Source organism: Thermobia domestica, chromosome 15 (genome assembly GCF_964235325.1).
Source record: "Thermobia domestica chromosome 15, izTheDome1.hap1.1, whole genome shotgun sequence".
NCBI lineage: Eukaryota > Metazoa > Arthropoda > Insecta > Zygentoma > Lepismatidae > Thermobia > Thermobia domestica.
The window spans coordinates 24,614,568-24,686,656 of record NC_137468.1 but is presented as its reverse complement, the minus strand read 5'-3'; the positions used below and the strand labels follow the sequence as shown (position 1 = coordinate 24,686,656).

The window sequence follows — 72,089 nt, the reverse complement described above, 5'->3', positions numbered from 1 at the left end:
GCACACCGTATGAATTCACTACTAGATTATTGCATAATAATATCTGAGTTGATATTTTTTCGAGTTTTTTCCTTTACTATCCCCATATAAATATATATAAATTTAATAACCCATACAAATACAAAGTCAGATAAACAGTCTGCTATAAATAGCATTTGTTTTCTTATGAATAGCTTATTGATTCATCTACAATCCGGTTTTCAACTTCAGTACTATCAAGATCCGTCTTTTGATAAGGTAGCATCGTGAAAATATAACATGTGTATAGTATGTATGGTGAGTTAAAATGCTTTCATATTCTGAGAGATCACTTGTTCTCTTTTAAATGTGTAAAAAGCTTTCCTCCCCCTTGAAAGTAATGTTCCCCTATTCCCTTCAATTTGGAAATAGAACTCAACTTTTATTACAGAATAATCATTGGTGTAACCAGCAGGTTGTTCTAGGGGAACATTACTTTCAAGGGGGAGGAAAGCTTTTTACACATTTAAAAGAGAACAAGTGATCTCTCAGAATATGAAAGCATTTTAACTCACCATACATACTATACACATGTTATATTTTCACGATGCTACCTTATCAAAAGACGGATCTTGATAGTACTGAAGTTGAAAACCGGATTGTAGATGAATCAATAAGCTATTCATAAGAAAACAAATGCTATTTATAGCAGACTGTTTATCTGACTTTGTATTTGTATGGGTTATTAAATTTATATATATTTATATGGGGATAGTAAAGGAAAAAACTCGAAAAAATATCAACTCAGATATTATTATGCAATAATCTAGTAGTGAATTCATACGGTGTGCTCTCAGTTACGGAAATGAGAATATAAAGCATATGATTAATTTTAGTTGTTTTAATTACGTACAGAAACCATACTGATGAGGATTTTTTTTAATGTTCATATTTTATTATAAACGTCCCTCATTTGCATTAACTATTAAATAAGTTTATTAAACATATACCAGACGAACATCATTTTGGAGAGACTGGGCCCCCTTTTCTCCCGTGGCTACACGCCTTTGGAATCTGATTTTTATGTATATATATATATATATATATATATATATATATATATATATATATATATATATATATATATATATATATATATATGTATATATATATATATATATATATATATATATGTGCCTATCATCGTAAGAACAAAGTATGGGAAGTTCGTAATATTGTTTTGAAATTTACTTCGGGATAAATTCTTCCTTATCCGACAGAAAAAACGCAGTATGTTTTATTTTTTCCCTTTACGTTTCACTACCTTACATATATGCGACCACTTATTCCCTCTTTCCTCCTCCAGCAGGGATTCAAAAGCACCAGGCGTCTGAATGGTGTCGTAAATTATTGTAACCCAAAACAAACTCGATCAAATGGACTTGCTTAGAAATGAGACGGATTGTTTTTGTGTGACCTAAACCAAGCCCAAGAGTGTTATTTGTTATGAAAACTGACAAGGAAACAAAGGGGCTAGTTGGGTAGGAACGTAACTTCTCTTCTTGCACAAACAGAATTCATCAGTGTCTGGATTACTTTCTTTCGTGGTAGTTTGTTTGTTCTCCAAAATTATAGTTGACAATGGGTGATATCAATAAAACGGAGAAGTTACTCATTACGCCCAATTTTGAAGTAGTTACTCGCATTGGTATCAATAAAAAGAGAACTGAGCACTAGTCGTCTCGGCTGACCTCGGAGAAGCCCCGCCCTTTTGAAGTAATCACACCTCTATTCTTGAGCCGAGTAACTACTACGCGTTTGATATCAATAAAAATCAAAGACTCCTCTGTGATGCTAGTAACTTCTCCAAATTTGTGGAGCAAGCTAAATAGGTGACTCCGTGCGAAATATGGCAGAGTATATGATTGTTTTACTACGTAGAAAAACTTATAAACTGCATAGAAATGTTGGAAATGGAGATTACAAAAAGCATTATAAGTTTATGAAAGAAAATGTAGTGATTAGCACAACATTTTAAAAGGAGAATCAACCGAAATTCGGGGTGGTGCACTACGTAATGATGAAAAGATGCGGGTTTTCTTCAACGGCGCCGATCCTGTGGGGGCCAGGGGGCCCGGGCCCCCCAAAGCTCATGTGGGCCCCCTATTGTATTTATGAATATACAATATTTGGCATAATTAGAGTGCAATTTGTCTTGAAATCCTGATATAGGCCTATATACCTTCTGCATCTGAATGCCCTCCCCCCCAATTTACAGAGAAATCGGTGCCCTTGGTTTTCTTGCGTTACGTGAGTGAACCGGGATTCCAGGTCGGAATGTCAGAGGATTCTGGTGTGGCTCAAAGTACTGTATATGACTACCTGAAAATGGATTGTTTCCGGAAGTGTGCGTAATATACAAACAGCAAAGGCAGAGTGGCAAGAACAATATACATTTCCGGGTGCTATCGGAGCATCTGACTATACACAACTGGCATTAAAGAAACCTAGTATTTTGGAGAGTAATACGTTAATAGGAAGAGCTATTTCGTGGCTAAGCGGTTAGCGTACATGCCTTTGGCATAGGAGACCCGCGTTCGATTCCCGGAAGGAGCTCATGTGGTTTGGATTCCACGTTAATCAGTGGGTTCTGTCTCATATAGGCACGCTACTGAAAAGGACGTTAAACTAATAATCAACTCAACTCAACGTTGATAGAAAGGGTGTATACATGAGAATGTATTTTCTTTATGTCAAGGCGAAAGGGGACACGTATGGTGTGGAAAACGCAATCAGATGGACGTGATTTATGACGTGGGTGGCTGGACTTTTTAAAAAGAAAACAAAGGAGCCAAGTGTCTGATTTCGTTCTTAAAGCCAAACAATCTACAAAGACCTTGGGCAACACGTGATATGCGCTTGTCGTGTTAATCTTGATATTGCTGGATTCCAATCAACATCCATCAGCTCAAATAGGTTCGTTCCCATGGTTTCAGTATTACTTTCTTCTTGCCCGTTTTTTTAAATTATTTTTTTCTTCTTTTTTATTTTTGTTTTATTCTCGCTCGAATATTAAAGATTCTGTTTTGAATTTGTGTCTCAGTCGTAGATGTATTTGATATTTCGTTGCATTTCACTGTAATTACCTTCAAAGTTTTGGCTTTCCTTCGTTTACTTACTGGTAGCTGTGACTTTGAAAGTACCACTGGAAACTCTTTTAGAATATCTACAAATGCACTTTGATTGAAGCTATCGTTGCTACTTGCCCGTTTCATGGCTTTTAAGATACTACGCCATAGGTTAAAAACAACGAAATGACTGCGCGATGAATGGGAGAAGTGAATAATCACTTCTTTTATTGATACGACTCAGTGCTACGTGCAGAGGAAGCGCGAGTAAACGTTCATAAATCTGGAGCAGACTAGACCTGAGTAGTGGCTTGTTTTATTGATACGAAATTGAGGGAGGAGATTACTCCAGGTGTAGTTACTCTGATTCTCGAGCAGGACTTCTCAGGAGTAGTTACTTATTTTTATTGATACCACCCAATGTCTTTAAGCAAACCGAGTACAAGTGCGGAGTTTTTTTTTTTTTAAGTACTACGAAATCAGACTCGAAGACTATTATTTTTTGTGTTTACTTTTTTTTTTGCCCATAATAAATTTACAAGACTTAGATTCAGACAATGACGAAATATTAACTGACATAAGACGATAGTGAAAGTAGTGTTGAAGACGAGTGTTTAGCATATCCACTGGAAAAGTTAATAGGTAAGAAATTTAATTGCTATATAGCTATACTTCCAGGATGCACAGTCAAAATTCTAGAGTTTGCTGGAATAGTATATTTACATTGCGAATAATGTTGCCAATGTATGTGTCATAAGCTCAACTGGAGGAAGAGCGAGAAGGGAAAGGAGAGTCCGTGATCTGGCAACACCGCGCACCATTGGCTATTGCCCGTGATGCTTTACATCTGAAACACACAGTAAGTGGCACGAATCACGTCAGGAGAAACCTCGGCGTCCTCCCCTCCACACTTATTTTCGAGCAAAAGGCTTTTGTCATTTCACAATAAACTTACATGCCCATGTTTGCAGGTTTTTTGCTGCGGACTGTACCACATGATGGGGCTGTATTTGAAAAGTTGACTCATGAAATATAAACTAAACCGTTCGAGGAGTTTAAGAAGAAGATAGCAACTTTTCTATTTTTACTCTTATTTTAACGGTTAGGAAAATTCGAAAAAAAAATCTTGATCACATAAACTTGGTTGACATAAGATGAACAGTATGGCCTCTAGATAGAGTGTACGTAAGGGTGACCGAACGAAAGAAACTTGGAATTATTACTTTTTCGGTACTTATGATCCATGAAACTTCGAATTCCAATATTTTTCACGAACTTTAAATTCTCTTATCTTTCCTAACTATAATAACAATAATAAACAAAGATCATTTTCACCAGTGCTTACGTTTCTGATTGCTTATTCTGTTCGTAAGAAGCAGGACAAATATTGTTACCAAGTATTAGATGTTCATGAAAGTGAGAATAACCCTTTTAAATAGTTTTCTGTATTAGGAAAGCAAGAACAAAGATTAACCCACATTCTCTCTCTTTCTGCTAAACATGTAATTTTGTAACAACTTTTCACCCTCCGGACTACTTGAACACTTATAGTATACACAAGCATATTCTATACTATTCGAAGCAACAGAAGGAACTGTGACCAGAAATGTACTGAAAACCGTGAATGATACCAATTTATAGCATACTAATTATACATTATTATGCTATAATTTTACTAATAAAGGGTGCCCCTGGACGTCCTCTGTACAGGGTGCCGTATACTTTATGGACACTCTACATACATACATACACACACAAAGTTGCTCCAGGGTCCCAGATGAGGTCCAACTCAAAATTCTAAAATGGCAAAGGGGTCAAGTAGTATATCGTTTGAAACCTATTTTCAAAAGAAAAACTATAGAATAAGTTTCGACGCTCTACACTAAACCTGTACAAAATGGCGGCAGGTCAAAATATTAATACAGTTTGCATAGAAAAGCTTTGGCCAACCCTAGGAATCTGAAATGGCTCACGAATATCATTATTTCAAAAGTAACACGTATTGAGGGAATCAAAGTTGCCCCAGACGGGAAAAATGAAAATGAATCTAAGTTTTGCGTCCCACGTATATGCCGGCTAAGCTAGGCTAAAGGAGACTGTGATTGTGAGACTGAAATGGTGGAATGAAGGTGGGAGGAAACGGGAGAATTCCGACAAAACCCACGCACACAGTGTTTGTCCACCACGAAGTTAATTTGGCGGGAGCTGGGATCGAATACCAGGTGGGGTCAAACTCAAAATTTTCAAATGGCAAAGGGGGTCACGTACTATATAGTTTGAAAGCTATTGTCAAAAGAAGGAAGATGGGACAAGTGTTGGGTTTCAATACTAACCCTGTGTGAAATGGCGGTGGGAATAAAAGTTAACACGGCCTTCATCGAAAAATCCACGGTCACTTCCATTAATCCAAAACGGCAAAACATAAGATATCAAAACGCTAAAAGAGGTCTTCTTACTTGTAAAATACAGCTTTTCGATGTGCAAATACTTGTCACAGATTCCCTGCAGCTTTCCTTGCGAAGAGAACAAGGGTCAATTTGTTTTAAAGTTATTGGTAAAAGTTCGGAATGGCTACGCAAACCATGTCGGAAAGAACAGGGATTGGATGAATTGATATATAAACAGTCACATCTATCGAAAGGTTTAATTAACTGGATGCTATGTCTGCATTATTGAGACTACTATTTCAGAACTCATAGTGGTCTGATCTCTTGTAAATAGTTGAAAGTGAGCAAAAGCACACGAAAAAGTGACCAAAATCTCATCATGCCCCCTTTTTTTCCCTTTGTCAATTTCTCCATCGCCTCTCTGTTTTATTTCATCTATACTTCTTTTTGACCTTACTCCTTTCTTAGGTTTTCTAAGTACGCTTTGTAGTTACAGTAAGCAGACTTAGCAGACGTAAGAAGCTTCTGAGTAAGTGGAACCAGTTCTGGCCTATTTCCGAATTTCTTCATCCCACACATTATATTTAACTTAGCATTGAGAGTTCTCAAAGCCATGAAATATTCAAATTCATCACCTACTCTTAAGAGCATACAAGAAGCATAACACAAGACGAACATGATGAACCACACAAACATACACACACACACACACACAATGTTGAGCGGAGCGTTAACTATTACGAGAGAAACCAAAAGACTTATGATAGAAGAAAGAATACACACAGAAGGGTTCTCAACCCCACCTTGAGAGCTTAAGCATCCACCAACCACCCACTGTGCTTTAGAAAGAATAAAAGCTGAAGTAGGAGTAAAGCTGACTGTTTCACATGTGGCAGCAAGCTTTCAGAAGAGTAATGAGTAGACTTCGGATTTTAAGGCAAATGCCTATTTTGTTCCCTTTATAGGAAGTAAAAAATACTTCGGATCTTTACGAATCATGAGGAATTAAGCCTATTAAAACACTTTATAAGTTCCCTAAAAATGCCTAAAATGGAGTTTAGCGCCTATTTTGGCCGTTTTGGCCTAAAAATGCCTAAAACTGCAAAAAATACAAAATTCCTGTATTTTTTAAATAAACTTTTTTTTTAGTGTTGAGTGAAATTTAATTGACAAATCTGAAGGCAGAGTGAGTGTGTTTGTCGAGGCTAATTTTAGTCTAACTCGTATGAAGAAGTGAAACGCAGAGGGTGGTTGTATGTAAAAAATTGTTTCTAAAAGTTGAGCTATTTCTGCTCAAGGTCAAGCCCATTTGTGAAAGACAAAGACAAACCATCCCTTTGCATCCTGCAGACACTGTACTGAAAGATCTCTATCTCTTTCTGTCTGTCTCTCTTTCCCCAGGGGCAAAACCAAAGCTATTGCTAAGTGCATATCGCAGTAACCAATATTCCCCTCCCTGCCGTTCTGCATTCTTGGAACTATTCCACCATTTCTCTTCTGTAGCGGCTCACTTCAGCTCTTCTGTGATCCGTTCAGTTCTCTGGAATTTGGACAATAGTTTACACACACACATTCACAAATCAACACACAGCTCTATTGAAGCAAGAATCTCTTCGGGTCTTCGCTTTCAATATTTGGGAAAAACCAAAGTCCACGAACAGAAACGATTCATGAAGTGACGCGGTTCAGTTGACTGGAGTATCCATCCATGTATCATTTTCGGGTCAGTGCAGTGATTTATCTTAAACACGTAGTTCAAGAACGATACATCGTCTCTACAACGCATGAACAATTGGACTCAACGGCTTACAGCCCAGTCACAGATCTTGAGGATTCTTAAAAAGAAGTTTTGTATCATACGCAACAATGCCAAAGGAGAAGTCTTCAAAAAGTACCTTGATTCGCCAGTGGTTGCAAGAATTTCCAGATCTAACATACGATGGAAGAATAATCTTTTGTCCATTGTGCAGCAAGCAGGTAAGAAAAGCTATTTTTATTTACAGAATTTATAAATTTAATTAAATCAATTGTACACCCCCCCCCCTCCTTGTTTCTGTATAGCTAGCTAAAGTAAAACCTTTATCAATGGGAGGTTAACTATTTTAAGAGACAACGTTACTGAGCTGCTGAACTCGTGAAAATCTAATTTACATGGAATTTAGATCAGTTAAGAAAAAACATAAAAATAATCCTGTAACACAGGAAAATCTTTAAAATGTAAAGACTTCTAGCAGCCTGCTTAAATGAAATATATGAACGATGGTTTTGAAAGTGCTAATGGAAGAAAGTGTCTAGACTTACACATTCAACAGTTTTAGGGATTCTCGGGGATCTTGAGAAAAGCGGACATGGCATTCTCGGTTCTTTCCGAAGGACTCCCCCCCCCCCCCCCCGAAAAAAAGCGGTAAAGGTTAAAAACAATGTAAGTTAAAGTTGACATATTGTGTCAGTAACTCCAAAAGGGGTCCTCTTTTCGGAGAAAAATGTTTAATGCCAGCAATTACTCGACAGTTTCAGGAGCTTAAGAAAACATATTTTTGCTATCTCGTTTTTCAAAAGAAAAAAAAAAAATACGAAAGAAGTTAAGAAAGGCGGGATTCAATTTTTTTTAAATGCCAACAGTTCCAAAAGTTTGAAAGAAGAAATGTGCAATGCCAATATTGATTATCTTTAAAAAGTTAAGGAAACTGGATATATCCTTTCATCCCGAAAATATCTAAAAACGAGGATTTCAGTTTGAAAGAAAAACTAGAAATGTCAATATCTTGAAAAGCATAAAAGATAGGAAAAATGTTTAAAGGCCATTTTTTTTTTTTTTTTGTTATTTTTCTCGAAAAAGAAAGAAAAGATCTGTTAATAGTTAAATAACGGCGTTTGAGGTTCATAGATTGTCTCAGAACTTGTTTTACGAAGCAGAAACTTGTTTGTCTCTTTGTTTTTTTATTTATCAATTTTGCTCGAGGTGCTACTGTCTATTGTCTTAAGATGCTATTGATTTCCATCCATAGTTACAGACAAATAAATTCCACACAGGGGCAAGAAAAGAACAGTCTGACAGTCGTCTAACAAGAATTACAATTGCGGATAATTTTATTTTAGGACAGATCTTAAGAAAGGAAGAATTTGTCTCTGATGTTCTCTCCCCAAAGCCCAAAAAAAAAAAAAAAAAAAAAAAGGAATTCTAATCGATTGCTCTCTCTCTCTCTCTCTCCTGATGAAGAATATCCATACACCTTTTGTCGCAGGGCCGCAAGAGACAACTAATTTCCAAAAAAAAAAAAAAAAATTAAAAAACGCCAATTTTATTTATTGTATCATGCTGATGTTCACGCTCAACTAAGGCATTGCTAATACTTTATTTTCGTTCTAACTTTGGTTTCTGTCAGTTCATAGTTGCAAAAATTTTGAATTTTTGAAATTTTAAAACGGCCCTTATTTTAAATTTTTGACAGGTCACTGATTTTCACACTGAAACATTTTAATCATATTTTGGGGAAAATTTGGTTCAAATCAGTTAAAAATTTTGTAAATTACAGTTTTAAAGAAAATTTTAAAGGGACGATATTTTGAAATTTTTCATGCAATTATTTTGGCATCCAAATCTCAAACAAAATATTGCCAAATTATGTTTTAATTTTTGCCAAGTTGGAGTGTGTCAGCATTCGAAATTAAATAAAATATAGTGCTTAAAATTAAATTAGTTACAGTGCTTAAAATTAAATATTATTTCTCAGATATTGATATACAATTTTATTGCTTCTGTCTGTAAATTGGGGATTATTCTGAAGTAAAATGCTCATCGATTAGTCTTTTATTTGATCTGTTCTGATTCGAAATGGGACTGGGGTATATTGGTCTTTAACGAGGTAGACCAACAAGTTTGCCTTTTTGTCAACTTTAAATCAATAATGTAACGTTCACCGATTAAAAAAAAAAAAAAGCACATTACGACCAGAAAGGCAAGCAAACAGTGATGGTAGTTGTCGCAATTAGTGCTCTCAATCGGGTCAGTTCGGGTCGACTTTTGGTTGGACACCCTCGAGTAACGGGTCGGGTCAGGTCAGCCTAACTCGGGTCACGGGTCGGGTAGCGTTAGACCAACTCAGTTCACCGGTCGAGTCGGGTCACCCGAGATAGTTTGACCCGACCCGACTGGTGAACTGAGTTGGTCTAACGATACCAGACTCGTGACCCGAGTTAGGCTGACCTGACCCGACCCGTTACTGAGGGTGTCCAACAATAAGCTGACCCGAACTGACCCGTTTGAAAATACTAGTCGCAATGTACACGAAGAAAATTAGAGAATTTGAAACCGAAATTAAAGTTAAAACGCCACCATCTTCACTAGTTTTGTAAGAAGCATTTGAAAATATATTTCTAAGCGTTTTTTTTTTTTTTTTTTTTTTAAGGTTTCTCAGGAAAAGAAGTGCCACTTAAAGCAACACATTGATGGTGCTGGACATCTTGCCAAATCTAAAGCGAAGAAACAACAGAAACAGACACAGTTAACTCAGCCTTCTGGATCTGGATCTGAATCTGGAACTGCGAACACATTTAATGCGGATCTTGCTAGAGCCCTTGTCGCTGCCAACATCCCATGGAACACACTTCAAAATGAAACATTCCGACAGTTTTTACAGAAGTGGTGCCAGCAATCGATACCGTGTGAGTCAACACTCAGGAAAACGTGTTTGGATTCTGAATACAACAATACACTTGATACAATCAGAAAGGATATTGGCGATTCCAGCATTTGGGTAGGCGTCGATGAGACTACTGATGCATGCAATAGATACATAGTGAATGTTGTTGTAGGAAAACTTGATGAAGATGGACCTTCAACTCCTCACTTGTTAAGTAGCAAGGAAATTAAGAAAGTGAGTGCCCAGACAATTGCTTACACCGTGAACAAAAGTTTGCAACTTCTGTATCCTAGTGGTGTGGATGATTCTAAAATTCTTCTTCTTTGCACAGATGCAGCTTCTTACATGATTGCTGCGTTTAAGAACCTAAAACCTTTCTACCCCAACCTCATCCATGTTACCTGTGTAGCACATGCTTTTCATAGAATTTCTGAAACAATCAGGAACGAATTTCCTCAAGTCAATGCCCTCATTTCTAACATGAAAAAAACTTTTTGCAAAGCCCCATCGAGAATCGCTGTCTTTAAAGAAAAACTGCCTGGCATTTCTCTTCCTCCACAACCTGTCCTAACGCGCTGGGGAACATGGCTTGAAGCAGCTTTGTATTACGCAGAGAACTTGGACGCTATTGCTGGTGTTGTTGGCGAACTTCCTGGTGTGGAAAACATTGCAAGTGTTTCAGTTTTGAAGGAACTTTTCAAAGATCCCATTCTCAAAAGAGATCTTGTATATATCAAGTCAAATTTTTCATTCTTACCTACGACGATCACTAAGTTGGAAGCTACGGGAAAGCCACTTAGTGAACAGGTGTCAGTAGTTAACGAAGCCGAAAAGAAAATCCAAAGTGCTACGGGGAAAGTTGGGGAAAAAGTGCAGTGTAAGTGGGAAAGTGTAGTGAAGAAGAATGAGGGATTTCTTGTGTTGGCTCGTATAGGGAAAGTTTTGATGGGAGAGGATGAAACCATCCCCGACGAAGTGGAAATGAAAAATGTATCGAAATTTAAGTATGCTCCTGTAACATCTGTCTCAGTGGAAAGATCGTTTTCGGCAGCAAAGATGATCCTTACAGACAAAAGAGAGAGATTGACAGTCGAAAACTTTGAGAAACTGTTGGTAATTTACTGTTTCCAAAATTACGAATGAGCAAGTTGTGTACTGAATGAATCACCTGATTCACTGAAAACAAAAGATGTTAATAAAAAGGGGTATGTAATAATTTATACTATTATTTTTAGAGCCTATTTTTAATTTTTAGCGCCTATTTTCCTATTTTTAGTACCTATTTTAGGCGCCTAAAATTAAACTTTTTGGTGCCTAAAATTCCGAAGTCTAGTAATGAGTAACAAGTTTCTGCTATTTTCAATTCATTTTTATAATATTTATCTTAGAAAACTGCCAATGCAAAACATAAATCCCACGAAAAAGTTACTTAAGCTCCCAAAAAAGTAACTTTTAGTGACCAACTTGAAGAAAAAAAAATACTTTTAGTTAAAAATGTGACTCGCTATGAGCCCTGCTATTTCAAGTAGCAGTGTAGCTACTACTACTTCGGCCGCTATTACTAATATTCCTATCACAAGTAGTAGTAATATTAGTATTACTAGAAACTGCCTAAAAGTGACCTTCCCCCGCTCGCCTCGGAGGGTTGGGGATTTTAGTATGTTGAACCCCTAACCACTCCAAACACCACTGAAGTCAAAAAGTCTGTTCCCGACCATGGCCTCTACACCTCCCCTATGAGCGTTTATTGACTGGACTAACAAAGATTGTGTTAATTTCAGTCCCCGGCAATTTTACACAGGATTGATATGGCCACAAAACTTCTTCCATCTTCCTCCTTTTAACAATAGTTTTCAAACGAAAAGTTGCAACTTTTGCGTTGGATCCCGTCTTGGACCCTCCGATGGTCCCTGGGGCAACTTCGTTTCCCCTCAATACGCGTACTTTTGAAATGATGACATACATTATTTTCAGTTTTGATAGCTGTTGAGCCATTTCAGATTTCTAGGGGTGGCCAAAGACTTTTCAATGCAAACTATTAACATTTTGACCTGCCGCCATTTTGTACAGGTTTACTGTAGAGCGTCGAAACTTATTCCATCGTCTTTCTTTTGAAAATAGCTTTCAAACGATATACTACCTGACCCCCTTGCCATTGAGAATTTTGAGTTGGACCCCGCCTGGGATAACTGTTTCTCTCAATACGTGGTACTTTAAAAATTATGAAATATGAGTTTTCCCGTTTTGACATACATTTCAGTTTCCGAGTTCTAGGGGTGGCAAAAGAATTTATGGACACTGAGTATATATATAAAGACGTAAAGATTAGTTCTCTTCACACTGACAGATGAGTGTTCAAAAGACATCGTAACCCATAAATACGCCACGGTGCTGGCAGAAAGTGACCACTCTTCTATATAGCTTTTTATAAGTTTCACTAGCAGAATCCTGTACCAGCTGGTACTGGAAAAGTGTGGCAAATCAGGAAATATACGGTAAACAAAACCATGGATTGTGTCTTCCATGTAAATTGTCCTGTAAATAACACGAAAAAGAAAGGTTATCAAATAGAGGATCTGCCCTTACCACAAAATCTTGAAGCCATACGTCACAGTTTTGCCACCCCTACTCTGCCCAATAAGATCGCAATGTTATGAGCCAACAATCATGGCGGAAACGAGAGTAGTCAATCAGACGTACCGTACCGATGCTTTTTTTTTTTTTTTATTTATTCAATAGGATGAAGATATGGGCAGATCCTCTATTTTGTAACACCCTTGCGAAAAAGGTTCAAAAGCATACTGTATGCTCCATCTGTCCCGAATAAACAAAGTCATATCAATATGATTGCCTCTGATTCTAGTGTTAAAAAAAAAAAAAAAAAAAAAAAAAAAAAAAAAAAAAAAAAAAAAAAGGTGCGAATAACCGAGTCTTCAAAAATTGTAATTTCAGAAAGGAAAACTATGTCAAAAGACTACATTTTACACGATAATTTTGGAAGTGGGTGGCCAAAATCAGGTTTAAAAAAGCCTTATTTAGGGTTATGTGATTAGCGTCATACTAACGACTAGCTATTGAATCATGGCGCAGTAGTCAAACCCTTAGTATGGCGCTATCATACGTCAAAACGACTCTGCACAAGGCCCACCATGTTTACAGGAGAAATAAGTTGATGTTACGTAACGGTAATTGACAACCTAGCCTAAACAAACAAAATCACAAAAATCATAGGAAGTACGAATTTTAAGCAAAGAATTTTGACCTCCCAAATCCTAATCTAAACCTACAGAAAATATAGCAAGAAAGCACGAAATTTAAGCAAAATATTCTGGCTCCCCACATTCAAAAATATGCCCATTATACTTCTCACATGTTTTGAATTTTGGATCTACCATATACATTCTTGGATACATACTATTCAGAATTCAGGTATGAGCTTGACACTACCAGGTTCTTTGCTTGTAATAAAACTGAAACAAAATTAATTTCAATCAATTGTATACTATAATCACAGGGGTCAAAAATTATTCTCTAGTAGTTCGTGTTAGAGGTAATACTTGTGTGTATTTAAATGGCGTGTGGAACTGAAGTTTGGTCAATGCGAGCTGCAAACCACGAGAAAGTCGTGGCAGAGTGACTCTCCTCATCACACAATTCCGATTTTGTTGTAGCCGAGATGTACCACTAAGGACACGTCTGAAGAACGGTACATTGCAATCAACAAATGATTCCAACTGCCGCCTTGATCATGGAAAGATTCTTCTTAAATGTTATCCTAAAACATGAAACTAGTATCAATTTACTAACAACAAGCCCTCCCATAAACTATAAACTCTATTGCGAAGACCCATTGAAACTGAGTAATTATTAAATTATGGTGAATTCACCATCTTCAGTCTAATTTCAACCAGGACCGACAGTTGTACATCTCTGTTAACCTCAACACGCACATTATACTTCACAAAAATGAAAATTCAGCGGAAAGTAATTTTAAAATCGAGAGGAACTTGACACACCCTCATTACCGATTTCAAATCCAAGCAGTGCGGATAACTAGGAAAAGAAAATCAACATTGTAATCATTACATAAGTCACCATGCAAAACATCAAAATAATGGACTCAGAGGTGGTTGTAGAGCGCTTACCTCTGGCGCGTAGGTCCCTGGCCAAGTCAATGGTGGATAATATCCTGTGCGTGGGTGTTCTGGGTTATTTGTTCCCTCCCACCTTCCCATTACACCATAATTCACTTGCTATAATCATACGTTTCCCTTAACGGGTACAATTGTAGGATGTTCGATTTCACTTCAGAATCGTGGAAAGAAAACACGAATACTGCAGTCGAACTATATAAACTCGCTTCAACTAATGTGAGTCACTGATTTATCAATACTCATTGCAACTTGTTACACATTGTTTTGTGATAATCCAAGATCGATTCTAGATTCTTGATAGTACCAACGTCATGCTGGTATCTACTAGGTATGTTCAATTTTTACCTTCTTCGTAGAGGAAAACCAACTGTGCGCCGCTACGAAAATGTCAAGCTTGCCCCACGCTTAGGAAAATACTTCAATTAGTTTTGACGACTTTGTTGAAAATAGTATTGATTGTTTCTTTTTCAACATGCGGCGCAAAAACAACAGGAATGTTTCACGAGTATCTGATATCAAGTGCACTGATCTTGACTAATAGTCACCTATGTGGGCGTGGTGAATGCGGAGAGGTGTTGCTAAGCTGCGTCGTGAGTTCAACACATCACGAACACCAAAGTTACTTCGCGTCTGGGTAAGTCTGCAACAAAAACAATTATTGTAACAAGTGTATGGGGTTACTTCTTTATACCGTGCGCGCGTACTTGCATGGCACAGGCATTTCAGGTAGTCAATTGAAGACTATGAACATCCTATGTAGTAAGGACAGTGGGAACACAGCGAGAGAAACTACGGATGCTGATCACGGAAGACCAAAATGCGACACTGCGAATCCTTGTCGAGTGGCACATGAATAAAGAAACTGTGCAGCAAATAATAACCCACGATCACAATGAGAGAACGGACTTCGCCTCCGGTTCATGCCTCATTTCCTAACAAATGACCAAAAATGGTTAGATTTGATCACTGCAAAGAACTGATTGCATCGCCAATAGGAACCCTAACTTCCTCCTAAAATACTGACAATGAGAGATGAAAATATAACCGTCCAAAGAACATCAAAATGCGAAGCGAAAATCTAACTCTTCACGAGGGGGGGAAAAAAATAAAGCTTTCTGCTTTTTGTTTTACGATAGTAATAGCATTGCGATAAGGATGTGCCAACAGAACAGATAGTTAATCCCTCAGCAGCACACTGCGGAGCGTCACTGGGAGCAATCACTTAATACAATTTGAATGAAGGTGTCAGTTATAAAGGAATAGATTTAATAATAAACATTTTCCCCGCCAAGTGGGCTTTATGGGGAACGAACTCTCTCCGTTCGTTCTCTCCTGTTTCCTCCCTCTTTCCTGATTCAACAAGTGGCATCAATTTCATTATCAGTCTCCATTAGCCTTGGTTCATAAACTTAGGAGCTTCGTGACTAAACGGTTAGCGTGCTCGTCTTTGACGTGGGAGACCTGGGGTTCGATTCCCTGCGGAAGATCACGTGGTCTGGATTCCACGTTAATCAGTAGGTTCACGTCTCATATAGCCTCGTTGCTGAAAGGGATGTTAAACTCCCAATCAAGTCACTTGGATCCATAAACGTAAGAAACTGAAACAAACTTGTCATTACATCGAAAAAAACTAGTTGTTCCACGCGAACCTGGCAGCTGGAAACTATAGGTTAAAATTAGAAGCCCTAATTCTTTACCTTCAACGTTTTAAAGTCTGTCCATCATTCATGCAATTATTCAAAGATTTCATTATACATGCAAACTATGCTGTGTATTTTGAATATTGTATAATTTGAAGTAACCTTTCAAAAACCTTACTAGTTTCAAAGTACTGTACATTCGTTGCAAGTTTATGGTGAAAAAGGTTTACTTACAAAGTCATTGAAAGGAATACTTTTTTCTTCCTTTGATCTTCAATTTGCTTTTAACTTTTTTCCAACACTGAAAAGATGGGACTAGGACGAGTCATTACGTGCAATCTACTTGAGAGACTTTTTTCCATTATTGTATCAATGGATTAAGTTGCTGTTGAAACTACGAACAGTAGTAATATTTGGGATTAAATATCGCAATACAATACTTACAGAAATAATGAAGAATTTTTAGTTGTCCGTATACAGTAAATTATACACAAAGTACAAACACACTACATTCCAGTTTTTCCTATACAGTTAAATGAAGGGATATGAGCTTCTACGGGAAAACAAACAACTTACATCCTTAATGTTAAGATGACAAGAATTTCTAAGACAACTTAAAATTGAAATCTTTACTTTATGACAACTATCATACAATATTTAACGCAAGAACAACACTTTTATTTTATTTCAAATGAATCTTTTTAGTACTTTGTTAACAAATTTCTATTGTACCAGGCCCAATCACGCCAGACATTCAGACGGTATACAATACTTTTAAAGATTTCCTAAACCACTAATAATTTTACTAAATTCCTCCCTTTTTTTTCTTTTCTTGCTTTTCACAAAACATATTTCCATTTAAGTAAGAATTCTGTAAAAACATAAAACGCTGTTTGAATAAGCAACTTCTTGACACTTTTTTCTTTCAAATCCCAACACAGCTATATATTCCTGTTCACAGTCACCAACATTTCACTATTTTCCACCGGAAAATACGCCATCAGATCTAACTCGTAGCTCCACACATAGTTACAAGAAGTTAAATATATATATTAAGTGGATGACACATGAATTTAAGACCTTAGTATGACGTCAGCTCAAAAAACGGCTTCCTATTAGAAAAAAAATACTATGAGATGAAGCAGGATGATTTTAACTTTCTTGAAAAGGATAGATTTTTTCTTCTTTAAACGAACAGAAAATTAAGATTCCGCCCACATTGCTGATTCATTTGTATTAAATATAACCCTAATGAACATTATTAAATCAAACGCTAAAACTAGTTTGAAAAATACCAGCAGCTTGCATCTTATATAACACATGCTTATCTGTAATGTTCTTTACACAATAAACCACAAAACAGTGAAGGAATGTAATTCTGTCCAAATGAATGCAGTACCAACGTTTAAAAACAGGCGCTGCCACAAGAATCTCTTGATGGATCAGTACCACATTCATTCTCATTGGTGTGGATGATAAAACGATAGAGTGAAGTTTGCTGTACAACGAATCATCTTCACTGCTTTTGGAGGTTTCAGAACGAACCGCCGGTCTGCTCCTGGTAGACTTCAATAACATCATCGTTTTCCATCTCGAGCTAGAAAAAAAGAATGGTTTAAAAATTGAAGTATGATAGGTATTTGTCTTATAATGTAGACCACTTAAACTCTTAAACTTAGAAAAAAAATGTAATTGTTTAAGATGATTATAAATATAGAGTGTGAAAAATATCTGCAAAAACTTAGAGCAATAAATAAGTATAAACTAATATACATTACAAAATTCATTGAAGAAAAACATGTACGACCTGTTGTTAATAATTCCAGACGTAGTGGCTAGTGCATGTGGCTATTTTAACTTCCGAATAAAATAAGTTTCATACATTATCAACGGTTTATGTATAGATACTAACGACATATTCATAAAATAAGTGTTTCTCATCTTCTCGTATACTACTTCCCTTATATTAATCATGCGATTTCAAAGTTTGAATTTGTGTAACTGAATCAACATCTGGCAATCTTGTTGCTTGGGGCACTTTCACATGTGTGGATGGGTATCACCTTTAGAGGAAGTGCGAAAAAACCACACCCGCCAGTGAATATGCCTTACCAGCCAACGATGTTAGTGTGTGTGTGTTTCATTCCTGTACTGGGAATTTTATTATTAATCTCAGAACCAAAATACGACTGATTTTGTCATTCCAAGCAAACGATTTAGCAAGAGAGGAAAGTAATATTCGGTTATATTTTTTCAATATGGTTTTATCATACCCCATGAAATGCTTTGAAATGTCTTCTTACTCTAGTTCAAGGTTATCAGAACCCTGACAGAAAATGAGAATATTACGAACATCACTGTATTATTACATTACTCACTAGAGCATTAATTGCTAGCCTCAACTACCATCTCGGTTATACTGCTATTTGGGAACTGTTTATTTGTACAGTGGTCTGGTGTGTGAATATGATTGTACTAAGACCTTATTTTACAGAACTGACATCAAATCATATCAGTAAGTTGAAACGAAGTAACTAATATAGTGTCTTGTTAAAAGAAAATCCATTCCAACATTAAAGAGAAAGTTCTCACTATAAAGGTTATCCACGAAACTGATCATTGCTAGTTTTCACCATTGTAAAAGACAATTTTCTCCGGCTAAGAGGATACCTATCAACAGCGTTTCCATATCTGCGGACGGTGCTGCTGCTGATTTTTTTTTTTTTTTATTTAAAAAAAAAAAAGCTATGGCGTCTACCTTATTTTGATGTTACTATTCCCAATTCTTACTTTCCGCCGCTTGGATGGATGAAAAATGAAATATAATAAATTCGTTATATAGTTCAACGTTTCAAATTTACTTTGAACCTCAAAGAATGGCCAATCACTCACTCCCTTTTAAATACATCATTAAGTACTTTTCATACCAGTGACTACAAATTAAAGCCAAAACAAACATGTAGATCTACACATTACATTGTGGCGCTTGGTTTTCCGAACCTGGGCCTACATCAAAAACTTTTTCGAGCCCTGCCAGTAACAAGGTACTCATATCAGGCTTCCCAATCCTAATGAATGAAAAAAAACGACGAAAGCATATAGGTGGTTTCGTGAAGCTGTGAAAAAGGAACATTTCAATTATCCAATAGGTATGAATTAAGTAAATACATAAATAAATAAAATATTATGGAAATTACACCAACTGTTATATGAACATACATTCCACTCTAAATATAACTAAATGGACAATTATCTCTCAGAAACGCCAATGGAATTATAATGCAGAAATGACAATGTAATACTGAAAACGCAACGGGAAAGACGCAGAAATACCGTTGCACCCTTCCTGGAACAACTATCTCAAATGTAAAATCCAAAATGCAAAATTCTGCAGCTGGCGCTTTTAAGGTAAGATTTCACTATGTATAACATGCTTTACAATTATGTGTCTACAGTTAGTGCAAAATTAGCTTATTTTTTGTTCCATTTTGAAGGTGTATGAATATACTTCTTGCGCTAACTGTATATTGTTTGGTGTAATGATCTTTAGACAATAAAGAGGAAAGGACGAAACACAGAAGAGTTCGTTCAACCACCCTACTGTGGAGACAAAAGGCCCTCCAACCACCTACACCTTATTTACTTACATTATTTTAACAAGTGAAAATAGCAATACTACAAAAAAATGTAAGAGGTTTCGTTAAAATGTAAGAAATACAGGAGTATTGGAAAGCCTGATATATGGAGATTTTTTTAATTCTTATGCATGCCCTTAGCACTGAATTGTCCACGGGAGTCTCTGGCGGGGGGACGCGTCCCCCCAATGTTAAAATATTCAATACTCTATTCCAATTCAATTTATTTACCAACGACAGAATAACATATAAATAATATTAAATGTATTTATTTGGAATATGATATTCAGGCTGTGAAAGTATTGTAATAGTTCTTGATATGTCTCAGGGAGTCCGTGAAGGTAAGCAGGAAGATAAGAAATGAAATCGAAGATAAACAAGTTGGGCTAGGTATTACAATTTAAATAACTTATTTTGACGTCTTCCCCCTCCCCAAATTTTACGTGCCAGATACGCCAGTGGAATTGTCCCTATACAATGTTTAAATGAACAACTACTAACAGTAAAACTGGATACCCAGATGTTGCATAATCAAGATATCAGAAGCATTAGCAAAACTCATTTAGAAGGGTGGAAGGTAGCGGAATTTCACGATTTTCACGAAATGGAAGTGTGAAAATAACGTTTATAGCTAGGTTTCAACTCTACAAGAAATTCTAAAAATTCCGCTCCGAAAGGAAGGAAAATAAATGTTATGTACCGTGCACACTCAAGCATGCAATGTTATACATAATCCTTCTGCTTTAGAGGACAAATATGTTACCCACTTGATCGCAACCAATGTGAGGGACGAACAGGGAGGACGTATTTACTAGTTTTGTATATATATATATATAAAAAAAAAAAAAAAAAAACCCTAATTAGGAAAATATTTGTTCAAACTAGAGTAATTATAGGGAATTGCAGATTAACGCTTACCTACGCCTGATCAATCCTTAGAATAAGATATTTCAAGAACTGGTCTGCAATATTGTATGCATCAATAAAGAAGTAAGATATTTATCCAATATACACACACTAGCTTTCACTATTGGAAATTAAAAAACCACAAATATAAATGCTCCTAAAATGTATATTATAAACTATGTGTAATAGTACAAATGTCCAAACACAAGATGAAAATTCACAATATACAATCTACGATCAATTTTTAAATTACGTCGTGGCAATCACTACCAAATCCTAAATACTGCTTAATTTTGCATTCTATGCATGTCTACAATGGAGTAATCAAAATAGCAGCTAAGATAATCAAATTGCCAAGTTAAAACCACGGAGCTATATTACAAACCGCATTAAAAAATATACAATAAAATCCCATATCCAATTAGTTTCTCTTGCTCAAATTATTTTTGTCTTCAAATAAAACCCACATAAATACATTCCTTATATGTAACATATTTTGAAATGCTTAAGTGTTTAAACAAGCTAGATAGTGCCGCATCACTAACCTTAACACATCTACGTTTCTTAATTCTAGTACCGATCTCCTTGTAAATCCTATATACGTACCCTTGCATTTGCATCTCGCCTCTACTTCAGAATACACGAAATATTTCTGTAACTTCGAAATGATGTTTGAATACTCATAGGAGATTTATAGCTAAGTTTATTTTATCATTTAACAGTATATTTTACTTACAGGATAAATACTAGGCTACCAAGCAATACATCTCAATGAGCTTGTGTGTGGTATTAGGTACTCAATTTGAAAGCTTGTTTTCTCACTTCCGAAGATATCCATCGAATAACGATTATTTTTACGTAATATCAGAAGTGGATATCAACATTTACTGAAACGTGTACAATATTTCACACTCAAGGGAAATTTATTCTTTGCAGCTTGAAATCCTGAGGAGTAAAGTCTGATGACACAGTTTATTGAAACTTGTGTTTTAATATATTTTTATCAGATAGCCTTGTGCAGTGATTAGCTGCGAAAACCTGTAAGGCTGACTCTCACATTCTTCAGGGTTAACCTATATAATAATTAAATTTACAGACCTAAAAAAATCCTAATCCCTTGCATCTACAAATAAATCAAAAAGGCCTAAGAAAATAAATCCAAACGATAAGCTTTATAAAAATAGAATTTAGAAATTTATTACACATATACCAGTTACTTGCAACGAACTTTCTATATGTGTAAGTCTTTCTTTCAATGTAATGTTAAGTCTAAAACACGGTAATTTTTCTATCCATCTTCCACCCTCTTTTTTCAATCCGGAAATAAAATTTTTAGCTGCACATCTGTTTTGTACACTAAGGCGAGCGAAATTAAGAATCAATGCATGCATTTTAACACAATTTATATAGAAATTACAAATATTGTTTATAATAATTAAGGAAGATTGAAGACCAAAAAAACTGCTGAGATTAGTTATCGATCCATACAAATTACTAAATTTTAACCTTGTGCTGTAGGCACAATTTCTCCCGAATGCAAGAGAATAAAAACATGAAGTTTGCTAAACATCACAGAAAAGTAAAATCCCAAATCACACGACACAAGTAACAATACTTGCTTTTATATTAAGAATGGTAGCAAGCATGGAGACCTTCCGTAACTAAGATAATCATGTTATTTAGACGTGTTCAAATCTCATAACTTTCAATAATTCATAAATTCGAGATAGTTGGAAGAAATAAACAAGGAAATCATGTTCCAAGTCCTACACAGACAACCTCGTACTAATCTGTTAAGTAATGTTGAACGGTGCAGCTATACAATTTAAACAAGCATCGTTTTCTTTACCTGTTTTGGAGTTTCATCATCATTTATTCTTCTACCGTCGAAGAGAAACCTCAGCGATGTGACTGGCACGCCCTAGACAAAAGAAAGGAAATAATCAACATTTTATCACAGCGAAGCTTAAAATTAGAGTATACGCAGCATTAATATAAAGAGATTCGGTATACAGGCCTCCCAGCAAGACATTGAAAAAATAAGACAATTTGGTTTCTACAATAAAATATTACGCTCTGAAGCACAGAAAACAACATAAATGTATTGTACGAAAAGGCCACCCTTCAACCGCCAACCTTCCAAGACTTTTCCAGTATTCATTGCAGATTTTCCGGAGTACCAACAATTTTGACTACATTGCACAAACACAAATTAGTAATGCAACTGGAAGTATTATTCCTTTAAGGATACCACCTCTCCATACATTCTGAATTACCCTTTCACGTTACTTTTTCTTTTGTTTTTATGATTTTTGTGCAAACAAAATTTGGCATTGAAAACAGTAAAAACACTAAAAAAATGTAGCTTCAATATTGTTAGAATTTAGAACATATTCACACTACCTCAGAAGAAAAAGAAATAACTTATCTATAGGATTATCATAGCATTTAACACCTTTTACATGCCGTGATTTATACATAATTTTGAATACACGCAAAAATATTAATTTCTCTACCTTCCTACTATCCTAGTTCTTTTATTTACAGATGAACTTTAATACTTTGTATCTTTCTAATGAAAAAAGAAGACTGATAACCTATTTCTCTGTAATGAAATATTTGAACGTAATTAAACATTCAATTATTTGATCACCGTATTTCGTTCTGAAATAAATATAACAGCATTTCATTCATCATACCTCTGCAAATTATATATACACTTCCAACAACTGTTATACAACATAAATTTCAGGATATTTCCGGTTCATAAATAATTTCCAGGTTTTCACAAGTTATCTGCTTCCCATAACTTTTCCAGGGAGTTTCCACGACACACTTATTTCAGGTTTTCCAGGACGCGTGTGGGAACCCTGCATATTATGTACAGCAATATTGGCAGGCGCTGGAATATTGGTGAATACCAACACTCCTCCATGCCTAGCCAATACTGCTCTCTCTCTCTCTGCTAAAAGTAAATGCTAACACAGCTTGCGTTAAGAAACTAGAGCATGGCAGGGTTCCTCAGCTAAGCTTCATTGGGGAAGACTAAGCACATAGGACAGAAAAAAGAATAGACATAGAATTATTGAAAAAAAAAAAAATGTGAGGACTGGACGCGTGTGGGAACCCTGCATATTATGTACAGCAATATTGGCAGACGCTGGAATATTGGTGAATACCAACACTCCTCCATGCCTAGCCAATACTGCTACTCTCTCTCTCTCTCTCTCTGCTGAAATTAAATGCTAACACAGCCTGCGTTAAGAAACTAGAGCATGGCAGGGTTCCTCAGCTAAGCTTCATTGGGGAAGACTAAGCACATAGGACACAGAAATAAGAATGGACATGGAAGTATTGGAAAAAAAAATAGTGAGGACTAGTGACTACTCCCTCAGCAGCAAAAAAGCTATTATGTAGCAATTTAGCCCTTGGCCTGTATTTTTAATACTTCAATCACTGAAAAATGTAAGAAATATAGGACAAGATTAAAATATAGGACAAATATACACAAATTTTCAAAATATAGGAAAAAATAGCAAAATAGGACGGCTGGGAGCCCTGGATATAACAATTTCAGATTCCCGTCACTCCAAACGAAATTCCAACTAAGGTAAAGTCAACCTGTTTTCACTTTTTCCTATTGTATCAGGTTGTCTAAAAAGTACAGAGCCTTTGGGGGTCAAAATTGAGTACACTTTATTGTTGCTGGAAAAACATCAATTTTATTCGATGACCTGCCATTCTTCCGGCAACACCATATTCCCATTCGTACAGGAACTTCTCTGTGGTTTCTGATCAAAAAACTTACATGGCTTTCATAGGCCGGTTTGGCACGTAATAACTAAAGCCCGTAATTAATGGCAAAATGCCATAAATACCATTATCGCAATTTTCAGGAAAAGTGCAATTTCACAATTTAGAAGCAATTTCTTGCCACTGTCACAGGTTCTCTTCCACTACTCTTTATTTACTTATGAAGGACAGCATACCACAGATATGAGTCGCTCTTATCTGGCCAAGCGATCTCGGTGTCTGATAATAACTAGCCTAATACCGTTGGAATGTGACAAGTGGAGGGGCGGGTATGCTAGTGCGTATTCAGTTCTTGGAATTTTGAAGCAGTGTTCGGTTCTTGGAATGACAAACTAAGATGCTTAACAGGGTGGAAAAAAATCTTTTTTGTTGATTTTTTGATTTAAATCTATTTCTTTTATTTAAATCAAATCTTTCTCTTCGTATAATGCAAGTCGCGAACTGAAGGAAAAGCATTAGGAATTAGTATTAAATGCTAATTATGCCATTTAAGTGAAAGTATTGGGGTTGAATTTTGAATTATCCTCAATCGTTAACCTATATCAATCCCAAACAATGTTTCTTAACCCTTTTAAATTATGGTTCTTTTTAAACGTGAATTATAGAATTTCAGTCAAGCAGCTACAGCATCATCCCTATTTATCCTAGGATCATGGTGCACAAATCACTCTCTAGAATAGAACAGCTTTTGAAACTGTAACATTCACATTTCTCTATCATGCCCCTGAAGCGCGAAATTGAGAGTAATCGGCATTTTTAAAACTTTTTTTTTTTTAAATTTTGATCCCCTCTGGATTCCCCTGTGTTAACGCACAGATCTCAAAATTAACTGGGAAATACTAAGGGGTGTACTAAATGTGTGTACAAAATTTCAAGCTTCTATCTTGAGTAGTAAGGATGAGGAAATTATTTAACAATGAGCTAAGAATATTCGCACGATGACCCGGATGTAATATAAAATTCCTCAGACATCCCTATTTATCCTAGGATCACGATTTGTACATTATTCTCTTCAGAATAAAACAAATTTTCAAACGGGTCCCTTCAAATGTCTCCATCATGTATCTGGGGCGAGTAAATCACGAAAAAAGGAAATTTCTGTTAAAACTTTTTTCTTTTAAATACCTCTGCGGACCCCTCACCGTTTTAAGGCGGAGATCTGAAACAAATCTGAAAAATACTGAGGGGTGCACTGAGCAAAGGTGCAAAATTTCGATCTTGTAGGTGCAAAAGTAAGCCCGCGAAAAATAATATTCCCCAAATACCCCAGATTCCCGTATAAAACAATCTCAGATAACAGTTTCCTCAGACATCCCTATTTATCCTAGGAGCATAGTACGTACATCATTTTCTTCAGAATAGAACAGCCTTTGAAACGGTACCATTCATATATCTACATCTGAGGCGGGAAAATCACGAAAAAAGCTATGTTTTTGTTAAAAACATTTTTGCCCCCCCTGGACCCCGCTGTTTCCACACAGAGATCTGAAATTTATTAAAGACTGCACTGAACGAGTGTGCAAAATTTCAGTCTTCTGAATGCAAAATATAACCCGCCAAATAATAATATGAATAATAAAAAATATCATCCTTTTTAAATTTATGACGTCATCACATCATGCCTCAACGCAGAAAGGCGTGAAAGCATATGTAACGTGTCCTAGAATGCCTCCAGTCTTGAAGAAAACTAAGTAAAAACCCTTATTGGTATTTTTTTTAATCGAATAATGAAGATTCTTTCCTATTACCTAAAAATATATAATTTAAATATAATAATTTAATCATATAATTTAAAAGGTTAAGCATTAAGGAAAAAGTACAGCAACGTTTATCAAAATGACACTTTTTTTTTTTTTTTTTTTTTTTTACAATAGTTACTTATACTTGGCAGTGGCTCTTTTTAAAAACTCAGAACTAGTTTGCAGCATGAAATACATAAATTTGGCCTAAAGTTAAAAAAAAGAGAGAGGGGATATGACCCCTCTAAATACACCCTACCATCTAGGAATAAACAAACAGACACGCACAAAAAAGAATTTTAAACTTAAATGTCGATAGTGATTTCCCCGTTGGAATAGTTAACGACCTTAAAACCCAAACCCAATGTTACGAAAAAAGAAAGCAGGATTGCTCCGTTACATGTTCAAAACGGGATTTTCCCTAATCCTCTGCATGACATTTGTTTTCATACTATACTGGACATTTGAGTCTCATTGTATTATGATTATTAATTTCCATAATCGAAATAATAAAACAAACGGGATTTTACTAATTTTCATTTTAAATTATATCGGAATTCGATTTAAATCAATCCACCCTGATGCTTACGTTCAAGAAGTAGTGGGCAGTTATTGTGAGTTCGAGCGTACTGTGTTTTCAACAGATGATTCTGTACTGTTTTGTAAGTTATGTGAAACTGTGGTTTCCGCTTAAAAGCGTTATTTTGTAACACCATACAAACAAGGACACGCAAATCAGCTGGTGAAAAGGTTCAGAATCTTCTTGGAACAGTCATGAATCCCGCTTCGCGTACTACCAGTTTTGCGAATGATCTATGTGAAGCTCCAATTAACGAGGACATTCCTATATGGTTTCCTTTAGAAACTTTCTCGAGAAATACACAAAAAAATTTCCAAGTGAATCATCTTGGAGAAAGACTTACGTTGATAGCGCATACAGTAGAACTATTGATAATATCCGTAAGTGTTGCTGACAAAAATATACGGATTTCAATTGATGAAACTTGCAATATTCTAGGACGTTCCACTGCCAACGTTGTAATTAGAACTTTGGGATGGGAAGAAGGCACAAACATTTTTGATTGTATCAGAAGTTCTCGAAAAAGTAAATGGCACGGCATTTGCGCAGGTTTTTACAAAATCGCTGAGCATTCTATGGCCAGAATGTGTAAAATACGATAAGGTGGTCCTTTTTGTCACAGACGGAGCTGCATACATCAAAAGCACAGCAAAAGTCCTTACGGTTCTATTCCCATATATGCTGCATGTCACCTGTCTGGCTCTTGCAGAGGAAGTTTCTCATTTTCCTGATGTTGACCTTCTTGTGTCAAATGTGAAAATGGTATTTCTGAAAACTCCCTCGCGAACAAATGCGTTTCGCTTATTAGCCCCTGAACTTCCGCTTCCACTACAGCTTGTTAAGACTATGGGGTACATGGATTACAGTTGTTCTCTATTATGCTAACAATTTTGAACCCATAAAAGAACCATTGATACTTTTGATGAGGATGATGCGTCTTCAATTAAGGTTGCTCAAAGTTTGCTTAAGAAGTCCTTGAAAAAGGACTTAGTCTTCATTGCAACACATTTTGCAAAGTTACCAGATGCTATTGCCAAGCTTGAAAAAAATAAGAACAGACTCTCGCTAGTTCACTGAAAATCTTCAATGATACTCTCAACGGTCTGAATGTTGTACCTGCTGACAAGGGCGATTACATTCGGCGTAAGTGTGATCGCGTTGTAAGTGCTAATCCAGATTTGGGAAAATTGAAGGAGATCGCTAGTGTTATGGAAGACTATGCTGATACAACTGTTGGCAGTGACATGGATCCTTCCCAAATTACATATTTTAAGTATGGTCCAGTGACATCTGTAGATGTGGAAAGATCATTTTCACATCTAAAGCGAATTCTTTCTGATTTCCTTTGAAAATCTTAAAGATGATTATTTCAGAACAAAAATATGAAAAACCTTTCGTAAGTGAAAAGCTGCTAGTGTAGGGTAAAATGACTTCACTTTAGTATTTCCTGGGTTTTGAATGTTTGTGCTAATGTAACGGCGTGTGAATAAAATGTGATAGTGTTTTTAAGTTATTGTTTCATTGTTACTACTGAAAAATGGTGAATGAATTGTTAGATGTAGTTCCTTCGCGGGTTGCGCAAGTTTCCAGAATTGTAAGTGGTAGTACAAAGTGCAAAACGAAACATTCTATTCGATTAATAAACGAATTATAGCCTATTATAGCTTTTACATATTTTAGTATCTATATTTTCCCCAAAGTTCGTCATTGCTTATTTTATTTTGCCATCTTGCCTGCCATTTTTGGGTGTTTATTTTGCAATTTTGCCAGATATTTTCAGGCTTTTATTTCGCCAGTAATTCTGGGCTTCAGTAATAACGTTTAGGAAGTTTTGCACACCGAAACAAATGAGTATGACAGTGCCATTTCTGGGCTACACGGTGGATGGATTAAAACCTTCCAAGCCAAGATCTCAATTTCTGACGGGCCGTTAAAAACGCATGAGGTCTGGTGTTACCGTGGTATACGACTTTGTTGACCAGTCCCACCTATTTCTTTTCAATTACCAGGTTCACTCGACAGTACAAGTCCGAGTCCATACGTAGATATGACCGGCGGTTGCAACTCGTGATGGATGATGCCTTTTCAATCCCCTTTCCAGAGAGAGAGAGAGAGAGAGAGAGAGAGAGAGAGAGAGAGAGAGAGAGAGAGAGAGAGAGAGAGAGAGAGAGAGAGAGAGAGAGAGAGAGAGAGAGAGAGAGAGAGAGAGAGAGAGAGAGAGAGAGAGGAGAGAGAGAGAGAGAGAGAGAGAGAGAGAGAGAGAGAGAGAGAGAGAGAGAGAGAGAGAGAGAGAGAGAGAGAGAGAGAGAGAGAGAGAAGAGAGAGAGGAGAGAGAGAAGAGAGAGAGAGAGAGAGAGAGAGAGAGAGAGAGAGAGAGAGAGGAGAGAGAGAGAGAGAGAGAGAGAGAGAGAGAGAGAGAGAATATACGTGGAACTCAAACGTCGAGCTTCATTTTGTATTCAGCTGTCCCCAGACTATTTAATATCGTTCAGTGATGGATGTTTAGGTCATTGGCGATAACATGACCACTTACATGTCGGTCTTGAATTTTGCCAAAACATCATCCACTCTTGCTCTGATTTGTCGCCCACTGTGAAAAGCATCTTTAACCATTAAATCAGGGCGAAAGAGAATGAACCAACTTTTGGTGGTGCTTCTGACAAGGTATCTTGCCCATAAGCAGCATATGTTGAAGGGCTGTGTAGAAATTGCATCTTTACCGAAATAAAAGTTTAAAACCTGCCAGTTTTGCCGAAAACCGCTTATTTTCATAGCCAAATACCTTAAGTCTTATAAGAATCTCATTTTGTTGTTGTTTTTTAACATCTAATCTGGAAAAAAACAATAGCATTACTTCATACTTTTGCGAAAGCTGAAAGGTTTGCGATCAAATTATACAACAGATGTAATAAAACTTTTACAACAGCCTGGACAACAAATGAATTCCATGTTACAACAGATGGATACTAAGTTGGAACGAGGGACAAAACATTGATTCCAAATTTTACACCCGATTGAAACAAGTGACACGACAAATAGGACATCAGTTCGATTTCAGATCGGAACAGATGAATACCAAATTGGAAGTAACTGACAATAGGATTGAACAGATTGTTCATAGCTTTACATTGGTGAAAAGTACTGTTGACGTAGTCGAAACCCAAGTCACGAACATGCCGATCAAATTCGAAGACTGCAGGAAAAAATCCATACTATTAAAGAGAAGATCAATGCGATCAAACTGTAATCCTGATCCTGCCCTCAATGTTATGCATGATGAATATAGAGACCTGAGTTAAGCCATTGCGAAAAGGATAATTTATCCGAAATCTTTGCGAAAAAGACAACAATTCATCCGAAATTATTCTGACAGGGAGGACACCATCTCAAATACCGAGAATGAAGAAAGGTCACCTCACAGGAATTACACGCACGTAAAACGGCGTCTAAAGCTGAAATTCAGTGAAATAAGGTCACTAACTAAATTCAGAGGCAGATAGGAAGACATCCCACCAAGTACATTTTTAGAAATATTTGAGGAAGAATGCGAGTTAATTGGCATAGGTAAGGCCAATTTCCTTTAAGATATTACCGCATATTTGGTTACCACCCTGTTCTGTATGGTATAAAGCAATTAGAGGTAGTTTGCGTAACCATTCCGATTTTAAAAATGCATTGTTAGCTAATTTTGAGAATGACTATGTTAGCAGACAGGGATGCTCAGATCAGGAATCGAAGTTTTGATCCAAAAGTCGATAAAAGCCTTACCGATTTTGTAATTGCAGCGTATAATGACTTGAAACAAATCAATCCTTAATAGCAGAGTCACGTATTATTGAATCAGTAAGAATATTACTACCATTTAAACTTCAGCAAGTAATGATCTCGTCACAATGTATAAATTTCAATCATTTAATAACAATTTATCAAAATTATGAAAGTCAGATTAGATTGCAAAGTAATAGTAATAGAAATCAAGCTAACTATATTCCTGTTCGAAATATCCATCTTAGAGAGGACTGTAATCATAGTACAAGAGGTAATATTAGATTTACTCGTAACTACAATACGACAGAACCTAACTTCAGAAGAAATAGAAATAATAGTACCGTTTCTAGAAATAATGTAAATAATCGAACTAATTTCGTAATAATCACCTAGGTGGCAGAAATTTTCGAAATAGAAACCAAAGAATTAGTGAAGTAAACAACACGCAGGACTGTACTCAAGATTGTGCCATACAATGTAACCTAATCTAATCTATGTCACTTAACCTAAATGTGGTTGACGTGAACTGAATTAAAGCCATGTTAGCAGTTGAAGCATAATGAAAAAAAAAAAAAAAAAAAAGTCAGTGATTGTGATTTCGATTAAGAGATGGAAACATTGGTGAACATTGCGAATAGTTAATGTGCTGCCACCTATTAAGTTTCGTGGTAGAAATTGACCTATCGAACCATGTAGTAAGCAAAGGTAATGCACCAAGTTAACATGTAATTACACGAAGTCAACATGTAAAATCTTGTGGTAGTGAAATTGTTTCGAAATAGTGTCGTGAATATGAGAAGTTAAACGAAGTGTATTAGTGGTTTGTATAAGGAAACGGGAGCATTGTGAGTGAGTGATTAATATTCACAAAATCTAAATTTAAATCTCTTTTTTTATTCTTTCATATTTTTGCTCAACTTTAAGGTGAGTATTGGTCACCCACTTGGGAATGGCCCCGACTCCTATTAGATCTATAGTGTATGTAATTAATAATATTAGATTTGGTAAAATATTTGGAATTATATTGAACATAATAACCTCTAAATTGAATCTAAATTAATGGACTTTGAATGAATTGGTTAAAGAAAGTTAAATTACTTCGAACGACATTAAACCGTGATTGCGGAGCAATTTCACCAGGAATCGGTTTTCTCATTGTTATATTTATATGTTATTCTTTGAAGTTATTTGTTATAATAAATTGTATGTCTCAGTTGAAACTGATTCCTTCTATTTTAAACTGTTTAAATAACCTTTCTCCAAGTCTGTTTTCCGTGACCACTCGGAAAATGCAGTGTACTTGTCGATTTTTTTGACATGATTGCTGCACAGTTTATTCACAAGAATACAAAAACAGTGATTTAAACTTAAATGACAATGTGTCAAATCCTTTAAATGATAGCAATGAATAATATATATTTGAAGTGTTACTTTTATGTTAACTATGCCTGAATAAATGAAACATGTTATATTGTACCCTAACTTACATCAACTTTATTGTTAATATGCATAAATGGCATCGAATTAAAGAATCTACCTAGGACCAAAAATAACCAACCAACGTACCACATTTTGAATATCTCCTTATCGTCGGTAATTTTATACTTAAAATTGATTATGGAATAAATATAAAAACAAGAATTTTAGGAGTGATCCAAAAAAACTCATCAAAAGATTGCGACCTTGTTCAATAATTAGTTTTTGGATCAGGGGTCACAAAATTTGTGAAGGCCCCTAAATCCAGTTTTTCGTACTTTTTACGGAATAACTAGTGCAAGCAGCAGTAAGGTTAAATCCCATAAAATGCAAAGCGAGATCTGTCATACAATCCCTGAACATCAAAGGACAGAATTCAGCTGACCCATTGGGAATCATAACCCGTTTACTGATAGACAATAATAAAAGGAAGGTCAGGTAATGATGTCGAGTGTTTCGGAAAAGGTGTTTGAAAAGGGAGGGGAAAAAAAATACAATGATGAGCATAGCAAAAAGCCTAGTCTTCAGACGGACGACTTGGATCACGTTAACAAGGAAGTGCGAAACTTTTGCTAGAGTTTCGAAAAGAGTTGGCGAAAACAGTGCATTGAAATGAGAAAAACTAGGCTGTCACGAAATATATGCGAGATAGGTGCACATGATACTCCCTTGACCCGCTGGAGGGATGGGGATTACCTATTTTCTCAGATAACGACGGGGAATGAAACCTGGATCTGGTACGCCATTGGGAAGTCGAAGCAGCAGTCAACGCAATGGCGGCACATTGGTTCTCCTAAAGCAAACAGATTCAAGTTAACACCATTAAATCACAAAACCATGGCAACCGTGTTTAAGGTTATGATCCTTGTGTAATTCTTGGAACCAGAACAAACAATTACAGAAGATATGTATAACCAAACAATCTGCGACGTTCCATCCAAAATCTGCGAACAGGAATGATAACACTCGAATTCATCTGCTTCATGACAACGCCCGTCCATACAGCTGTTCGTACTGTCGAAGCAACTCAAAGAATTCGATGGGACCTATTCAATCCACTCACAGCCCCGACTTTGATCCTCAGCGACCTTTGCCTTTACCTGAAAGTGTCTTGCATCGAAGAGTTTCAACGACAGTGAAGTGCTGAAGGCGTCAGTTCTGGACTGGATGTACTCCCAGCCAAAAGATTATTATGCAGAGGACGTACCACGCTACCAGAAATGTCTGGAGATTCGTGGTGACTTACAGCCGAGGTATCTACATACATATCAATCACAGTAAGACTATCATTTTCTTGTTTTTTTTAAAAAATATAGTCCTTTATTCGTGACATGCGCCTTGTAATTATAGTATTTGCAGAATACTCTTGAGGTCTCACAGGTTCCATCTAGTAAACAGACCGAATAACTATAAAGGTCTCAGACTCGACCGAAATCACTATATATTTTTATTCTACCGGATGGACACACAATTTCATACACCGCGACCTTTGTGTAACAACAATTTTCTTTACATGCACTTAGAGGTATAAAAAGCCTCGAAATTTTTAGCAGAACTTTTGCTTTTGGATGTTTTGATGTGAACTGCATCCATACTTAACTTCCGAAAAAAAAAAAGACTAACTGCAGCATATCCCCGTTTGGAGAAAACATGCATCACCGAAAACTATACGAAATACCCATTACACATAGCTATTATAAGAGAACTGTACGTGATGGGTATATCTTATCTATCAACTGGGCTATGACCAACTCAATTTTCTTGGATTAACCACCTAGATTCTTACTAGAAGAAAGAAAAATTCATTAAACAGAAGAGACTAGAAGAACATTTAGTATCTAGCACAAATTTCGAAATCAAAGTATATTGAATTTGTAATCAGTGAACACTTACTACACGCTCGCTGTAGGATTTCTTGAGTTTACCCATCTGAGTTGTCATTTTGACTCTGAAGTGAATTTCATTTGAGTCCTGTAAGAAATAAAATAACATATTACAAAGTTATCAAACAATCGCATTATAAATAGTTTTGTATGTTCAACCCGTGTAAGAGACTGTGTAAGTTGATGCTAGTATGTAATGAAATATTCACTACCTTTGAAGTGTTTCGTTTGAGTGACCTTTACAAAAACTTCGATCACTAACCCTAAATGCTGGGGCCATTAAGCCAGCAAAAGTAAGAAATTCGAAGTAGGTGCGTTATACTGTAAAGCTCTTTTAGCACACGTCAATGTTGAGAATTCAGTAACAAAATATCAGAGAAATCCAGGGTAAAATAGTGGGGGAAAAAAGCTATGAATAACTAGGGTGACTGAATTTAAGACTAATAAATAAAACAAAAATCGTGCTTGCTTCTTAAAATATATAACTTCTATATCAACCTTTATTTTCACGCAATTTAAGACTAGTCAGTAGTACCTGCGCCCAAGCCGTCGGCCTGCTGCACATACACCATGGGTTAAAACCGTGCTTAATCAAGAGTTACTTGCTTACATTTCTTTTTTCTTTCTTTTGTTTATAAACAGATCACCAACCAACATGCGGTTAGGCAAATAGTCATACTCAACTCTAAATATGGTTATTTCGACATTTGATCACACCGTGTAGGCTGAGAGCCTAATGAAAATGAATGAAATGGCGGACTCAAGAAAGTGAGAGGAAACTGAAGAATTCCGAAAAGCCAAAAGCCAACTATATTGTTATTCACTTATAGAAACCACATCGTGACTTACCTCGTTCCTCCGTGTGATTACTTTAACGTTTCTTTCCAATCTGGGAATATCAACACTTTATTAAAGAGGATTCACATACTTTTAAATTTTTTTCGTCTTTTCACCGAAAACCTGTACAGTATTCCGTTGTCTGAACTTCAGTTTATTACCTTTAATCAGTATCCCCGTACTTCGCCGTCAAGTCGCTATTTGCGTCGGAAAAATATTAAAATCAATATTTACGTGAAATTCCATAACATGCCTTTAGGGACAACCATATCAGATCAATAAATTAAAGACATTGTAAAATTCCACATATATATTAACTTTTTTTTTTCACAAAAACAATGAACTTACTGTAAATACGGAACAATCATCAAGGGCAATCAAACTGAAATTAAGGCTATGGAATACTCTGTCAAATTGTTCGGTAAAGAAAAAGAAAACTAGTTGTCAAGGAAAGCATTCAGTAACGTTTCGGAAGCAGGTTTCCAGAAAAGCGAAAAAATGCTCAACTAAAGTAAACGCGGAGGCACCAAGGTAAATCACTGTTGCACACATACGATGTTTGCCGAGAAATCAACTTGGCGCGACCTAGGATCAAACCAGGGACCCCATATACCAGAAGTGAACGATTTTACTCTGAGTAATCACCGTGGGTTCTAATTAACAGCAAAACACGCTCATTTAATATCGTTACCCATTTTCAAATTACTGCTAAAATATAGCAAGTTGCAATTAAATGTCACATTATTGTAGAAATAATATTAATGCTCAAATTTTAAATACGCTTACAACTTATTCTATATTGAAATAGTCATAATAGTTTTTAACTGGCAAATTGCCTGCGCGCTAGATAAATTAGCGTAAAGCAGCGCAGGTACTGATATAACGTAACTGCTTGGATTTCCTTTTATAACTAGGATACTCTACAGAAGTTAGAACAAAAGAACTCTCGTAGGTATACACTTGGTATGTTTTCCAACTTATGGTATGTTTTCAAATTGGGACAGTTTTATCTGCCACAACCACTACGTCCTTGTGTCTGCTAATGGTAACCACAAGACATACTAAATACTCCCATGCAGGGTTGGCTAGTTTAAACAACAAAAAAACAACCGAAAAATGCTTGAAATTGTGTGAATGTCATGGTGCCGTTTCCACATATCTAACCATCTGCATTAGTTTTATATCCATTTCACTTTTTATTCAAACTGTTCAATTCTCGGTCGAGCCACAGCCCTTCATTCAAATGTAAACCAAGTAGCGGTTCGGATGTCACCTTTAGTGAAAGTCGTCTTAACCCCCGTATTACATAAGGATGTTAAGCTTAAACATACGAAACGAAACCAAACTATATATTTCTGCTTCTCTGAATGCATGTTATTTCATAAGAAGCCAAGGTAGCAATAACTGGATTTTCCCAATGGTTAAGGGGGGGAAGGGGATTTATATATAATCCTGTACAGTTTTAGAAACTTCTTAAAAACCTTGGGGGAGGTATGGAAAATTGACCTATTAACCTTCTCCTCCCACTACATGGTAGTAAAACAAACATTTTCTCCGAAATCCGGTGTTGCCAAGAAATTCAAGCTAGCTGATAATTTTCGACCAGAGGGGTGAGCACGTATTCCTCTCTGTCACTTGAGAAAGGTTTTGGCGAAAAAGAAAAAAAAAAGTAGCGTGGAAACTCCGAATGGTTTGTGTTGTTTTGTTATTTGACACTTTGAGTGGAAAAATCTTCCTTCTTCCTTTGGAGAGGAACAAAATTCAAACTGGACGGCAACTCTCGGCAAAAATAGGGGGTGAGCAAAAGCTGATCTCAGTCATATGAATATGGAATGGAATGTCTCAAATGTTTTGGCGAAGAAAAAAGTAGTCTGGAAACTCCGAGTGCTTGATGTTGCTGTTATTTGACACTTTCAACCTGCTTTCAACAGAATATTTCTTTTCCCATTGAGACGGAATGATCTATATATGCAGGCAAATTGGTCAGTGTTTGTTTATTTCCCCCTTCTCCATATAGAAAGAAAGAACCCAATGTGTAAGCCATTAATCACAGTGTAATGGGGACCAAAGCTATGGCAACGTCGTTGAACATAAGTTAAGTTACAATGTCACTAGTAAGAGGATATGATTGTTCGGACAGTTCCGATTACCACCCACTAAGGCTTTTAAGATCTTGCCAGTTCTCTATAATGGCTTCACTTGTGTAACTTAATCTGTTTGTCCTGAAGCAACTCTTAATAATTATATTATGTAAAGATCAGAATAACGTATTTTTATCAGGCAGACTCATCGCATTTGTGGCCAATTTCTCTCGGACCTAAGCCGAGAAACTGCTTGGATTCCGCTTTAAGCTTATAATGATCGGTTCCAACATAACCCCGTTCTTGCATAACACCAGGGTGAAACAAGCTTACTTCTGTCCATATGCAATATAAATACTTATCAGCAAATTAATTACCCCCCCCCCAAAAAAAAAAAAGTTCAAATAAAAAGAATTTAGTTATTCGGGAAAAAATAGACGGTTTTTGTCAACACTGCTACCACGCATTCAGGTAGGAAAAAAAAAAACTTAGGAGCGCAGCTGATGGCTGTAAATGGCAATATGGAGAAATGCTAGGTATACGATGAAATTAAGGCAAGGTCTTACCAAGTACGATGTCCTTAGAGACATATTTCAAAACCACAAGTTTCATTAAATGTACACTCATATCATTATACCTTTAGAAACAGAATACCCAACGAGATTTGTTGGTTTAATTCATCAACAGATTTCTCTTACCAGTAAAGCTATAAAAAGGTCAACCGGTCTTTCGCACTAAAGTGTAAAGCTAATGAGGTACGAAGTCAAATGTGTATGATCAGCATAGTATAAAAGTTACTTCAGTTACAGAACCATGATTTCCATGTCGGTCCTCCCTTGATGTGCTTAGATTAAAGATCTTGAAAGCCACGAATGAAAAGTTAATCAAATTCAAGAACCCTAAATGTGGAATAAACTGGACTCGGATGTAAAAAAAAAAAAAAAAAAAAAAAAAAAAAAAAAAAAAAAGCGTTCCAATGTTCATGACGATGAAGCGTAACTAAACTTATATTCAGATAGACCATCTGGTGGAACGCGTTAACGAGCAGGCACGAAGCAATTGCCGGTTCACAATAATTGAATTCGCCAGTTTCCATAAGTGTGCGAAAACACAGTGCATCGAATTGTGACTGATAAGCTGGGTTACTGACACGCGAGCAAAATGCAAAGAATGATAGCTGCACGTGATTTTCTGGCCTGCTGGGGGAGGTGGATAAATCGGGATGACTTCTTTTCTCGCACAGTGACAGTGATATCCAGATATCACACGCCACTGGGGAGTCGAAGCAGCATTCCGGTTCTACTAACGCGAAGAAATTCAAACGAACCCCATCAGTTCATATAATCACGCCAACCGTGTGATCCTGTTAAAGTTTCGGCATTGAGACGAAGAATTATAAGCAGATTTGCATTGTCGAACACTGAATACTCAGCGACGTGCCATCCAAAATCGGCGCTGTTACGCTCTGGAATTATTCTGATCCATAACAACGCTCGCCCACATCAGCATTTACTGTTGAAACGATTCACAGAATTCAATGGAAACAATTCAGTCATCTTTTTTACAGCTCCGACCTTACCCTCAGCGATTCCGTAATCTTCACCTGAAAAACGTGGCTTGCATCGAAGCGTTTCAACGAAAAGGGCCCAAAGACGTCGATTAAGAACTGGTAGCACTCTCAGGCCGTTTTTTTTTCTATCTTTCGTTATTCACGTGCCTCGTACTTCCGCTTTAAATGAAACCTGTTCTTTAAGCACATCAACATTTTAAAACGTACTTAAATTATAGTAACTGACAAAATCTAAGGAACACCTAGAATACAAGCAATAATGACGCGATTTCCACTAAGAACAAATGTCAGAAAACAGATTAAAGTCAACTGTCAAGATTTAAATTCATCATTTACAAGGAGTTGAGTCGACAGTTTAACGTCCCGTCCAGCAGCGAGGCTATATGAGACGTGGACCTACTGATTAACGTGGACTCCGAACCACTTGAGCTCCCGCCGGGAATCAAACACGGGTCTCCCGCGCCAAAGGCGCTTCCGCTAACCGCTTAGCCACGAAGGACCTCTCCATTTAACAAAGGAATTCCATCCAATGTAATTCTTAAATGATCAAATTCCAAAATTATTACATTGTCCGTTGAAAGGACTTTACAAAAAGAAATAAAATGTGGAAAATGGAGTTAACTATCCTTAAAAAACTACGATACCTGTAATGTTAGTCTACAACTTGAAACAACTTAAGCGAAAAATAGTTTTGAAGCCTAATTAACTTACTTTCTGATTTACTGTAGCAAGTGAAGTTTACTGTTAATATTTACGCTTCGAATGCACGATTAGTATTGCATGAACAGTATGCCTTCAGAAAAAGATACGCTGGTCGACATAAGATTTGGACATGCGAAACCAAGTCACCAGAATGAAACAAACCACCAGACTATCAAAAATGATAAAAACTCCCTAATACCTAGTATCATTTGTAATTTATCAGTTACTGCATTTTTAAAAGAAAATGACATTCATCACACCAGTTTCCCCAAACCTTGCGATATGGACCTCCACTACCACCTAATTCCCCGCGACTCCTCATGAAAACAAGGTATTAAAGATGACATCCTTCAGCCATAACAACACCCGGGGAATCAGGGAGGATGAGACCTCCTGACGTCACAAGTAAATGTGACTGATCAATATCGTTATTGTGTTTTATTGCGAATTACATCCAAAGGTTATTTGCAGAGTCCAAAGTTTAAAAACACAAATGTGACAATAGGGCAAGATTGACTGCACTGAAGGAAGTCCGTTTTCAGTACCTATGCTTTATCAGACGGAACTACTGCTTACAGAACCGGAATATTACTGGAACTTGTATTCGAGGCAAAATCACAATTGCAAGTGCGACTGAATTCGAGATCCCGAGTATCAAGCGAGAGCGTTTGCCAGCATAGAAACAAAAACTACGCAACGAACTCGGAGTATTCAATGTTTTAGAAATTATATCAGAATTATTATACAAATTCGAGTGATTCTTACTTCAGCTCTGTGATTCACGTGGATGTACTAAATGAGTCCGAGTGAAAGACTCACATTCAATTCCTGGTGTGGGCCCATACTTTTCAAATTTCACTTTGAGATGTAGCTCTACGTCTGTATAGCCTCGATACTAAAAATGGACTTTAAACTACAATAACTACAGATTCTTATCTATTGCGTCATTCTAGCACTCCGTAGAGCTCAATATCTTTCAATTTAAAACAGATCTAAGTTACAGGCGTTATTATCATCCTAAATTTAAATACGTACTTTATGCTCTTTAATTACTACAGAGATACCATCCTAAACACACTACTGTATCAAGTTTTTCTAATTTCTTTCCCCTTCATCTTTTAATAGATATAAGACTCGGTCAAGTAGTAGCTATATACGTTAATACGTCATTTTACCCATTTTAACAGACGACCAAGTGCAATCAGCAGTCGTTTGGGTAGACACAATATAACCCCTTCGCAAAGTTTTTACACGGATCCGCAACGTCCGTCAACATCAGCAGATAATTAGACAACAGAAATGTGTTATGCAACATTTTTGTGATTAAAAAAAAAAAAAAAAAAAAAAACAATTTAATATAATTGTACATATCTCCTTTGTAGTTGCGAGAATTATCATGAGATATTAATCAAATAATCTATAATTTGCTGAGTTAGTCAAACTCAATTCCGAGTCCAATTATGCTAAATGAAATGCAATACGTACATCCATGTCCAAAATGATTGTCGCATATCTATAACTGTCTTCTTGTAAAAATATAATTTAATCATAATTTTGCAGGGTACTTTTAATACTATGTCTATAATCGGGAAATGTGAATTTGTGGTAAATTTCATAGGAAAAGAATTATAAATACCAAAATTAGAATGAGTAAAACAAAATGTTGCTCAATGAACAAGAAAATCATTTTCATTTTATTGTTTTTATTTGCCGCTCTTTTGACATGAAATTTGCCACGTATATGTCTTTGCCGATAATACACATACTAACACAGGAAATACCGGGAAATTTGGTTATCGAATTATATTCCTACAACAACATATTTATAGACATGCGACAATAATTATGGACATGAGTGTACATATGCAAATTACAAAACTAATGAAGAAAAAAAAAAAAAAAAACTACTTGCATAGATGACACACACTTCTGATAAAACTGTTAGGTTGCTGACACCATGCAAACTTCGAAGTACCGGTGGGACTTTGTTCAGAACGCAGAGGTGAAATGGTAATAGTTAAGAACAGCTACTCCTCATCTCCCGTGCACGAGGATACACCTTATTGTTGCACTACCTAAACACCCTAAGTACAAGGGCAAAAACTCAGTCTATTACCTGCTTTTTAACATCCTAGATAGTCAATGAATAATTCCTGAAAGTATGGCGTTTCTCGTCCTCCCCTAAATGGGAAGTACGGCTCCTTAACTATAACCGGTGAAATTAAAGAAAAAAGTCAATTTTATGACTCGATGTGTCATTCATTGGCTTATGAAAGGTTCACAATTTTACCTTCAAAGGTCAATCGCCACCAGCGTTGGAGAGAGGTTCGATTCGATTCCCGGCGGGAGTGCATGTGGTTCGGACCTCATCCTAAGCTGTAGGCCCAAAGTAGCTTGCTCAATCTCTGCGCTCAAAGGGATGCTAATATCAAATCCAAACCAAGTTCTCATCACTAGTTTTCCGCAGCAAAAAACCTGCAACATGAGCATGTAAGTTTATTGTGAAACGACGAAGTCTTTTGCTCCAAAATAACTGTGCCGAGGACGACGCTGAAGATACGTGCCGCTTAGACGTTCTGATTTACTGCGCTGTTAGGCGTAGTTTCACAATGAACTCTCATACTCATGTTGCAGGCTATTTGCTGCGGACGGTACAAAGCACACTTTTCACTGCATACCTATACTTATCCCAAACATCAATCACATCCATAGGGCCGCAAGAAGATATTCCGCCCCTACTCCCTTACCGGATTTGTTTATTAATTTTAATGTTCTTTCCAGAGTAAGGCTGAATGAGATGCGGACTCACGTTAACACGGGATCACATAAGGCCTCACCGGGTAAAAAAGCCTTCCAACCCTTAGAAACTGAGAGAACTTATTTTTAAAATGGAGCAAACAAAATTACAGCATGCTGGTATTATTATAGTTTACTTTCAACAGCAATTTTGTCTGACGTAAACCAACAAGACAATGATAACCAAAGTCATGAGGAGTTTATTCCGAGACAATTGCCAGTTCAACAGCTTGAGGTGTGAAAAGGTGAAGAAAAAGTTTATTCCGGAATCCGGAAGTGAATGCGCGAGTCTGGGTCTGAAGAAGTATTTCAAACACAAAGGAAGAACTACATATGTACTACTTTACCATTCTTCGGTCTTCTTAATGTACGTTACTTGTTCCCGCTGTTTTTAACTATTTTAGGAAACTTCCAACAATTGTATAGATGCTTAAGATATAACCAAGTTATGTAGCGTCCGCGTTACAATTGATAGGAACTTACCGCCCCGGTTAGCACCAAAACCGTATGAAACATGGACCTACGTGGGATCCGGACCGCATTATCTCCCACTAGGAATCTAGCCCGGATGTCAAACACCAAAAATTACGAGGAAAATCTGTCCGCATTACAAGTTCCAATCTGTTAACCACCTTGTTCCCAAGTATGGCGAATACGTAACTACATACCGTACTTTTATATATGTATTTGACATGCTTATTCAAAAATAAGAAGTCAGGGTCCATCGACGTCGTTCACTAATCCATCCACAGTATGGTGAGGAATGAGCTACGATGAGCGTGACCTCGCATGATCGCCTGTACACCAGCCAACCATACCAGATTCAAGCCCCATTCGAGGTTCGGAGATACGTCAGTTAAGTCTCGTCGATGAATCATGAACGCTAAACCTTCTGAAGGAAGAGAGTCTGCCTCTACATTACACGCACGTCGAATCAATATAACAAAAAGCAAGACTGGATTAGCAGCATTGTACAAATTGGGTGGTTGTTTAGGATGGCATTTATAGTGTTTTCAAAACTAGAAACAAATTTACGTTAGAAGCACGTGGTACGCTGTTACCAATTCGTGCGTATCCCGGTTTGTGCATGGTGGGAAGCAGGGAGGATGTGTGGGTTTTAACCACCTCCACGCACAAAAGGAAGGAAAGACTAAAATAACTACTTTCCTTCTGAAAACATGAGTTTACTGGCGGCAACATTGGGCCTGTTGCCAAGGAAACCCTCTACCGACTGTTGCTAAAATGACGTTTATGACTCGACCCTAGCTGAGTATCGCAATAACTATGTGACAAATTCCCTTCTTCAAACCAAATTTGCACGTACCTTTGAGCTGTCAATTAGTTCCTAGCTTTGAAAGCACTTTAATATCTCCCTCAGATCCATCGACGCCTACGTAGCTATATTGTGACATAGTAAGCATAGGTAAACCAAATTGTTTGTGCATATGCGCACCATCGCTGACGCGAGCCCTACTTACGGACGCATTCCCTCGGGTCCTCTAGCACAAGTTGATTCGGGCTTTTATGCAAAGCATTTTTTGCCGTACGTTCACACTATTCATACTCATCACAGTTACAAATAGGAACCGTAATCACTACCAAGTGATCTAACAGGTGATTTGGGAGAAACCAAATAATACCCGCTGTTTCCTTAGAAAAAACATGCATGTTCAAGCTAGCACAATCTCTCGCGCGTCACAGCAGCGAATGTCCACAGAGATTAGGCGCGTTGCTGAACGCGAGTACGCACAAAATAAAGATTCGATTTACAACTTCTTAAATACGACTGTGTTCCAATGGTTTAAAATAGCGCCATACTTCGTAACTGCGTAAGGACACAAACCGAAGCGTAAAATGTAAAATCAACATTTTACTAGCATCGTTTCGGAATTTTCACATGAAAGTAAACATGAACACATTCCCAATTCCAACAATAGGCCAATACTAATTCAGCTAGATTTAAATAACCTCAACAAGACACTTCAACAATTGATAAAATTCAGATGAATGTTCGGAGTTACCAAAAATCAGTGAACAGACTGTTCTACCAAACTAACATATTTCCCACATCTTCACGTCAGGCCAGAGCTTTGCCCCCCCTTTAGCAGAGGATGCACTAAATGTGGAGCTCCATTACTACGTCCAGATAGATTTCAGGAGGGCTCGGTTAATACAGTGCCGCCATATGGCAAAGCAGTGCATAAAATACGAATGAACTTGTGTTAGGGGGGCACTAACAAGCATGAATGCTATCTGACGGAGAACAGCAGGGGGGGCCTGAGCGGCAGCGACGAGACGTGCCCGTAGGAAGCAGGCGCGTCAGCGACGGAAAGAGGTTAAGTGCCATATCGGCGGACCAATTTTAGAAAATTTAACGGGACAATTGGAGAATTTAAGTTTGTGAGGAGGAATGAGGCAAGAAGAAAATTGTTATTGATGACGTAACTGGCACTGGAAGTGGAGGCGGAAGGACTATTTCCCGGAGAGATACATTTCCTTTGATATAATTAGTAGCGCCAGAGGCATGGCGATAAGGAAGAAGGAAGAGCATCTCGAGGGCTATTCACCGTATCATTTATTTAAGGAAAGAAAACTGTCGTACACGAAGTGACTTCTAACAGAACGGGAATGTATATCTGGACAGTGTACAGAAGCTCTATTGTATATTAACAGATAAAGCGTTGCAAATATGAAACCATGACAAGTACTACTGAAATTGTCACTACAACAACCGACATGTCACTATCCTCGCAAACGCATATACCCACCGTCGCTGACGCGCCCGCTCCCTTCGGACGCACCCCCTCGCCACGCTCCAACCCCCTGTTCGGACTCGGTGAAGTAGCATTCGTGCTTTACGTGGCCACCCAGCACAGGTAGTTTGTTTCTGTACTGTAGACTTTATGCCCCTAACGTAAAGTAACCCAACAAAATATAACCGAATGCAGTGAATCTTGTGCTTTTTTTGTTTCAGCTTTCAAAGTGGTCCGGCGATACGGCACTAATGGCACGGAAAGTATAGGTAAAAACTAGGAGTGGAATAATGTACAATACTTTCACAGTTTCTCAAAATTAACTTCAATATGCTGTGCATTGGCAGTAATTATTTATATCGCACAATTAAATTCTTTCACGAAAAATGTTTCACGTTGTATTTTACCTATAAATCTATTTGGTAAAAGCCTTTGATCGAATGAACCCAAAATCAGAATCTTATGAGCATTTGCAACATTTACAATACTTTTCCCGCCTGTATGTCAACACCTTTATTATAGTGTGTTAAGGCAATCGAATGTCACGGTGCAAATTCCACTACTGTATAACGTTACAAACACATTACACCCTCAAACAATGACACCATAGAATCACATGTTTTAATATATATTGGAGACTAAAGCATGCAGAAATGTAAGGGTTTAACAGCACTATCACAACTGTAAAACCTATTGCTGTCACAATGCAACACCTCATTTAGTATTTCATGCTTCGGCGTCAAACCCAATTCCAAGGCGACAAATCCAATCCCAATCATAATATAACTTCCTACGTTTAAAAACTAGTGTTAAAATTTGAACAATCAAATCTCTCTACCGCACACCTTAGCTGAGAGAAAACAAAAAAAAAAAGCCAGAGGTTCACGTGCACTAGTGTTCAAGAACAATCAACACATGGTTTTTGCATTGCCATTCCATAATTTTAATTAACTAGCTCCAGTTCTCCCACTCCTGAAGCTACACAACAGATTTCTTTTAAAAAAACAATATACAGAATGAAATCAATACTTACATTTCCAACCACTTTAAGTTTGATGTATTCCGATCCGCCGTCACCTGGGCCGGCGTCTGGTTTTTGTTCCTGGAAAAACACAATTAGAAAGTTAACAACATTATCCAGTACAAAATAACTTACAACAACTTAAACAGACAACATTTCTCTGATTTTTGAGAATGACAGCATAACATAGAACTTTTACCTGATTCTCCGACATCGTGCTTCTACGCGCCACACAAGTCTCTAGCGTCCGGGAAATACACAATATGGCGGTTACAAATAATACCCTGATTCTAAAATTACCCACAAGATGGAACTCTAGTATCAAAAAATACGCTAAACAAACGATTTTCCACGTGCGCAAAATTGAGAAAAGATGCAATTATATATTTTGTGTGGATAATTGATGCAACATTAACAGAATTATAGCAAATTCAAGTATACTTACCGCTGAATTTCTGCTCATTGTGACTCTGCTCGCCGCCTCAAACAAAATGATCACACCGCTCAAGATTTTGGCAACATTGAAAGGTACCCTATTGGCGGAAATCTTAACAACGCTTTGTAAGCCTGTTTTTCATTGGTCAAGTCTGTGCACAGCGGTAACGAGGTGTCATCAAATCAACGTTCGAGTTTTGCCAGCTTTGGATGATAGCTGCTCTTGGAACGATTTGTCACTTCCTGGACAGTTCTCAATTTGTTGCACCAAGCAATCCTCCAGGTTGGGTTATTTCTAGTGATTGGAAAAAAGTATGATTTTCATTTTATATATCTGATTATGATTTTGCAAAACATATGAGAAATGCTCTATTCACAGTAGACAGACCATATTGAATAATTATCAGTAAGCTATATGCACTGAAATATTGAGGGCCTTAGCAGAGTCGTTCTGAAGAGTGATTAGTACCATACTAAAGCATTCGACTAACATTTTTCCTTTAGTAGTCAGTCTTTTAGTATGACGCTAATCATTCGTCAAAACGACTCTGCATAAGGCGGTGAAAATTTGTAAAATGTTGTTTTAAGAACGTATTAGAAACGTGTTAATTTTAATGAATCAGGGCAGTGGCGTCGGAAGTATTTTTCAGCTGGGGGGGGCAAACTGCTTGAAAATAGACACGGGAATGTAACATAGGTAAGATAATTCGAATATATGCTTGTAATGTAAAAATAATTTGATTTGATTGGTTTATAATAATAATAATAATAATAATAATAATAATAATAATAATAATAATAATAATATATAATGAAGCTGTAAACAGCTTCGTAAGAGTGAAATTTCCATCTATTAAAGGCATCTTAGTTTACATCTTTAGATTAATTAATTTCCTTTTCAGTTTTGTGCTGGAATTTGGCCTTGTGCAGAAATTTTCAACCACTGAAATCACAATTAAAAGCATATAAAATTGAAAATTTTGTACTGCTTACAATGACTGTTTGTAAGTAAAAATTTGACCATTTTATATGCTTGTACATATTTTTAACTGTATTGGACTGGTCACACGGACACTATTAAAGAATCTTAAAGCTACTTAAATCACTTGGAAATGAGGAAATTAAAATTATATTTTTAAATATCCAGTTCTGGTGTTGCAGTACACTGTTATATTAGAAATTGCTATTTAGAACTACAAACTTTGTAGCGCTTTGTAGTAGAAAGTAACTTGTACTACCATGAGCAAAATAAATGACGCGTCTCTTTATTTTGAAGTTTTTTGAAAATATCTCCGTTTTCTTTATATGTTCGAAATTTCGGAAGGTTTCCCCAGCAGGACAGGTTAATAACAAACCCGTTTTTAATATTTGTGTTAGATATTAGCTTAAAATAAAGAAATTAGAAGCAAAAAACATTAAATCGACAGAAATCTCGAGAATTACCAACTCTGCTAAAGTGGGAAATTTTCAAGAACACGAGGGAATTCTGCATTTCAACACGAAGCTGCGACATCTATGTCATTGAGAGAAATGTGTATTAAATCTACAAACTAAACTTTTAACGAATATTTCTAGTATGTCTTATTATATGCATTATCTGCAAACTCCAAATATATGAATATATGCTAAGTATTAACATAAAGATAGAGCAAATAGTGGAAATTATCTATGGAAAAGGACGAATTGGTAGGACGATCGTAATGAAATATCGTCTTTACCGGAACAGGCTCAGTTCACGTAAAAAAACAAATAGCTCAGTTAGTTAAAGCAACGAGTCTGTATGCTGAAGGTAGCGGGTTCGATCCCTTGGAAGTGCCGTTATCATTTTTATCACTACACTACGGTTATTTTTTTTATTTTTTTATTTGGGAAAGAATCAAATTGTAACGTATGTGTAAAACTCATGACGATACCAAAAGAAGAAAAAATGCTGTTGTCGCACTTGCATTAGCGTCCCTAATTTTGTTTGCAAACAGTTTCGTAATTATTTCCCCTGTGCTCACTGCTCACCATATGCTCGCTGGCGCATAACGAATGTTTCCCAGTAAATGTTAATTCTAATTTGGAGAATTTTATGAAGTTTCACAATATTTCTCACTAGATAGTCTTCTATCTACGTGTTTGGATATTTTGATAACAGATTTCCCTATTAAATGTTTAATTTTCCCTAGATGTTTAATTACGGAAAAGTTTTACAATGTATTTGTATTGAATTAAAATTGTTTTGAATTTACTACATAAGGTAAGTAGACCGAAGGAGGAGAACTCAAGTAATTGATATTCTACGTAAAAGCAACCTATTGTAGAATGATGATGCTTCTTACCTTCAGCACATAATCTTTACGTTAGAGAGTCAGACAGAGAAAAATCCTGGTTTTTCCTCCTCTATGACCACCCATCTTAAACCTCTACATATCATTGTTCGTCTCACAAAATTTCGGTGCTCCAAAAACATTCAAATAATAATAATAATAATAATAATAATAATCCTGAATATGCCATCCTTACATAATGTAGGATATCTTAGTTTCCTAGTTTAAATCTTAAATATCTTAGTTTAAAATGCTTTCTTTAGTACTTATTTGAGCAACCATGTAGGAGGGGGTACGACTTTTTATTTTGCCCCTCTCATTTCAGTAGCCTTCCAACAGAAAGTAATTTTTGATAAGCAGGACAGACAAAATGAATAAGAAATATATTTACAGCATCCTCTCCCCTTTCATGATTGGAATATCACGTAATATATTTTATTCTACGAAAGATGGCCCTGTGAGGTTAGGGGTAGGTAACTAAAAAAATACCTAATATATAGCGCCACTTGTTTGTAATATTACCGCTTCTTTATTTGTACGAGGGAGCCCCTACACAATCAAGGGTGACAAAAAGAATAGGAAGAGTGTCTATTGATTCCAGTGGTGGATCCAGCACGAACTCCTGGGGGAGGGGAGGGGAAGTGAAACATTCTTTTGATGATGTGAAGCTGTCACAAATTACCACTTAACTAAACTAAACAATAGTGGGGGGAACTGGAACCCAGTCAGTTTAAATTGATGCAAAAGTTTAATTTTTGGATTAATATTAAAGTTTTGGTTTCAAATGAGAATTTCAGTCCAAGTGGTCAATGATCAAATCTCGTGGGGCTCTTCAGTGTAGGCTAATACGGCCCCCTTATGAGAAAAGGCAAAATTATTAACATGTTTATAACTTTCGAATTTTTCGTCTATTTTAAAGAAATATTTTGCTTCGTATTAAAGTGTTGGTTCCAAATGACAAACTCAGTCCGAGTGGACAATGATCAAATCTCCGGGGGGGTCTTCAGTATAGGGGGCTACGGCTCCCTTATGGGAAAAGGCAAAAATATGAAAATGCTTATAACTTCCGAATTTTCCGTCTATTTTAAAGAAATTATTGGCTTCATATTAAAGTCTTGGCTTCAAATGACAATTTCAGTCCGTGTGGACAATGATCAAATCTCGGAGGGCTCTTCGGTGTAGGGGTTTCGGCTTCTTTATGGGACAAGATTCACGTAGTTGATATTGCAAAATTGTTTTGTATATATAAGTGGAAACTTGCACCATTTGGTTAATTTTACCTCTTATGTTTTGCAGATTCATATTCCAAGCAATAGTTACTTCGCAGAGCTAAAAGAAGGCACTTACTAGTTTCATTAAAATGAAATGTCTTTTATGAGAGGAGCAGACGAACGAACAGGCACCCAAACGTTGGTTGAGTCGTACGGTTGAAACTCGTTAAGCTCGCTTCAATTATTATTATTATTATTATTATTATTATTATTATTATTATTAATAATAATAATAATAATAATAATAATAATAATAATAATAATAATAAAGCATTGCAGGGACCTTTGGTGCAGGGAGTCCGTGGCTCGATTCCACTTCGTGCCAAGTGAAATTTGAGGTGGACAAATACCGTGTGCATGGGTATGTGTTTTCTTGAGATTTTCCATTTTCCTCCCACTTTCTTCATTTTACCATTTCATTCATCATCATTCTCCCTTAGCGTAGGTGCATAATCGTCCAACGTTAAACTAGATATTGCAATTTCAATAATAATAATAATAAAAATTAATTCAACTGAAAGGACTGTAATTTATGTGGACAGCAATTATCAGAAATATGCAACCATTATAAAAACAATGCTTTGAGTAGAAAGATAGTCCTTCCCAAGTGTTAACGAATGCGCACGAGATAAGACATGTCTCGAGAAAGAGACAAGACGCGCTTTGTGACATCCAAGATAATACGAGGCAAATGTTTTGGACACGAGATAGCTTGTAAAATGTCTCGTCTTGTCTGGAATGTCTCGAAAACAAAAGTCTAAGTTTTAAAATTATTTTTCAAGATCTATTCTCTCAGAAGTAGTTCTCTGCCTTAAAATTAATAACGACATTTGTGATTTAAAAAAAGATAAACAATGCCTAAAGTTAATAGTTAACTTTTCGAAAAGAAGCTTCATTAAGGGTGAACCTGAAAGATGTCCACAAACTTCGGGAGGTGATTCGTGACATCAAAAGGAGACAAATGGTCCTCTTGCAGTTTTCGAATTCAGCTTCGTTGTCGAGATGCAGGGTTGCCAACTGGTCGTGTTTGAGAAACTCACTGGGAATAAATTCAAGTCCAAGAATAAACTACTACTCATATATTTTTCAGGTCAATTGACTTATACCATGTTGTAAGGTCAAATATTTATTTATGAAGTGTGTACAAAATTCGCCAGGGTCTTTTCTGAGAAAATCGTCGAGAAAAAGTCACCTCCAAGAATAAACTACCCCTCGTAAATTTTTCTAAGAGAAATATCTGATACTGCAATATAGGGTTGTTAATTAAATATTGATTAATGAAAAATAAACAAAATTGCTAAAACCATTTTTGAGAAAATAGCGTTTTTCGATTTTCGGCTGTTTGTAAACCACACTTATTTTAGGTGGTAGGAAAAAATGGAAAAGCTCCTGTAAGAATACTAAGTAAACCCTAAGTTTAAAATTTGGTGTAGATAAGTTGAACGGTATGGCCTCTAGGCGAGTGCATATAAAAGTGTGCCGAACGGACGGACCGGAAGGACGGGTGTCGAGAAGTCACATTTTCGGTATGTAGACGCCATGAAACATGTAAATCCGTTGAAATCTGAATTTGATATTATTTTCACAATCACTATATTTTCTTCTCTCTTTTGTCGCTCGAAAAAGAAAAGCCTGAGTTTACCACAAAAATCTAGGGAGTTTCTAAAAAAATATTCAATTACAGGGCCACCGCACTAAACTTTTTCAATTCAATTTCTTAACTGTGTTAGGTCGCAGTTGTTACTGAAGTGTGTATTTGGATAATACGAATAAAATTATCGTATTATTCAAATACATCGAATGTCAGATTATCGAATAAAAAACTTCGATTGAAGAAAATCCATACTACAAAACTAACTCACACTTTGAGCACATTTTCATTAGACATAGACCAATTAATGCAATCATTGTTTATGAAATATGAAAAAAATCAAATGAGTCACTTTGGGAAAGTCGTTCAGAAAGAACACGTCAGGAGTAACCTACATCTTGTGAATTGTTTCGAACAATGAGTTAAGATATACTTTTGGTTATTAATGAAATATTTATTTGCGAAATTTGAACAAAATCGCCGGGAAAATTGTCGGGGAAAAAACCTTGACCCCAAAAATAAACTATCCGTTGTAATTGTTTTTCATAGAAATGACTTATACTAAAATATAGGGTTATTAATGAAATACTTATTTATGAATTATCAATAAAATTGTCCGAGTAATTTTTGAGAAAATCGTGAGGGAAAAATAACTTCCCGAATAAACTATATCTTGAGGATTCTTTCAGGGTAAGCGAGTTATTCCATATTACTAGGTTTTTAATGAAATATTTATTTCTGAGTACGAACAAAATTGCTTGACTCATTTTTGAGAAAACCGTGGAGGAAAAACACCCCCAAGAGTAAACTACCCCTCGCATATTTTTTCAGGACAAACGAGTTTTGCCATATTGATAAGTTCTTAATGAAATCTTTATTTATGAAGTATGAACGAAAACATTTGAGTCCATTTTGAGAAAATCACTGAGAAAAAACTCACCCCCTTAGTATAAACTACCCCTTGTAGATTTTTCTCAGATAAATGCCTTATACCACAAAATAGGGTTGCTAATTAAATATTGATTTATAAAAAAAGAAAGAAAACAAGATCGTTAGAGCCCGTTATGAGAAAATATCTTTTTTTATTTTCATCGTACAGGAAACTACCCTTGTTTTGGGAGTAGGAGGGAAATAAAAAAAACTATAGAAAATACTATGAAAATCTTAAACTAAAATTTGGTGCAGATAAGTTGAACATACCGTAAATTTTTCAACTAATTTACGGTATGTTCAAGTATGGCTTCTAGGCGAGGTATGGCTTCAGGTATGGCTTCTAGGCGAGTGCACAGAAAAGTGTAGCGAACGGACGGACGAACTGATGGACATGTATCGAAAAATAACTTTTTCGGTGTTAGGGGCTATAATACGTGTAAATTCGTTGAAATCTCAAATTTGATTTTTTTTTCGAACACCATACTTTCTTCTCTCATTTGTCACTTCAAAGTAAAAGGAACTCAGAACTACAGATAAGAGACACCTACTTTTACACATAGACATTTATTGATTTAAAACTGTTTTAGTTTGTGTCATTTCACTTCCAATTGAAAGGTTTTACAATGATTAACGGCATACCAATGACGAGACGGAAGTTTTCAGGAAGTAAATGCATTCAGAAGTCTAGACTACATTACGCCTATCAGCCTGTTTTTACTTGTTGACAGTTGTAATTTCGTCCAAACGCCACATGAAATAATTCTTGGTTGACGTCATTGTATTACTATTTTAGTATTGTTCTCTTCAGACTTGGTTGAAGTTTTGTCTTAACGGTTATACATTTTTTCTTTCTTATTTCATCGTTACACATAAGAACAAAATGTTATGGTGAGTGGATAAATTCGAACCTACGAACATTGAGTTTATATTCTTCCAACACTTTACCAATGGACCAAGCTTTGTCTTCACGTTAACGCCCGGTTACAGGGTTTACTACGATGTAAATAAAATGGCTGGCTGTTAGAATTCCCTGCTCACATATTTCGATAAATAATTTTCATTGCTTCGTAGATACGTGGAGCAATGTTTAGATACACATTTTAGGAGAGTGAATTTTGGTGTATATAATAATTTCATGCCAGGTAAAAGCTAGATAAGTTTTGATAAAATGTTTCATATGTAGTTCTCAATAATAGGCTTGCTGTTCGGGGTGAAGTTTCAAGGTTCAGCATTGTCTAGCAGTTTTTGCTATTAATATCCCTTCTAACAATATTGGCAGTGGACAAAAGTTAGCCCGTGTTGAAGCTTTTTGCTCCTAATGTAATTATTTTACTTTATTATTTAACGAATATATTGAAAATTGTCAGCAGGCACGTATACAGTAATTTATTTCGGAAGGGGCCTGACTTCAATATTAGGATAAATTATAATAAAATTTTAAAAGATAATCCCAAAAATTAGGCTAAATTTACAGAAAAGTTGGGATTTCAGAGGGGGTCCGGACCCCCTGTACCCACCCCTGGATGCGTCCTTGTTTGTCAGTAACGTTTCCTCATTTTGAAACCCTCAAAAACTTCGGATATATAAAGGGAAAAGTTATTTTCGATAAAATATCACTTCAAGGAGACGCGACAGTTTTATTGCACATGGTGGTATCCAACGTTCACAAGGGCAAGAATTCCTTCCCTTTTATTCTTTTGCTATTGTGCTCTATCGAAAGGTTAGGTTTGTAAAATATTACTCTTACAAACAAGCGTGATTGGCAGATAGGAATACTGAACAGAACTCCACAGAAATGCATGCTGAACTTACGTTTATAGCTACTCTTTGGTGATTTGGCCTCAAGGTCAATCGAGTGGTAATTCAGTTCCGTCTCTGTTCTTGAGCCATGTTCGTATTACTTCGAACAGTTTTGCTAATGAAAAGCATGCCTCGTAATATAACAGACTTCTTTCGCGTAAGAAATCGAAACTCAGTTGGTCACTGCAACTTTTGTTACCTAACCATAACGGCCTAGGGTCGTCTTCAGTAGAATAAAAAATGTTACGTGATATTCCATTCACGAAGGAGGAAAGGTTACTTTAAATATATTTCTTATTCATTTTGTCTACTCTGCTTGTCAGAAATTATATACTTTCTGTTGGGACGGTGCTGAAAAGAGAGGGGGGGAAATAAAACTTCGTGCCCCCTCATACATTTTAAATTTTGTTACATGGTTGCTCAAATTATTACTTAAGAAAGAACTTTAAACCAAGATATCTAAAGTTACATTATGTAAGGGTGGCATATTCAGGAATAATAATAATAATAATAATAATAATAATAATAATAATAATAATAATAATAATAATAATAATAATAATAATAAATGTCTTTGGAGAGCCGAAATTATGTGACACGAATCATTACATGTAGAGCTTTAAGATGAGTGGTCATAGGAGAGGAAAAAACAGGGTTTTTCTCTGTCTGACCAACGTAAAGATTATGTGCTGAAGTTAAGAAGCATAATAATTCTACAATAGGTTGCGTTTACGTAGAATATCAGTTACTTCAGTTCTCCTTCTCCGGGCTACTTACCTCATGTGGTAAATTCAAAACAATTTCAATTTAAGACAAATACATGTAAAATTTTTCTGTAATTAAATATATATAGGGTAAATTAAACATTTAATAGGGAAATCTGTTATCAAAGTGTCCAAAAAAGTAGATAGAAGACTATCAAGCGAGAAACATTGTGAAACTTTATAAAATTCTCCAAATTAGAATTAACATTTACTGGAAAACATTCATTATGCACCAGTGAGCATGTAGTGAGTAGTGAGCACAGGGGAAATTATTACGAAACTGTTTGCAAACAAAAATTAGAGACACTAATGCAAGTGCGAGAACGGTATTTTTTTTTTTTTTTTGGTATCGTCATGAGTTTTACACATATGTTACAATTTGATTTTTCCCACATAAAAAAATAAATAAAATAACCACAGTAATAAAAATTACAACGGCACTTCCATGGGAATCGAACCCAATACCTTCGGCATACAGACTAGTTGCTTTAACTAACTGAGCTACTTGTCTTCCTACGTGAACTGAACCTGTTCTACGGTAAAGACGATTTTTCATTACGATTGTGCTAAGAATTCGTCTTTTTCCATAGGTAATTTCCACTATTTGCTCTATCTATACGTTAATACTTAGCATAGATTCATATATTTGGAGTTCGCTGATAATGCATGTAATAAGACACATTAGAAATGTTTCGTTAAAAGTTTCGTTTGTAGATCTAATCCACGTCTCTCTCAATGACATAGATGTCGCTGCTTCGTGTTGAACTGCAGAATTCCCTTGCGTTTTTGAAAATTTCCCACTTTAGCAGAGTTGGTAATTCTCGAGGTTTCTGTCGATTTAATGTTTTTTGCTTCTAATTTATTTATTTTAAGCTAATATCTAACACAAATTAAAAACGGGTTTGTTATTAACCTGTCCTGCTGGGGAAACCTTCCGAAATTTCGAACATATAAAGAAAATGGAGATATTTTTAAAAAAACTTCAGAATAAAGAGACGCGTCATTTATTTTGCTCAAGGTAGTACCTGCTATAGAAGGATTATCAATCTCCTCCAACCTAATTGGTGTTCTCTTTGATCTTGATAAAGTGAGCCATTTTAAGTGTAGTCGGTCTGCATTTTCCTTTGCTTCCTTATAGATGTCTTCAAATGCACTGTTCGTTGGTTTCTCAGAGTGTCCTCTAGATAGAATCGCTGCTGCTCTTTTAGCTTAGAAGCAGAAGCTTCAGAATTTTAAAGCACTTTCGCCAGTTGTTCACAAGGTACAAAAGCACGTATACTGACTATCAGAAAAAAATATCATTCCGAATTTGTTCATTCTTTTTAAATACCCTTTTAGAATTACTTTTTGATTATCATTTGGACCACTTGTATTACTGGTGATTCTTTTCCAACGTGTTTTAAATTCGTTTGTAGTAAATTGAAACCTGATTAGAGATTTTCGCCTAACACACCAGCGAGTAGGACAAAAAGGCAGCAAATGTTTAGGATTACTTTCGTTGATAGTTTTACAGGCTTCAAGAACAATGTCGGCGTGCGTATGTTGTCTATCGCTTTGCAGAATCCAGGTTGATGTTTCAAACGTCTTTCACTATGGCCCGCACGTCACACAAAGATTCGCATTTTCGTGCTACTTCCTGCAATGGAAGATCTAATGCATGATTATTGCAATGAATGTATACAGCTTTCGGATATTGAGTCGAAGTTATCTTCTGCACACCATTCACTCGTCCTGACATGATAGCAGCACCATCATGACACTGTCCGCGTATATTTTCTGCATTCAGGTTAGGTTTCGTTCGAATATCTTTGATCATGAATTCTGTTTCCGATTTTGTGCCATGTGGGGTGATCATTTCAATAAATATTTTGTGGGTTTAATGAATCAGAGTCAATACAGCGCACACAGAGACAACTGTTCTTTCTTTGAAATATCAGTCGTGGAGTCGGCTATGATTGCATAAAATGGAGACTCTTTAACTTCTGCTACCAAGTCTCTCTATATTGCATGTCCCATAATATATAAAATTTAATTCTTTCAATCAGCACTAAGCCAGTTATCCTGTCGATTAATCCATTGGCTGAGAACAGGCACATCCATTTTTTTTTTCATCCAGGAGTGACATCAAATTACCCGTAGTATGCAAATGTCCACTGATTGCTTGACCACTGCGAGCTAAATATCTAACACTACTAGTTATTATAAGCAGTGACTCTCCTTTATTCTTGTTTACAAACTTGGTCTGAAAGGAGAGCTGAAACAGGTGTTCTGTTTCTGCACTCATATCTTAACCCTTCCACTATCACTGGGACATATGTGTTCCAAGATACATTCTCAGAGGTCCGCTGGCAATTTACCACATTTTATTACTATGAATCGATGTCCACTGGTAAAGAAAAGCCTGTTAATAGTTCACAGAATTCTTATTAACATTATCAAATAGACAATAATGGAAGTGAACGTAAACAATGAAGGTGATAATGGAACAGATGAAAGTGTGGAACAATGTGCTAGTGATAAAGCAGTGGTTGCATGTACTGTAATTTGGAAAAGGATGCCGAAATGTAAAATATTTATCATAAATACGACCCAATTGTTTTTCTGACAATATACGTTTCATAGTTGGAAATACAAGATGATCATTCATGTCAATACCACTGGGACATATAAGTCCCACGTAAAAATATCAGTGGGATACATAATGTCCCACTCTTCCCACGTCGAAAAACGAAACGGTGGAAAATGTTTTTTACATATATTTATACGTTTGAAAACAACTTAAAATAGCCATATATTAATGTTTCTCATTCCGAAAAAAGTTTTAGTGAAAGGATTAAACGAACGTAACGACAATAGAGTTCGCATTTTTCATATGCTCTGAATTATTAATCCTACCTTATACATTTTTCCTCCTCACTATAAAACCTACTGCACTTTGCATATTGTTTGTAAGAACATTAATTTAACTTTATGGAAAATGTATTTAGGCCCTAAATGTCCTGTTACTCATTTAAACTGTTATATTTTTTAAACTTTAAAATCTCGCTCTACGACTCGTTTCATATTGCAGACTTACAATTACTTAAAACAACAATTTTAAAAGAATTTACATTGTTTTGAGAATGTACATCAGTGGAAATAAAGAGAATTTTCAATTCTTTTTCTAAATCTTTCTGTCTAACATGGGGGCAGAAAAAGCGCCCGGTCCCATGTTTCAAAGAGAAAGATGAATCAGGAATAGAGAATTTTTTTCACATTACTATAAAAAGCAAAATTTAGTTCATTTAATCAGTGTTGTGTGATGTTTTTACAGTCTGAAAGTGAGGGGGCAAAACGAGTATCTTGCTCCCTTTGAAAATTTCAGGAGGGCAACTGCCCCCTTGCTCCCCCGGTTCCGGCGCCCCTGAATCAGGGCGTACCAAGCAGGAGGTCTTCCGATTCTGGATGCCCCCGAAAAAATTCTTAGCTCAACTTACATTAAATACTTCCTTAATAAACATATACTTGTATAAGAGAGAAATGATGGTGTAGCTGTAGCCTAAAGACTTGCCACGCGTGCATTGCGTTGTAAAATGGCAATATCCAGTGGTTCTGGGTAAATTGCACATACTGAAAAAATGTTTCTTGGCTGCCTGGCAAGACTGAGCAAGTTGAGTTGTATCACGAGAGCACAGAAGGGAAGAATCGTACCGCAAGAAGAAACGCAGTTTTCGTAGATAAATCATCCTTTGAGTGTATAAAATTTATTTTCATATGGTTTGATATAACTTTGAGATACTATAGATATAGTTACAAACAACAATCTATTGCTATTAGAACAGGATTCCAAGGTGGAATGGAAGCATGAGGTATTCGTGCTTGTCCGTACTAAGCATAATGGCCGCCGAGTTTTTCTGTAATTAAGGGTAGCCAGTGGTAGTAAAATTTACACTTTGGGGGTAAATGCGCATATATATCTAAAGATAAAATGCACATATGTGCAAATTACCCCAAACGTTAATGTTTCATTTTGTATGATGTGATAAAAGCGTAACAATTTTGTGTGTGTGTGTGTGTGGGGGGGGGGGTAAGATTCAACTGTACTGCACGATTGTAACTGTAAGTGCATGTCGTGATCAGTGATGATTTCAGAGGGTTTTCTGCAAGCGTTCAACAGAGACGTTATGTATAGACCAAAATTAGGAAGACCCATAGTACTTGGTTCAGCGGAGAAGGACTTAGTAATACATTTATTGCAGTTGGAATCAAAAGGTTTTCCATTAACTATGGCTGACTCTCGAAAAATCGCATATCAATATGCAGAGAAGAATGGACTGAAACACCCATTTTGTTCGCGCACTGAAACTGCAGGATATGATTGGTTGTATGGGTTGCTGCAACGGAACAATGTTGTTAGTGTTCTAAAGGCTCAACCCCTCTCTTACGCACGTTCAGCTTCTTTGAATAAAGCTGAATGTGACTAGGGATGCATTCGAGTCGAGTCGAGTCGAGATTTAAGCCTGTCTCGACTCGTCTCGAGAAAATGTTGTCTCGACTCGTGTCTCGACTCGAAAATATGTTTCTGTCTCGACTCGTGTCTCGACTCGACAGTCTCTGTCTCGACTCGACTCGAATTCGAGTCGAGACGTCTCGAAATTCGAGTCGAGACAAAATGTACGACTTAAAATATACCCACACATCAGCCAGACCATCATGACTACCTACCTAATTGTCAGTATGTCGACTTTTGGCATGGATAAAACGGCGACACGTCTTGGCATACACGCAATGATCCTTGATAGGTCGCTGGAGAGAGCTGGCACCACATGTGCTCACTCAGGTCACCTAATTCCCGTAAATTCCGGGAAGGGGGCGATGTGTTCTGACGTCACGTTCAATCACATCCCACAAGGGACATCACTCAAATGTCCGGCTCCAATTTCAACGAAACTTTTTTTGCTGATAGAAGGCATGTATGCACTATTACTTGTGATGACAAATTTTTGCCATGGTGCATGTTTTCTATTTTTTTTAAATAACTTTTAAGAGTTGTGTTGTGGTTATTAGAGATTACTACAGAAGTCCCTTACTACCCTTTGTAAACGGAGCGTTAATGAAGAAAAGTGAAGAAAAACCATGTGGATACATATAAGTCCTGGGGGGAAGTCGTATGGTAGATATGACCTTGATGGCAGCCATCTTGAAATCCGCCATTTTGAATTAAGGTCAAGTTTTTAAAATGGGAATAGGGTAATATGATACATAATTTCGGGCTATAATTTAATTAGAAAAATAATGGTGAGGTTAGTTTTAAGATACACCCATTTGGGGGAAAGTTACAGGCATATTAATTGTTTTTACTTACTGTGTGCGTAAGTCCCTTCTTACTTTCGTCTCAAGACCTGTAAATCGATCGCAACGGCAGAGCCTGGTTTTGCACTAGTGTTTAGAAATCTTTAAACTCACTTGAGGCAATATTTGTGGATTATTGTATTGTATTTTGCCTTTAATTAAATTTAAACCCACTTCATGATCTTGTGTAAAGTATCACTAAAACAGAATTTCTGTTTTTATGGAGAACGTAAGCATAGCAATTATAAAAGGTGAGTAAGGTCCGTATGTATTTATAAGAAAGTTTATTTTACGAGTCTTTTGTGGCTCCGCCAACCTATTCTTTAGTTTTTTTTCAAAATACTCATATCTCATAAATAAAAGAGCTATTATAAAATCTCTTACCACTATTCTTTAATACTTATAAAATTTTATTTATTGTAAAAGCACTGGCGAGATATTTCTTATCGCCCACTAAAATTATGGTGGAGCTCCTTCGTGGCTAACGGTTAGCATACTTGCCTTTGGCGTGGGAAACCTGGGCTTGATTCCCGGTGGGAGTTCATGTAATTCGGATTCCACGTTAATCAGTAGGTCCACGTCTCACATAGCCTCGCTGCTGAACGGGACGTTAAACTCAGAATCAATTCAACTCAAAATTATGGTTTTGACTTTATTAGGATGTCATTAGTTTAAATGCCCAACTGCCCAGTAATATAAACATTGACTACATTATAAAATTGTAATTTGTGACGACTAAAACATCAGAAATTAAAGATTATTCTTTGGGTTTTGGAACATTTTGAAAAACGTGAAAAACTGGTACTGCACCGATACAACACACCTTTTGGATTTGTCATTGTGTAAAGTGATACAAACTAAAGAAGAATTACAACTTTATGAAATTGTATTAGGACTTATTATTTAGAAATAAACACCAAATAAGTGTAATAGTTCATATCCGTATCAAATACCAAGTTTATGATGAATCAACTACACAAAGTAGGATCCAAAAACGCTCATTGCAATTTGTTCCATCCTTCAGTCGAACCAGGAACTGAAACATAAAGAGTGACATTTTCTTTTTAAAGATACTTTCTCCAGCTAAGTATTGTGAAGGTTTATGTCAGTAGAAGGAATTGCATTCCATTATACAAGCGCAATTTCACAACTTTATGTACACATTACTAAATATCGAACACCCTTGTCCATATGATTAGCGGACGCGTCTTTGGTGCGGGAGACCTAGGTTCGATTTCCGATGGGAACTCCTGTGGTTCTGAACCCACGTTAATTTGTAAGTTCACGTCTCATATAGCCTTGATGCTGAAAGGGACACTAAACTCTAATCTAATACTAAATACAAATATTTAAAGAAAAATGATGACGCACCAAGATGACGTGAATTTGTCTATCAAATCCATTTTGTGTTTTCAGTTATTTTCTAGTAGTATTTTTTATAGGCATCCTTTCAAAAGACAGTGCTGCAAATTTCGTAACTGCGAATTCCTGTTAGAAGCCATGAAATTATCCGATTAGATGCAAAATTTCCCGTCCACTAAAATAGATACCGTAAATTTACAATATCTAACAATAAATAATTTTGAAAGATATCGCTTTCGAGGGAAAAAATGAAATGAAATCTTTGAGTTTTACGTCCCACTGTTATGCCGGTTAGGCTAAAGGAGAGGGGTGATGATGAGAAATTAGTGAAATCGTGGAATGAAGAAAGTGGGAGGAACGGAAGAACCCCGATGAAACCCACGCACACGGTGTTTGTCCACCACAAAGTTCACTTGGTGCGAGCTGGGATCGAACCAGGGTCCCCAAGCACCAGAGGTGAACGATCTACCACTGAGCTACCGCGGCCCCGCTTTAGAGGGGCCATAACGTATAGTTGAACTCATTCTCGTAGTATGAAAGGCATTATTTATAATTATGCATGATAGGATCACAAACAAAATTTAAAAATATTATGTGCACTTTCTTTTAACAAACATTATATTGTCTTTTATGGTGTGGAAGGGAATGTTATGTTCGAAAGAAAGTCCTTAACACGATTCTTGTTGCTACACACTGCATGTTCCTAGCCACAGAAAAGATGCAGCGATAGGTAGGCTATTTTTCAATTGCTTTACATTAGCTTGATGTTTCAAGTCTTTTATGTGTTTCTGAAGGTCACTTTTACCACAAAAGAGCTCAATATTAACATGTCTTACATAGCTTTGGTTCGATTCTCAACACGGACTGCAACTACCCGTTAAATTGTGCATCCGAAAGGCACTCTTTGTTAAACCTCGCTTATCACCGCTCATCTTAATAATATATATAACTTCACCGCGAAGCAAATGTTGCATTTTTCTCTTTCATCCTAACACAAAACAAAACTAACCACAGCTGTGACACGAAGGAGCTATTTCGAAAAGAAACAAGCTGTGCTTCATAGAGATGTGTACCAAATGATAGAAGTATAAAGTATTGTTTTCTTTCCTGTTTATTGATATCAGTTGGTGTTCTTAATGAGTTTACTCATTAGTTTAGAAAGAGTATATATGGAATTTGGACATATGTTGTACGTATTCTCCTGAGAAATTGATGAGACCAGAAAAATTATAAGGACAGATGGAATAGGTTTAAGCGCATCTACGTGACTTTATCAAATATTTATTCTCCATAATGGTACCACGCGGAAAACTTGGTATAGGCCTACTTTTATCTTTGCCTCCCTCTGTTAGCTGTTTTGTATCATATATATCGGATGTTTTTGATATTTCTTCTGATCATTAAAACAACAATGGTACCTCTGTGCGTGCAGAAATGCAAAAGCACAAGGTAACTTCCTATTTGTTTTGGAAACAACAAACCCATTTCACGTGTGCGAGAGAAATTGAGCACAGCGAGATCGGGTGTTTACTCACGGTCAGTTCGCAGCAGGAGTCCATGGTAAAAGATTTGGCTATCTCGAAAACACTCGCAAAACCTTACAAATACAAAAGACTGCGCTTCAAAGAAAGTTTAGACACAGATGTTTCAATTTTCTTTTAGCATCTTTCTTCAGCAAAAGAGTCGGTTCATTGTATTCAAAAAAGGGAAGGGAGAAAGGGTGAATTTATATTTTATGTGGGGGGTAACGTTATAAGTAGTATACATACCGCTTCCGACTCTGTACTGAAGCACTTCCTTTAGCGGTATATCACTAGATCTATCCTGACCCTCATTCCACCTCAAGTTGTAAAGTAGAAAGGGAGAGAAGTATTCAACATGACTGCGTACTTGAGTTTCAGTTCACAATACTAAAACCAGTGAGCATGTAAACAGTCTTTTGTAGGATCGTGTTTTACTTCTTGAATTTATTTTTGAACATTTCTGTGAATTCAACAACAGAACGCAGTAGAAATACGGACTAGTTTTTACTCCAACCATTGCTTTCGCTCCAACCCAGGGATGCCACATTTATGATTTCGTACTAGATTTAGTGATTTTACTATTGAACTAGTGATCTAGTACGTACTTTGGGTAAATGGGCACATTCTTGTGATTTTTTTTGCATTTTTTTTCTGATGCAGACAAATGGGAAGGAAATGGTTCTTAAAATAAAAGGAAAAAGTATATTGCAGTTCAAAACAAATGTAGAAACCTTAAATTATTTTTTCTTTTCCCTCTGACTGAATGAAATCCCTGCTGTGTAACGACCTTAGGTAAACAACGGCTATCTTTGGTCCGCTACCTCCTTTTGTGAGCCGACATGAGATGGGTTACTTTTTTTTCAGGAAGAAAGTGAAGAAATAATTATCCAGTACATTTACGTTCTGTCAGGCACACAGGCGCAGTCTGTACTTGTTTCCTAACGAATTTTAACAACATAACATAAATGAAACATATGTACCAGAAAATAGAGACAGTACAAACGGAAATTTTCATCTGTGACACATTTGATGAGAAATATAGTTAGATGTCACGTGCAAGCACTCTAAACATGTCCTATCCTGTAATTCTATTCGTATGTTTATGTAGGTGAGACTGAGAAATCAAGAAACAATAATAACTGGTTTTCTTCCAGCGGAAAAATGTAAATGTGAAGGGGTGTTACACTGGGACTTTAATTGAGTCCTTTGTACAAGATTAACAAGTGATAGCAATTTTTTAATTTATTTTAGTTCTTGGGGAGAGGAAGATGGAAGCGAACCCTCGTAAGGACCTCTGCAAGGAAACATGAATACTATGTTTCACAAAATAGTTTTACATTACACAAAATAGTTATATATATATATATATATATATATATATATATATATATATATATTTACATCAGCTAATGCTTCTGGCAACAAATACTATTCGAAGCTTTCTTGCACCCACTGGAAAACGTGAAGTATATTAATATTTATTTGCATATATTGTTATTGTAGACTGTTCCCATAATGCCCACCGACTTCGATTTTACAAAATTTGAGAAATAAATTTCACTTTTTATTTAGTGGTCAATTTGAAGGCATTTTGTTATACTACCATTAAGAAACCCATATACATCATATTACGAATCAATCATTATGGAACAATCTCATGTGTGACACGCAGCAGTGCTACCAATCTTTGAAAGTTTCATTTACAACTTTTTTCTTTTTTCTTTTTTAACTGATTTTGTGAGTAATTGTGCATTCAGTATAAAGGTACAACAAGATATTCTCTTTCTCTCTCCCTGTGTGTGTGTGTGTGTGTGTGTGTGTGTGTTTGTTTGTTTGTTTCTAGTTTCCGGCGTAAGCGTGTGGATACTACTAGGTATACTTTCGTGTGTACAAATGCTAGTGTGTGTGTGTCTGGCGCGGGTATATGAACTATTAATTGGGATCGCGTAGTGGAACTTATCAATATTAGTACGTACATACAAACGGCTGTTACTTCACACGATAACTTTGGACGAATGCGAATTTTTAAATTCTGCTTTTTGCAATAAATAAGTAGAGTGATTCCTCTCGAGGGAGTTCCCCTAAATGGTAGCCCCTACCATGTCCAATTAAATCACAAATTGCCGCAATCGTTTGTACATTGTTTGTACAGAAATGTACAGGCCAAATTTTCGTTTGTACACTATTAGGGGCGCCGCCAGAACGAAAACAAATTGAGGCTGTTTAACTGGTAGCCCCCCCCCCACCAACATGTTCTATTCAATCACTAATTATCGCAATCGTTTGTACTTCGTTTGTACAGAAATGTGCAGGCGAAATTTTCATTTGTACACAATTAGGGGCGAAGCCAGAACAGAAAAAAATGGGGGCTGTCTAAGTGGTAGCCCCCCACCATGTCCAATTGAATCACAAATTAACGCAATTGTTTGTACTTCGTTTGTACAGAAATGTGCAGGCGAAATGTATGTTCGCACGCAATTAGGGGCGCCGCCAGAACTAAAAAAAATTGGGGGCTGTCTAAGTGGTAGCCCCCGACCATGTCCTATTCAATCACAAATTGTCGCAATCGTTTGTACTTCTTTTGTACAGAAATGTGCACCCGAAATTTTCGTTTGAACATAATTAAGGGCGCCGCCAGAACAGAAAAAATGGGGGCTGTCTAAGTTGTAGCCCCCCCCCCCACCATGTCCAATTCAATCACAAGTTGTCGCATTCGTTTGTGCATCGTTTGTACAGAAATGTGCAGGCGAAATGTTTGTTTGAACAAACTTAGGGGCGCCGCCAGAACGAAAACAAAGTGGGGAGCTGTCTGAGTGGTAGCTCCCCCCACGATGTCCAATTGAATCACAAAGTATCGCAATCGTTTGTACATTGTTTGTACAGAAATGTGCAGGCCAAATTTTCGTTTGTACACTATTAAGGGCGACGCCAGAACGAAAACAAATTGGGGGCTGTCTAGCTGGTAGCCCCCCACCAACATGTCCTATTCAATCACAAATTATAGCAATCGTTTGTACTTCGTTTGTACAGAAACGTGCAGGCGAAATTTTTGTTTGTACACAATTAGGGGCGCCGCCAGAACAGAAAAAAATGGGGGCTGTCTAAGTGGTAGCCCCCCCCCCCACCATGTCCAATTGAATCACAAATTGTCGCAATTGTTTGTACTTCATTTGTACAGAAATGTGCAGCCGAAATGTATGTTCGCACGCAATTAGGGGCGCCGCCAGAACGAAAAAAATTGGGGGCTGTCTAAGTGGTAGCCTCCGACCATGTCCTATTCAATCACAAATTGTCGCAATCGTTTGTACTTCGTTTGTACAGAAATGTGCACGCGAAATTTTCGTTTGTACATAATTAAGGGCGCCGCCAGAACAGAAAAAAATGGGGGCTGTCTAAGTGGTAGCCCCCCCACCATGTCCAATTCAATCACAAGTTGTCGCATTCGTTTGTGCATCGTTTGTACAGAAATGTGCAGGCGAAATGTTTGTTTGAACAAACTTAGGGGCGCCGCCAGAACGAAAACAAAGTGGGGGGCTGTCTAACTGGTAGCCCCCCACCAACAAGTTCTATTCTATCACAAATTATCGCAATCGTTTCTACTTCGTGTGTACAGAAATGTGCAGGCAAAAGTTTCGTTTGTACACAATTAGGGGCGCCGCCAGAACAGAAAAAAGGGGGCTGTCTAAGTGGTACGCCCCCACCATGTCCAATTCAATCACAAATTATCGCAATCGTTTGTACAGAAACGGGCAGGCGAAATGTTTGTTTGTACACAATTAGGGACGCCGCCAGAACGAAAACAAAGTAGGGTGCTTTCTAAGTAATACCTCCCCACCATGTCCAATTGAATCACAAATTGTCGCAATCGTTTGTACTTCGTTTGTACAGAAACGAGCAGGCGAAATGTTTGTTTGTACACAATTAGGGGCGCCGCCAGAACGAAAACTAAGTGGGGCTGTCTAAGTGGTAGCCCCCGACCATGTCCAATTCAATCACAAATTGTCGCAATCGTTTGTACGTCGTTTTTACAGAAATGTTCAGGCAAAATTTTCGTTTGTACACAATTAGGGGCGCCGCCAGAACGAAAACAAACTGGGGGCTCTCTAAGTGGTAGCTTCCCACCAACATGTCCAATTGAATCACAAATTTTCGTAATCGTTTGTACATCGTTTGTACAGAAATATGCATGCGTAATTTTAGTTTGTACACAATTAATGGCGCCGCCAGAACGAAAACAAAGTGGGGCTGTCTAAATGGTAGCCCCCACCATATCCAATTCAATCACAAATTATATCAATCGCTTGTACATCATTTGCACAGAAATGTGCAGGTGAAATTTTCGTTTGTACTCTATTAGGGGCGCCGCCAGAACGAAAACAATGTGAGGGATTGTATAAATGGTAGAAGCATTAAAAAAATGTGTCACATTTATGGAGTATTTTTCTAACAGGACTTTGTTCACACTATTGTGTGGTTTGGTTTGTTCACACTATCGTGTGATTCACTATATTGATCTTATCCTAACGATGATGGAATTAAATGTTGTTTTTTTTTGTTTTTTTATATTTATATTTATACTTACAATCATTATTGCTGAGTTAGTTTTTCACTCCTCGGCTCTTATTATTAAACTTATTCATTATTTCTTACGTGAACTGAATCCTTATGAGAAAAATGTATTTTTTTCTTTCTATCTTGCGCAGAAACCGTTATTCTCATGTCGTACAGGAAATTGATAAGTGGAAGATATAACAAATTCACAAAGTATACTGTTAAAGGGAAAATTATAACACAGTATTTTGTTTTATTTGATCATCTTCATTAAACTCATTTTGCAGAAACTATAGAATGCATGGTGAAGTATTTTGGTGCATTCAGCATTCTGATTTACGAGTAGAGTTGCTAACTGGCCGGTATTTGCTGTAATTTTGATTAAGGCCGGTGGCCGGTACAAACTTCTTATTAGACCCCTTATGACCGGTATTTTGGAATCTGCAATCCAGAATATAACATTGAACATCGAAATTTTTCAACAGTGCCTTTACAAACACAAATTTCCGTTGTATTATACATTATCGATATTTTTTTAACGTATGGCAGTTTTTTTTTTTATTTATTTAACATAACAAATTTGATAACACTTATATTTTATTGTAAAAGAATTTTATTCATTTATTGAGAGTAGAAAATGACATTTAAAGCGATTTCCTTTGTTTGAAGTGAAGTTTATGGAATAAATTTCATTTTATGAATCAACTATTGTTACATAAAGATTAATATCCAGTATTATTCATCTGTTTCGATAATTTTAAACAAGTGACAATTGCTGGTAAATACAATAACGATCAATACAGTCTTCAGTTTCTCATTTGTACAGAGAATTTTGAGGGTGTGCCGGTAATTTTGTTTTCCTGAGTTGGCAACCTATTTACGAGGTTTTGTTTCAACTCTGCTACGTAGTGGCTCCGTACTGACACTCCGCATGCAAATAAGTATGTAAGGCTACCATACGCCCCGGTTTCTTAAAATTTGTCCCGGTGTGCAGAAATTTTCCTTCTTGTCCTGTTTTTTTTCTTTATTATTATTATTAATTACATATCAAAATTTCTGAAAAGATAATAAAATCGACTTATTCCTTTTGCTTTCAATTCCGACAATACTATAGGAATAATTTCATTCTAATCTTTATTATTATTGCAATCGCTGCTTTCCCGGATATAACATGCAATGTTTAAATCCTCCTAAGTATAACTCTTATCACTAAAAGTAAGAATGTATACCCCGAGGTGGCAACAAATTCTTGTGACGTTGCAGACCAGGCCCGAAAACACATTTTTTTTCTGCTTCAGAAAAACAATTATGCAAATTGCTTTCTTTTAGTTCGCATTTTAGGTTAACAAAAATAAATCAGCCTATTGAAATTTTGAAACAACTTCATAAATCTGGATATTTTTCTTTATAGACATGTAGAGCATGTAAAGGTGGTATGCGTAATAATATTGAAAATATAATTTTTGCCTAAATATTGTATGTTCACTGATTGCGTTTATATTGTATAACAGCTTCTAGCTTCTATAATAATTTTTAGCACTGTTGATTAAGTATGGACAGTGGCGTATTTACGATTTTGTTTCGGGAGGGACTTTGCTAACTTCCGGGGGTGCTTTGCCTGAAAATATGAAAATTCTGCAAGATATTTCATATACTTTACTATAGTAAGTAAGATTTCGGTGGGGGGCTTGAGCCCGGAAGCCCTCCCCCTAAATACGCCACTGAGTATGGACTATATTAATACATTATTTTAAGTTGTATAACTAGTGCGATACTGTAGTAAAATTCGAAAGATAAAATTAATACAAAATGCAATATTTACTACTAATTTGTAAGATGTCCCGTTTTTTCTGTTTTCAAAAAGTATGGTAGCCTTAAAGTATGCTAAACCATACAAAATAAATTGTACTGTAAATAGTACCCCTCTGATAGTGCTCTCAAACGGGTCGGGTTGTCGGGTCGGGTCAGTTGGGTTAGCTCGTGTCGGGTCACTCGGGTCGGGTCGTCACATTCTTCACTTATTTTCTATACGGAATACTATAAAGAGCTTTGTTGTGGAATTCAATTCGAAGTTGGTGAATGAATGATAAATGTGACTAATTGAAGGTGAAATAGTAATAAAATTTTAATTTTACCCTATATTAACTAATTGGTATTGTAATTGTAATTAATATTACTACTGACATTTTTCCTTTCTGCGTTTCTATGTCAAGTTAAATGTCACATTAAGTGAAATTGAAAGGAAATATCTAGTTAACGTCCCACGTTATGCACCAACGCTAAGAGAGACAGTGATGATGAGAAATAATTGAAGTGGTTGAATGAAGAAAGTGGGAGGAAATGGGAGAACACCGAGAAAACCCATGCACATGGGGTTTGTCCACCAGAAAACTTACTTGGTACGAGCTGGAATCAATACCCATGGACCTTCGGGTCAAACATCTGCCTTTGGGCAGGACACATTATTATTATTATTATTATCATTATTATTATTATTATTATTATTATTATTATTATTATTATTATTATTATTATTATTATTATTATTATTATTATAACTTTAAGAGTGCCCAAGAAAGTTCCGCCGCCTTTTCACCAACACCTTCGAACATTGGTATGTAACCTAAGACGTACCTGGAATATCAAAAATCGTCTCCATCAGCCTCGACGACCTTCTGAAAACGTTCTGGAAGGCCATGGATTCCATCGCAGTCGAACTTGGTGGGACGTGAAGTGAAGAAGGTATCAAGTGCATATTGAACCTCTTCTAGCTGTTTGAATTGGCGTTCTCTAAGGTGATTGTCCAAGGAATGGAACAGGTGATAATCGGACGGTACAATGTCCGTGGAGTATGGCGGATCCAATAGTGTTTTCCATCCAAGGCGTAGAATGATGTACTGGGTCATTTTAGCCACGTGGGGATTAGCGTTGCCTTGTAACAAGAGGACCCCTTTGCGATTCAGAACTGCTGGATCCAGACAGTACACAGTGACAGTACACAGTTGCATTGATGATCTGACCAGCTGGTAGCAGTTCCCGATGGACGATGCCTCGAGCAGTCCACAAAATGCACAGGAGAACCTTATTCTGGCGTAGTGCTGGCTTGGGCTGTTTTTGAACCGGTTCATGGGATGCTAACCAACAATGACGGCGCCGTGGAGCTTCGTACAGGACCCACTTCCCATCACATGTCAACACCCTGTCCAGAAATTGCTCCTTCCTCAGACGAGACACCAAAGAAACACAGGTGTCTGCTCGCGTTGCTTTCTGGCTCCAAGTCAAATCATGTAGGACCTATCAACCCAACTTGCAGTGCTTCCCAAGTTGATGGTGGTGGTGCCGAATGGTTTCTCCACTTACACTGAAAGTTAGTACCAGTTCCTCACATGTCTGTCTTCGCCTCAATTGCTGCCTGAAGATCTTTATTTTGAACATCTGTTTGTCTTCCGGCACGTGGTGCGTCTTCGAGTGTTTCGTCACCGTCCTTAAACCGTCATACCACTGCACTCTCCGCGTAGTCACGACACCCTCACCAAAGGCCTGTCATATCTTCCGCCCCGCGGTGCAGCAATTTGAACTCGTACAGCAAACAAGCCCTTATGACGCTCTGTGAAGGCCCCATGTTCACTCAGTCCTTACGCACGTTCACGGTGTATCTGAACAGCCACAACCAAGTAGTATGTTGGATATACTTACTAGTGTTGCTCACGAGACCTGGTTTGGGGCATTCTCGTTTCGAAAATGTGTCGTGAAGGTAGTCTCATCTGGAAAAGTGCATATGTTTCTATTGAAAGAGCTCTGTCTCATCTCGTACCCTTTCATGAAAATTCTGTCTCGTCTCGTCTCGTCCAACAACTGACCTTCACCTTATATCCATTCGCATTCAACTCACGGTGTGAGGGCCAGTTGAACACAGACCTCCACAAAGAGACAGAACTTTCTTGGTCACCTTCAGATTATTATTATTATTATTATTATTATTATTATTATTATTATTATTATTATTATTATTATTATTATTATTGCGGTAGTGATTTGACTTTCTCCGCAATAAAATACTTGCTAATTTTATATAACGTTGCAAATATCTTCTAGATAATTTAATCAAGAAAAAATAAAAGGTAATTCCCTACAGAATGATATTTCAGTGCAATTAGTTCCTTATGATTCTATCAGACAGCAACGCTGTTTTTAAATAGAAAAATCGGAATGTTAACGTGATGAAATTGTTGTTTGTTACACAGCAAAAAATATTAAAAGAAGTTCTATATACATTCCTTACTAGAAAATAATGTTGTCTTCAGAACTTTTATTATTTTAGCCTTCAGAACTTGTCTTCAGAACTCAGTCAAATTTTATTTTGACTTTCGAACTTGATTGCCTAAATTTTAACCTTGGAAATTTGGATGTGGAGTAAAATAAAGAAGGTTAGCAGGGTAGAGAGGAAAACGAATTAGGAAATGCTGAAAAAATGCAAGAGACGAGAGCAATATTAGACGATATAAGGAAGCGAAAAATGGACGGATCACAAGTTTTGATCTTGCTAAGGGATTGCATTCTGAGGGATGTAGTAAAGGGGGTGATATCAGGAGAGCGAGAGTGTGTAAGAAGGTTGGAATTGATAGATTGTAATAAGGAGGGTGGTACTTTATGTTGGGTTGCGAGGCAGATATTAGCGGGAAATCGCAAAAATGGAAGCTTCTTACCTAGTTCACGGAAACTGGCCTGTATATTAATGGGAGAACA

The 72,089-nt window shown here is 36.6% G+C and overlaps 1 protein-coding gene across 2 annotated transcripts; it reads right to left on the bottom strand.

The window, feature by feature from the left end:
- Positions 1 to 16,524: 16,524 nt before the first annotated feature.
- LOC145672129 (small ubiquitin-related modifier-like) lies at positions 16,525 to 46,004 on the bottom strand. Of its 2 annotated transcripts, none has more exons than XM_081741429.1 (5): positions 45,916 to 46,004; positions 45,483 to 45,551; positions 33,721 to 33,798; positions 22,301 to 22,372; positions 16,525 to 17,507 (listed from the first exon to the last, which is right to left on the bottom strand). In XM_081741429.1, the coding sequence occupies exons 1-5, from the start codon at positions 45,931 to 45,933 to the stop codon at positions 17,445 to 17,447; spliced, it is 300 nt and encodes a 99-aa protein (XP_081597555.1). In that variant the 5' UTR covers positions 45,934 to 46,004; the 3' UTR covers positions 16,525 to 17,444. The 2 variants fall into 2 exon arrangements, with proteins under 2 accessions (XP_081597555.1, XP_081597556.1); XM_081741430.1 differs by lacking the exon at positions 45,916 to 46,004 and adding an exon at positions 45,670 to 45,752.
- Positions 46,005 to 72,089: the final 26,085 nt, after the last annotated feature.

Coding starts and splice junctions, on each gene's coding strand:
- LOC145672129 (XM_081741429.1), bottom strand. Junction 33,799..45,482: donor AACTTAAAGTGGTTGGAAAT/GTAAGTATTGAT, acceptor TATTTCTTACAG/GACTCAAATGAAATTCACTT. Junction 22,373..33,720: donor AATCCTACAGCGAGCGTGTA/GTAAGTGTTCAC, acceptor TCTTTTGTCTAG/GGCGTGCCAGTCACATCGCT.